The 68,098-nt window shown below is 35.6% G+C and overlaps 5 protein-coding genes and 3 pseudogenes across 5 annotated transcripts; 6 read left to right on the top strand and 2 right to left on the bottom strand.

Moving 5' to 3' along the window:
• Positions 1-423: 423 nt before the first annotated feature.
• Positions 424-1,411, top strand: LOC132044692 (protein SMALL AUXIN UP-REGULATED RNA 12-like). Its single transcript, XM_059435203.1, has one exon. The coding sequence runs from the start codon at positions 448-450 to the stop codon at positions 898-900; it is 453 nt and encodes a 150-aa protein (XP_059291186.1). The 5' UTR covers positions 424-447; the 3' UTR covers positions 901-1,411.
• A 10,002-nt stretch (positions 1,412-11,413) lies between these two features.
• On the top strand, positions 11,414-12,335 carry LOC132044701 (protein SMALL AUXIN UP-REGULATED RNA 12-like). The gene has a single exon (XM_059435209.1). It carries the CDS (start codon positions 11,440-11,442, stop codon positions 11,887-11,889), a length of 450 nt encoding a protein of 149 aa, XP_059291192.1. The 5' UTR covers positions 11,414-11,439; the 3' UTR covers positions 11,890-12,335.
• A 234-nt stretch (positions 12,336-12,569) lies between these two features.
• On the bottom strand, positions 12,570-13,070 carry LOC132044673 (uncharacterized). The gene has a single exon (XM_059435179.1). It carries the CDS (start codon positions 13,068-13,070, stop codon positions 12,570-12,572), a length of 501 nt encoding a protein of 166 aa, XP_059291162.1.
• A 6,300-nt stretch (positions 13,071-19,370) lies between these two features.
• On the top strand, positions 19,371-21,026 carry LOC132044667 (low affinity inorganic phosphate transporter 1-like; annotated as a pseudogene).
• Positions 21,027-25,683: 4,657 nt separating this feature from the next.
• LOC132044666 (low affinity inorganic phosphate transporter 1-like) lies at positions 25,684-27,728 on the top strand (annotated as a pseudogene).
• A 6,447-nt stretch (positions 27,729-34,175) lies between these two features.
• On the top strand, positions 34,176-51,169 carry LOC132044702 (low affinity inorganic phosphate transporter 1-like; annotated as a pseudogene).
• A 5,026-nt stretch (positions 51,170-56,195) lies between these two features.
• On the top strand, positions 56,196-58,034 carry LOC132044665 (low affinity inorganic phosphate transporter 1-like). The gene has a single exon (XM_059435171.1). The coding sequence runs from the start codon at positions 56,234-56,236 to the stop codon at positions 57,824-57,826; it is 1,593 nt and encodes a 530-aa protein (XP_059291154.1). The 5' UTR covers positions 56,196-56,233; the 3' UTR covers positions 57,827-58,034.
• Positions 58,035-59,360: 1,326 nt separating this feature from the next.
• LOC132044672 (ethylene-response factor C3) lies at positions 59,361-60,511 on the bottom strand. The gene has a single exon (XM_059435178.1). It carries the CDS (start codon positions 60,334-60,336, stop codon positions 59,710-59,712), a length of 627 nt encoding a protein of 208 aa, XP_059291161.1. The 5' UTR covers positions 60,337-60,511; the 3' UTR covers positions 59,361-59,709.
• Between the last annotated feature and the right edge of the window lie 7,587 nt (positions 60,512-68,098).

Genomic DNA, 68,098 nt, shown 5'->3' on the forward strand with positions numbered 1-68,098 from the left:
ACACATCAATGTTAAAAAAAAAAAATACACTATCAGGTCACCCTGAAAATATTTATAGGTAAGCCTTTTTAAAACCTGAGATTCTTAATCTTGAGAATAATACATATTACGTACGTGCATGTTATAACAGGTAAAGATTGATGACCTGATAGTATAAAATATCTTTTCACTGATGGCATCTCATTCAGAGTTGGAGTAATTAAGGAAACCAAAATTGTTTAGGGTTCGCTAGCTATTTGCCAAGTATTATTTTTAATTATATCTAAATCAAGTAGGTTTTGTAATCAAATTTGAAATAGGTTTCTTAATCCTTAAAAAAATAGGTCTTGCATTATATGGCACATATGACATAAGGCCACCACTCAAACTCTTATATATAGCTGCCCCTTCCCCACTCAATACAAACCCATCTTTCTCATACAAAGTACTTTCAAACGTTATAAAAAAATGTCAGCCTGCACCAAAATTCGCCACATTGTGAAGCTCCGCCAGATGCTACAACGGTGGAGGAAGAAGGCCGCCACCACGGCCCGTTGCCGCGTCCCAAACGACGTGCCATCAGGTCACCTAGCCATCACAGTGGGCCCTAGTTGCAAGAGATTTGTAGTGCGTGCCACTTACTTGAACCATCCAATGTTCAAGAAATTGTTGTCACAGGCAGAGGAAGAGTACGGTTTTACTAACAATGGCCCTTTGGCCATTCCTTGTGACGAGTATTTGTTTGAAAAGTTACTTCGTGACTTGGCTAAATTCGATTCCGCTAATTACAAGAATACATCACTGTTCGTGCACTTTGAAGATTTACAGAAATATTGTCGCATGGATGTTCGAAGTAATATTGATTTATGGGGTGATTCCAGACCCCTTTTGCATAGGGTATCTGACAAGTCCGTCTGGTAAAGACACTTTCTATCCGAGACGGACCAAGATTTTAAGTCAGTTAATACAGAATTACAGTCACCTATCGTCACAATAGGTACAGTTTTAGTATAGATAGACATATTTTTTCTCAAAATTTTCTCAATTATGTATATTAAGTTCGAGTCGAACACAAGGGAATCCATCTAGACCGATACTACTTAAATTCGTTCTGAGAATGTGATTGGAGATGGCAAGTAGACCAGTTGACTCGCCAAAAATTGAAGTCGTCCCAGGTTTTGAAGCGAAGTGAAATTCGAGAACAGAAAGACAAGTTCACATCTATAGAAACAGAGGGAAGAGACAAGCAATGATTAATGTTGTACATTTCTTTTGTACTTAGCTTTTGTCTTCCTAAAGATCGAATTTTGATGATATGATCAATGGAAATTTGTGGAGGGATTAATTAGAAACATGTCTGTCCATTATCTGCTGTACAACATAGCTATACATGTTTTTGAGATGGAAATATATATGAAAACACGATATGATGACTTTTTGCCCTTCAATCTAGTTTAGTTTTGTTTGGTTATTCCATGAGGTAAAGAAATTAATTACTTACTGTACTTTTTTATGTTTAATTTGCGGTCTGCCCCATCCAAGAGGATCGATAATGTTTTTACTCTCTCCACGTAACTCAAACTTCAAACCTAAACATTAATGGAGATAGTATATATTCTACGGCCAAAGCATGTTGGCCATGTCAATATCCTACTTGCGGCGAGGCCGATCGAAGTAGTGGATCAGAGATGGTTGGAGTCAAGAGTTATGATCGAACATGACTCTTGTCTCATGGGTTTAATTAAGATACAGTCATATAAAAGCTAGTCAAAGAGAGTATTCTTTTGTTTACTCAATTATATTCTCAACGCGCTCCTAATCATGATGATTCATTTCTCACAAAAACGTGAAATGTATTTTTATAACGGGTGATCGTGAGACTTGAACTCAAGACGTACATCTGCTTTTATATAACACTATATTGTTGATTGGTCATCTCATCTAGATGCTTAAATTGTTAGAAAAAGGCACTTTAATTGACTCAATGCTTTTAATTTATGTGTCTTAGCTTGATCATACATAGCTTAAGAAGTGAGTCGGGCTTTTGAATTATGTGGTCTTGTACTAAAGATATGTATAATGTACCAAAATGCTCTCGACTCTTGTAAACTTAAACATGCCGTGTGGAATGTTAGAATTAAGGAGTTACTAAGTACCCCCTCCGTTCACTTTTACTTTTCCCTTTGTAAAATACATTTTCATTTTTTACTCGTCACTTTTAGCATATCAAGAGGGGAAAAAAATTCTTCATATTTTACCCTTAGCATTTGTTACTTCTCCAAATCATTTCTCAAGACCTAAGACCAAACATCAATTAATATGGGTATTGGAGGAAAATACTCATATTCATTATTGGTTTTAAAGGGCAAAATCCAAACTGAGCAAGTAAAAGTGAACGGAGGGAGTATAATCATTTTTAAAACCAACTAGAAAAAAGTATGACACGTAACTGAAATCAAGAATTTATGTTTTTTGACAATAATAGTATGTGCTTGATCCTAACAGAGCAAAACTCAGTAGTGAACGAAGAATTACGTTGAGAAACTTATTCATGCTTTCCCAAATCTTGAGACAAAAACCAGAAGGTCCTTTGATCCACCAACCAGCAGCTGCATCTATCAAAATTAGATCATCTAAATGAATATTTTTCGACAAAATAAAATCTTCTGGTCAAAGATTACATATCTAACCATGATTGAATCAGTGCTGTTCAATGGATTCAATGAACATCTATTGAGTTTATGGTCACTTTAACTAACCATAAATCATTAATTAGGTATGAGTAATCTGTAATGCAACAATGCAGGCATGCATGCATGATTTTCATAATGCAAATGTTGTTAGCAACAATGCAGGCAGGCATGCATGATTTTCATAATGCAAATTTTGTTAATTTGTATTTTTATCAAGAAACCATGTGAGAATCTATTTAATTACGATTACAAAACAACCGAGTGTATAAATATACCAATTAGATTTATATTGATTTTGTTCTTATCATATGTCTAGTCCTTGTTTTGGATCATATTAGCAAGATAATTAGTTTGGAGCTTTAGACATGTGGAACTGCACCCGCGGCTTTGCATAGTATGTAATGGAAATTGCAAGCACATCTCAGAGGAAGAAATCTATGTTGTTTTTTCTCTGAACATTTATTTGTTATATAGTTGATAAAAGTGTTTAATAAGTAGTAATTTATAACGAGTTTAGCTTTAATAATTAAAAAAGATGGTTAATGCAGCGATAATTCTCAATCAGTGATTGAACTAATCCAAAATCTGACAGTGCCTTTAGTTAATTAAAGTGCACATAAGCTGTGACAGCTAGCAGCTTCATGGTGATTTTCAAACAAAATATATTATATGCGTCAGCAGTTATTGGGCTAAATCCTGGCTGATTATCGTTAAATTATCCAAAAGGATAAAGGAGGTTTTTGAAGAAAGCTCTGGCACAAACAATAGCCAACATAATATATGTTATATGACTTTATGTTAAATACATTTCCAATTAACCATAGTTGAGCTGAAAGATTGATCCAAAATTGAGTAGAGATCTAGGCTATGATACCTTATATGAATATATATAGATAAAAGAGAGAAACATATTGGCAGCTAGCTTCGGAATTTCAAAGATAATGAAACTTCATCCCATGATTTCAAACCACAGTTTCAAATCGCATGTCCAAACGCATACTAAATTAAAGGTATCTTCGCACATGGTCGTGGTCATATTTGGAGGACTCAATTTGGCTTTACCATTCCTTAAATAAATGCGGAACAGTTGTATTTGTTTTGTTTTTTCATGAAACTGAGCTTGTAATATTTAAATTTTAAGGGGTGCATGGGCATCTTCGTACAGGCCCCACTACCACTAGAAAAAGAGCAGCTTGTGTTGATCAAAATTTTCTGAAAAAGTAAAGGATTAAAGAAAAACAATATTTTTCTGTTAGTCACAAAGTAAGAGTTTTTTCTTGGATTCAAAAGAAAAGGATTAAAGAAAAACAATATTTTTCTGTTAGTCACAACTTTGTATAAGAGTTTTTTCTTGGATTCAAAATTCAACAGTTCGTAATTTGGAAAGGATCTGGACAATACAGAGATTTTAGGAGCTTCGATTTTTGGAAATTCGTAAATTTGAAATATTAAATATAAAACAAAATATTTTGTCTGTATAGATAAAGTTTAAATTTCTTCAATAATACTTTTGAAATACTATAAGAGTTTTTATAACACTATTAGGACCCAACTAATAAGTTAATCTTGAATAAGTGAAATCTTTAATCTTGAAATTAAAATAAGTTACCTGTTAAAACAAGTAAAGATAACCTAAATCATAATGATTTAGGATTTGCTACTTTTTAAATTAATATCTAACGAGGTATGTATTCAAATCCATATGAAAATAGATTTGCTAATTCAAAACAAAATATAGGTGTTGCATTATATATACAGTTCGTCAAAACTCTTATAAATAGCTGCCCTTTCCCCACTCAACAAAACCCCAACTTTCTCATACAACACCAAACTTAAGAAAGAAAACACTAACTTTGTCTAGAAAAAAAATGTCAGGCTGCAGCAAGATCCGCCACATTGTGAAGCTCCGCCAAATGCTACAACGCTGGAGGAAGAAGGCTGCCACAGCGGCCCATCGCCGCATCCCCACCGACGTGCCCTCGGGTCACATAGCGGTCCTGGTGGGCCCCAATTACAAGAGATTTGTAGTCCCTGCCACTTACTTGAATCATCCAATGTTCAAGAAATTGTTGTCACAAGCAGAAGAAGAGTACGGTTTTAAGAATGGTCCTTTGGCTAAAGTATTTGTTTGAAGAGTTGCTTCGTTACTTGGCTCGATTTGATTCCACTAATTACAACAATAATTCATTGTTCGTGCACTTTGAAGATTTTCAAAGATATTGTCACATGGATATTCGAAATAACCTTGATTTTTGGGGTGATTCCAGACCCCTTTTGCATAGTGTATCGAATAAGTCTATCTGGTAATCTACGACAGCAAACCAAGATTTTAAGTCAATGAATACAAACATCTATAATGATAATAAGGAGTACAATTTTAGTATCGATAGATATTTTTTTTCTCAATTATATATATTAAGTTCGAGTCGAACACAAGTGGACCTGTCTAGAACTATACAACTTAAATTCTGTTATGAGAATGTGACTGGAGATGGCAAGAAAGTAGACGAGTTGATTCGCCACAAACTATAGTCGTCCCAGATCAATGAATTCAAGAACAGAGAGACAAGTACACACCTATAGAAACAGTGGAAGAAGACAAGCAATGATTAATGTTGCAGATTTCTTTTGTACTTAATTTTTTTTTTTTCTTCCTAAACATCGATTTTGATGATATGATAATGGAAAATTACAGAGGATTTAATTGGAAGCATGTTTGTCCGTTATCTGTTATAAACCATATATAAAGATAACCTTATTTTAGGGAAGAAAAATCATAACACTTCCCTTGTTTTAAGGAAGAAAACATCTTCCTTGTATTTGGCAAATTGTCAAGTGCTTGCTTTAAATTAATATCTCTCAACTATAAATAGGGAAGGTCATTTGCTAAACACACCAAATTCAAATCCAAAGAGAGAAAAATAAGAGAAATTTGCTAATAAGAGAAGGTCTTTGAGAAATTTTGTGTGGTAAAAAATATAGAGGTTGAGTGTTGCATAATATATATATGGCACGTATGAACCACACTGCGTGTGTTATTTACCCATTACCGCCAGTGACCCTCAAAACTCTTATAAATAGCTGCCAAGTTGTGTTGTGATTTAGAAACTTTCCCCACTGCATTTTGCGTTATTCGGAGAAGCAAATTGAAGATTAAACCCCAACTTTCTCATACAACACGAAACTTAAGAAAGAAAACACTAACTTTGTGGCAAAGGAAAAGACCACCGCAGAAAAAATGTCAGAGCTGCAGCAGGTATTTCTCGCCACATTGTGAAGCTCCGCCAAATGCTACAACGCTGGAGGAAGAAGGCTGCCACAGCGGCCCATCGCCGCATCCCCACCGACGTGCCATCGGGTCACATAGCGGTCCTGGTGGGTCCTTTCATACCACCCCACATCATGATATAATGACAAATTACAAGAGATTTGTAGTCGTTGTGCCACATTAATTTGAAGATCATCCAAGTTCAAGAAATTCAGAGGTGACTTGATGATGGATATGTCACAAGCAGAAGAAGAGCTGGCCGAGGAAAGAAGATTGGTTTTACTACCAATGGTCCTTTGGCTATTCCTTGTGACGAGTATTTGTTTGAAGAGTTGCTTCGTTACTTGGCTCGATTTGATTCCATTAATTACAACAATAAGTCATTGTTCATGCACTTTGAAAATTTTCAAAGATATTGTCACATGGATATTCAAAATGGAGTAAAAAATAACCTTGATTTTTGGGGTGATTCCAGACCCTTTGATTTCTTTTGCATGGCAAGTGTAAATCTTTCATCGCTTATCATAATATGATGATCTATCTTGATCCAAAATCAAAGAAGTAAGTTACTTTTATTGGCTATGGTGACACCGAGCTTGGTTATCGATTTTGGGATGAACAAAAACATTGTGAATGACCATCGTACAATAATGATAATAAGTCGATTTGGGGACTTTACAATTTTAGTATCGATAGATATTTTTTTTCTCAATTATATATATTAAGTTCGAGCTGTCTCCTCGATCCCTCGGAATGTTATGCAACAAGTCGCATCATTGACCACAAGGGACCGGCAATGAAAGATGAGATGGACTCTAGAACTATACAACTTAAATTTTGTTGCAAAACAAGAGAATGAAGAACCTGGAAGAAGGCATTATAAAGCAAGGAAAGTAGACGAGTTGATCAAACGCTCACAAAGTTATCAAAAAGTTCAACATGCATGTCCCAGATCAATGAATTCAAGAACAGAGAGACAAGTATACGCCTATGTTAAGACAACGGTGGTGATGGAAGAAGACAATGAAACTAGGAAATGATTAAGTGTGAAGACAAATTAAAATTAGTCTTTTGTCCTTAATTTTTTTTTGTTTTCCTAAACATCTTGATTTTGAAAACATCTTCCTTGTATTTGGATAATGGAAAATTATAGAGGATCTTATAAATAGGGAAGCTTTCTCATTTGCTAAACACACCAAATTGAAGAAGACAACACATCCCAAAGAGAAAAATCTAAGAGAAATACTCTTATAAACCATATATATGGTGAGAGAATTTTGTGTGTGTAAAATTCTTGAGTGTCGTTATGTTTTGAGGTTGATTTGTAAAACTTGTAATATTTCTTCTTTAATAAGATCCGAGAATCGTGGACGTAGCTCTCACATTGAGGGTGAACCACTATACGTGTGTGTTATTTTTCTTCGCTTACATCACGGCGTAAGTACATCGTGACCCTCCAATCTTTCTTGGGAATCTGCTTACAAAAGTCGGATTTGGGATTTTAAATCCTAACACTATGTTTTGATGATTTGTCAAATAGTTGGAGGATCAAAGAGGAACCTGGTCTACTATGTTTTCTCTCTGTACATCGTACGATGTACGATAAAGCCGCATTGCTCACCGCACTAGTTGTTGTGACCGTGTTTTAAGGATAAGTTGTCTCTATCTCATCCCTCATGCCCCCCAATATATATACAACATGTTACAACTCATTAGGTATCACTTTGAAAACCTTGAATCACTTTAAAAGTGCAGCCGTCACGAGATTCTCCAAGTGTTCAAAACAAACCTGACCACAAACTGAAGGACCAGATCCCAACAACTGAAGATGTCAACGTCTCTTAGTCGTTTGTAGGCGGCTTTCCTATCAAATCTATTAAGTGGTACCCTTGGCTAGAGTTAGTCAAGGTGTATTAATTGGTTTGGCTAGAGGTAGTCAAACTTGGTTGAGTGCGTGACTAGAGTTAGTCATAGCGTATAGCTTACAATAAGGTTATTGTAAGGGTTGAGGGATTAAGTGTGTTAATTCCTAGGTTGCAAGAGTTGTAATCTGAAGTTGCTCAGTGAAATGAAGTTGAAAATCCTACGGTAATATCTTGTCTATTTAATCCCTTGGCAAGGAGTTTTCCACGGTAATATCTTGTCTATTTCGCACGCGTTGTCTCTTTAAAAAGCGATTGATAACCAGGTCCCTCATATACTGTTTGGTGGACACATAGCCTACATCACATGGTTTTGAGATGCAATATGAAATATGATGTGAATGACTTTTTTCTCTTTTATTTAGTTTAGTTTAGTTATTATGAGACAAAGAAATTAGTACCTTTTTTTTAAGATTGTCCCACTTAAGAGGATCAATAGTGTTCTATTTTCCACGTAATTTGAATCTTGAACTTACAAATTGGCGGTGATAGTATTTTACCATTAAAACATATTGTTGGGTAATGCTAACATTCTGCCTGTGGTGAGGCCTAAGTAGTGAATTGGTAATGACATGGATCTGAGTTATGATCGAACGTAATACTTGTTTGATCGGTTCGATTAAGAAATAAAGTTCGTTGTGCTTTGTTGAATTGTGTGCCAAGATCATCTAAAGTAAATTGCGAGAGAGAGTACTCTTTTATTTACTTAATTATATTTTCTCAACATGCAATCCCCCTAGTCAGGTGCATGCGTGATTCGTTTTTATGGACCAAACACGTGGATTATACCTGATAATGGGTAGTTGTGGGACTCGAACCTAGAACCTCCACATGCTTTGATTCCATATTATATGGTGTGATTGACCATCTCATCCAAATGTCTAAAGTGTTTGAGAAAACACACTTTTATTGACTCAGTTATATTCTCAGCATTTCCTTGCTATCAGCTGCTCCTCATTTTATTTTTTGTGTCTTAGTATGACTAGATATTGAATTTAAGAAAAAAAAATGAATATTTTTAATTTTATGTGATCTTAAATTACGGATATGTCTGACGTACCAAAATACGGTTGAATTTTATGAATTTAAGCATGTCAAGTGGGACTGAAATAAAAATGTTACTAAATATTGAAAGTAACATTCTTTGGGACACATTCCCAAAAGAAAAGAGAGACACTGAAACATGGGAAGTATATAATTTTTTACACTAATTATAATTAACCGCTTGATCCTAACAAAACAGAACTCACTAGTGGACAAAGAATTTGAGCAACTTATCCATGTTTTTCCAAATCTTGAGACAAAAACCGGAAGGTCCCTCTGATCAGGCAACCAGTAACTATATTTTCAGACAAATCCATGTAATTTTTTTTTTCTGAAAAAGAAAAAAGAAGGAAGGAAACATGGGTTAATAAGCAGATTTGAATTTAAAAATGAGTCCAGCGGGAATTGATCCCGCGTAGATCTGGACAAAATCCGCTTCAAGTGTCCCCTCTTTGCCACTGACCCATCGGGTCATTTAGTTTATGTTCCGAACTAAAAATAATTTTATGTTACTATATTTTTCAATAGAATAATAGGACCTACGGTAGCGGATGTGGGTTTCCGAGAACCCACACTTGCTACTGTAGATTCGCCCCTGCCAGTAACTGCTGCATTTCATCAAAATTATATCTGCTAAAATAATCGTTAGCTACTACATTAGAGAGAATGAACATGTGTTTTTACTAACAAAATCTTACAGTCAAAGATTACATATCCAACTGGTGCTGTTGAATGAACGTGCATTAAGTTTTTGATCACTCCAATTAACCGTAAATAATTAGGTATGAGTACTGCAACAATGCATGCATGTACGATTTTCATAATGCAAATGTTACGTCGTTTGTATCTTTATGTATAAGTTGTGTGTATTTTTGTCAGAAAACCATGTGAGAACCTGTTTAATTATGATTTTAAAACAGTCAAATGTATATATACACCAATTAGTTAGATCTATATGGATTTTGTTCTTATCTTGTGTCTAAGCGATCCTTGTTTTGGATCATACTAGCAAGACAATTAGTTTTGAGTTTTACACATGTGCAATTGCACCTCCGGCTTTGAATATGCCAAAATTGTACGTAATGGAAATTTGAAGCACCCCTCAAAGCCAAAGGAAAGAAATGTTTTGTTCTCTGAACATTTTGTTTGTTAAAGTTGATAAATGTATTTTATCACGAGGTGACTAATCAAACTATTCTCGCACCAATCCAATATTATCTATAGAAATGAATAATGATATTACTATACGTACTGTTTGCCTTTTTACTTCTGAACATGAACGAGCTAGGGCCTCAATTTCAGTTTTCCACTATCCCTCCATGAGCAATCAATCACTTCTTTTGTGACATTTTATTAGTCCATTGTTGCATTTTTGCAACCCCCAACTGTTTTGGGTTCTTCAAAAACCTTTCGACCAAAAAACCACATAGTATAAAGTAATTAAAGAACTTTGCAGTTTAACCCCAAATTTCTATGAGCGGATGCGAGCGATAAAATTAACTCATGAAAACATGATCTGCACGACTTACCTAAGTTTGGGTAGGTTAATGATTTGTCCATTTTAACCCACCCTGAATTAATGTTAAGGAAAATGAAATTAAATCAAAGGCATCTTTGCATATGCGGCGTGGTCATATTTGGAGGACCAAAAAATGTTTAACTTCCCTTAAAAAATGCCAACCATTTTTAGTTGTTTTGTTTTCATTTGAAACTGAAAATGTAATATTAAAGGGTTATAGGAGCATCTTCGTACAAGCCCAACTACCACTGCTGAATAATAGAGCAGCTTATGTTGATTAATTTTTTCGTCTTTAATTAAAAATTTCTTTAAACTATTGGCTTCAACACTCAATAGTTCGTAATTTGGAGAATATAACGTTTTTATGAGCTTCCATTTTCGGAAATTCGTAAATTTGAAGAACTATTATTACAGACAATTTAAAAACCAAAATAAAGGGTGGCATAAAAGAAAGTAAAAATCCTTTGTATGTATAATGTCAGTGTGCATATAGATAAAATTTAAGTTTCTTCAATAATACTGTTGGAAGACTAATTTAAAGTGAGCTTAAAGTTATAAAAAAACTGTCGATGTAAAGAATTATTTATACTATCAGGTTACCTAAAAAATGTTTACAGGTAAACTTTTTTAAAATATGTGATTGTTATATTTAGAATAAGATATGTTACCTATTATAACAGGTAAAGATAACATGACAATATAAACGTATTAGAAGTTGGAGTAAGGAAACCACAATTATATAGGATTTGCTATCTGTTATTTTTTAATTAAAACCTAAATACCTAGGTTTTGTAATCAACTCCATATGGAAATAGGTTTTCTATTTATTTATCTTTTTTGGTTAAGAGTTTCCTAATTCATAACAAAATAGGCTTTGCACGATATGGCACGTATGACATACCCACAGGACACCACTCAAAACTCTTATATATAGCTGGCCCTTCCCCCACTCAACAAAACCCATACTTTCTCCTAAAACACCAAACTTTAGAAAGAAAAACTTCCTTGAGAAATATGTCAGCCTGCAGCAAAATCAGTCACGTTGTTAGGCTCCGTCAAATGCTACAATGCTGGAGGAAGAAGGCCGCCACCACGGCCAGTCGCCGCGTCCCCACTGACGTGCCATCGGGTCACATAGTGGTCCGGGTGGGCCCCAGTTGCAAGAGATTTGTAGTACGTGCCACTTACTTGAACCATCCTATGTTCAAGAAATTGTTGTCACAAGCAGAGGAAGAGTACGGTTTTACTAACAATGGTCCTTTGGCTATTCCTTGTGATGAGTATTTGTTTGAAGAGTTACTTCGTCGTTTGGCTCGATCCGACTCCACTAACAACAATTCTTCATTGTTCGTGCACTTTGAAGATTTTCAGAAATATTGTCGCATAGATGTTCGAAGTAATCTTGACTTGTGGGGCGATTCCAGACCCCTTTTGCATAGTGTATCGGATAAGTTCATATGTTAATTCACGAGAGCGACAAACCAAGATTTAAGTCAGTGGATAAATTATATACCTGTTTTGACAATGTACAATTTTAGTATAGATAGAAAAAAATATTCTCAATTATATATACTCGGTTCGAGTCGGATTTGATTTGTCCGGACCTACAACTTAAATATTGTTCTGAGAATGTGACTGGAGATGGCAAGAAAGTAGGCGAGTTGATTCGCCACAATTAAAGTCGTCCCAGGTTTTGAACAAGAATGAAATACAAGAACAGAGAAACAAGTACACACCTATAGAAACAGAGGAAAGAGACAAGCAATGATTAACGTTGTACATTTCTTCTGCTTAAATTTTTCTTCCTAAAGATCAATTTTTTGATGATATGACTAATGGAAAAATATAGAGTAATTAATTAGAAGCATGTTTGTCCATTATCTGTTATACACCATATACATGGTTTTGAGATGCAATATGAAATATGATGTGGAAAACTTTTTCCTCTTCAATGTAGTTTAGTTTAGTTATTTTTTTTTTTGGTAACTAATCATTTTCATTACCAAAAGTGATCATTACAAATCAGTGAAAGAAGGTAATTTGTTGGACATAAGCCCCCACAGTTACCTTTAGCTAAGTATCCTTTGGAACAAAAAGACAAAAGAACCAAAACCAGCACCTATTACATCAATACATACTAGGTTCTAGCTAGGATAGAAGTTGTGGTCCTCCAACCATAGTGCAATTCTAGCCTGCTTTGTAGCTCTAGCATGAATGTCCTGGATGATAAGTTTAATGATAGCCTGAGGACTCTGTCTTTGACTTTGAAACACACGAGCATTCCTTTCCCTCCAAACATAATACACTGCAGCAGCCAACATCATTCTATAAACTTCAGCTTGTGGGTTTCGACCTTTTGCATTCAATTCTGCCCATCCCAGTTCTTCAGTCCAGTGCGTAGGAACCTTCCGAATGCCAATCCAATTCAGTAGCTTCTGCCAAATTTCAGCGGATACCTCACATACAAAAAACAGGTGATTAAGGCTTTCTGGCTCTTTGTCGCATACGGGGCAGATCTGGTCTGTAGTGATACCCCATTTAAATAGTCTATCTCTAGTTTGTAGTCTGCCTAGTGCAGCCAATCGCAAGATAAAAATCCATCTAGGTAGGCCACCATTGTTGCATACCAATTTCCTCCATGACATCTTCTGGAATTACCCTCTCAATTGTGCATAAAACTGTTTAGTTGAGAAACTTGGTATATTTGAGATGTCATCCATACCATATCCAGCTTGTGCAAAGTATTTAGTAGCCTTAAGGATCTTTTGAATGATCCATGAGGCCTGTTTGGGCACATCTCTCAGTAGATCCCTATTCCTATAGTAAGAATGAATCCACTTAACCCACAATTTATCCTTTTTAGTACATATATTCCATAGGAGCTTGCTAATTGCCGCCTTGTTCCAGGTTGCCACATCCAGTATATTTAGACCACCAGCAACTCTCGGAGAACATACTCTATCCCACGCCAATAATGCTATTTTGGAAAGTTCAGTGCCCCCAGTCCACAAGAAAGTTCTGCATGTTGCTTCAATAGTCTTTATAACCTTCTTAGGTAAGACAAAAACTTATGCCCGGAAGACTTGGATAGAGAACAAGACAGATTTTATCAGTTGGGCTCTACCTGCATATGACAAAAATATGGTGGTCCATGATTTAATTCTACCCAACATTTTCTCCAGTAATGGTTGACATTGGACTATAGATACCCTCTTAGTACTTAGGGGAACCCCTAAGTATCTAAATGGAAGTTCACCTTTGTTGAACCCCAATAGATCAATAAGTTCCTGCTCCTTGTCACTTGAGAGACCACCACAATACATAGAGCTTTTACTTAAATTTGCAACCAACCCTGATGCTTCTGAAAAGTTTTGAAACTTATCAAACAGCAGCTGAACAGATTGTGGTTCTCCTTTGCAAAATAACAGGATGTCATCTGCAAAGCCTAAGTGAATGAGTTTTATCTTGCCACACTTTGGATGATATTTGAATTGAGGGTTGTGTTCAAGCTGTTTAAGCAATCTACTAAGGTACTCCATCGCCATTACAAAAAGAAATGGAGACAGAGGGTCACCTTGCCTCAGTCCTTTCTTGGCTTCAAAAGGCTTTGTGGGATGTCCATTGATAATTATAGAATAGGACACAGTCTGTACACAAGTCATTATCCAGTCAACAAACTTAGCAGGGAAGTTCAGAGCTGTGAGAATTTGTTTTAAGAAAGCCCACTCTACTGAATCATATGCCTTTTGCATATCAATTTTGAGCATACACCTTGAAGAGATTCCTTTCCTTCCATATCTTTTAACAAGCTCATGGCTTAGTAGGATATTGTTAGTAATCACCCTCCTAGGGACAAAAGCAGACTGACTGCCATCAATAAGGCAATCCATTACAAGTTGAAGTCATCTAGTGAGTACCTTAGATATCAACTTATAAAGCATGGTGCAGCAAGAGATAGGTCTGAATTCCTTCACTGTAGTGGGATTTTGAACTTTCAGGATCAATGTGACAGAGGTGCAGTTAATTGCTCTAAACATTCTTGAGGTCGCAAAGAAATCTTTCACTGCTTCAGTTACTTCTTCTCCAATAGATGGCCAGGCTTGTTTGAAGAAATGAGCATTGAATCCATCGCAACCAGGGGCTTTGAGGTCATCAATACTTTTCAAGGCTTGCCAAATTTCCTCCTTACTAATTGGGCATATCAATTGCAACTGTTGGGTCCTATTCAGTACAGGGCCACTAGCCATCGCAGTAGGGTGTATAACAGGGAGTTCCTCGGCACTAGTACCAAGTAATGTCTTGTAAAAACCAATTATTTCGTCAGCAACCTCATTATTTGATTGTAGCAACGCACCAGTTCCTGATACCATACTTCTAATATGGTTCTGACTTACCCGCTGCTTCATAGAGGCAAAGAAAAAAGTTGTATTTGTATCCCCTAAGTTCAACCACTGTACCCGTGATTTCTGTCGTAGGATGCTTTCTTCAATGTTAAGCCATTTTTCCAGTCCCACTTTGATCTCCTTTTCAAGTGCATAAAGGGCAGGGTCAGAGTATTGATACCTGAGTTGTGTTTGGACAGCTTCCAAGTGGTACCTGAGTTCATGTATCCTATTTTCCACGTTGGAAAATTCCTTAGCATTAAGAGTCTTCATCCCACCCTTCGTTACTTTGAGTTTCTTCCAAACCTTTTCCATGGGACTTTCCTGAACTAGTGATGCCCATGCCCTATCCACTACTGGAATAAAATCTATATGTTTAGTCAAATGATTTAGAAACTTAAACGGCTTAAGGTGCTTCCCAGCTTGTTCTTCCACCGTGACACATAAAAGGGAGTGGTCTGAAAAGTAAGGATCCTTAACTGCAACTTCAAGATGTGGCCAAGTTGTCATCCACAGAGGATTCACTAAAGCCCTATCAATTCTACTCAGGACATGATTGTTGGTCCAAGTATAGAATCTCCCAGTAGATTTCAGTTCTGTGGCTCCTGTGTTCAGCAAAAATTCTTCAAAGTCTTTAACTTCAGCATCGACCACCTGGCTACCATTATATCTGTCCTCTCCCTTACGAACAGCATTAAAATCACCCATAATTAGCCAGGGATGATTCACATTAGCATTTAAACTTTCCAATCCAGCCCATAATCCTCGTCTTTCAGTAATAGTGTGGAGTCCATACACAGCAGTAAATTCCATTTGTGTCCCTCTAGTTTGTCCCTTAACGAGACAGTGAATTAGTTGTGCATCTATATGCAGAATTGTAACGTCAACCACTCCTGGATTCCAAAGTATCCAGATTTTTCCCCTATCATTCCCAACATAGTTATTGTGCCATTTCCATCCAGGAGCCACCCTCTTAATTATTTGAATGGCCTTTTGTCTAGTAACTCTATGTTCCACTATTGCTATAACATCGAATTGTTCCTTATTCATTACTCTAATAAACTCTTTATGCTTATGAAGCTTATTGAATCCTCTCACATTCCATGATGCTATCTTCATTTGGAAATAGAGTGGTAGTTGGGGCTATGCAAACCTATCACCTTACTGCACTGTCCATGTTCAGCCATTGCAAAGGCAGCTTGGATCATTTGTTGCAATGGATTATCAGCTAGAGGTTCGAATCCATTAGTAGTGTCTACCCTCTCCACGGGGGGGACAACACATGAACCTTTGATTTTGTCTTCCCTGATGCTTGTTTCCATCCCTCACCTTCCTGCCTTTGTTTAGTCATCTCAGCTGTACCTAATGCCATGTTCTTATTCTCCTCCGCTTCAGGCCTGTTTTGAGTTCTAGGCACCTCAACTGGCTGCCCACCTTTGTTCTTCCATTGTTGTGATACTGTCTCAGCTCGTGGGGGGACTTGCTTCTTCTGTGCTGGAGCCTTATGTTTGGCAGGGGCCTGAGTAGTCTGCTTAGCCGGGCAGAGATGACCAATCTGGCAACAAGTGGGACAATATTGGGGCTTCCAATCATACTGAACCTCCTGGTCAAACGTGTTACCAAGCGGGTCCAGTACCTTGATCACATTAGGTAAAGGAACAGTAACATTAATTTCCACAAGGACCCGGGCATAGGATATTCTTTCTATTCTGGTAGTGCAATCATCAGCACAAACTGGAGTACCTAGACTGCTCGCAATGCGACTCAATGCACTCGTGCTCCAACATGTTAGAGGTAGATTTGGGAATTTCACCCATAATGGTATGACCTTTAGAACCTCATCCTTGAAATTGAATGAAGCACTCCATGGTTTCAGTATAGCTGGCTTATTACTGATCATATGAGGCCCTGAGTATAGGATATCATCCCTATCATTCACGCTATGGAATCTAAGAACAAAATAGCCTTCATTATGATAGTAAATGGTAGGCTTGTGTTCGAATTTCTTCTGGCTCTCAATGAATCTGCCTATAGCAGCTATGGTGGGAGAAGCCCCAATTACATACAGAATCATTGCCGACTTCCAGAGCTCAACCTCCTTTGCGAAATCCACCTTATCCAGTTGTACCACTTTCACACCATCTTTAATAGTAAGTGGAACAAATTGAAGCTCCATACCTTTCATGGCCATCTTATTTCCTTCAAAGAGAGCCGCCCAGGGTCTTTGCACCTCTTGCGTTTGCTGCGCCACACCTATCACTGTGGGTTTTTCAAGTTCTTTCCCCGCACCTGAAGAATCAGCTTCTTGCAGTGCAACACATTGTTCCGTTGGAGGTACTAGTATTGGGGTTTTGTTCCTCGCGTCAGATGGTGGTGGTTGTGCGTTCACTAAATCCCCGTTGGGGTCGGAAGTGATGACAGCAGTGGTCACTGTGGGCGACCCCTGCATCGCACTGGGTGTTTCTCCGGTTGCTTTGCTAGCCTGCGCCGCCGCTAGCTCCTTTTTCTGTGGTAGTCGCATATTCACTGGCTTCTTCTTTGCTTCTGATAGTTCAATTACTCCCTTTGTCTGTCGGCCTTTAGCCATTCCGGCACGCTTGCGCTTTTCCAGAGAGAGAGTAAAGAAAATTAATTACCCATAGTTAGAGAGCGAGAGAGAGGCTACTTATTTTAAACTTTTCAGTTGGGGTTTGGGATGGTGAATTGGGGTGTGACGGAGCAGTGGGAGGTTTAAAGGTGAAGGGACAGTGGAGATGGTGGTGGTTTTATGGTAGCCAAAGGGTGTTTGGGATGGTGGTTTCAGGTGGGTTATGGGTAGGGAAGGTAATGTTGAAGCGGTATGACCACCGGCCGCCCGTTTCGTTTTCATCGGCCAATTTGTTTCTTTTTCATTATCCAAGCACATAAAAAAAAAAAAAAATTGATTATGAGTAATGATGATACTTGAACTCATGATCTTTGTCGATTTTAATATTAAAGGCGTGCGATCATCTTTTCCAAACGCTTAAAGTGTCAGATAAAATACACTTTTATTTATTTAATTATATCTATATGACATATGTATAAGACCACAAGTTTTAAATTTTTTTTCCTTTCTTAAATTTTGTATCCAGACAAACACAATCATATAAATTGAAGTGCATAAATTAGTAATTAGGCGTCTGGCACTAGCAATCTGCCGGAGATTTGTGAGATGTTTTCTCCCATAAGTAAGTAAATATCACTCTCTCCACATGCAAATATTTAAGAATTGTCAACTATCCAAATTGCTTCAAGCCTCTGACTTTGATTATTAAGTTATAAATTATTTGCCAAGAAAGAGACTGATAATTGGAGATAATATAAGTAAGTCATCCTTTTTTTCTTTTTTTTTTTTCCTTTTTTTTTTCTTTTTTTCCAGGTAATCTTTAATCAAAGAAGTAAACGATGCCTTTGTTGCTAATCATAACTCAAGGCTATGTCACAAATGAAGTTGCAATAGAACTTATCACTAGTGGGGATAAATTTTAGCCAGAGAGGAGTATACATGAACAAAAACAGAATGCAGAAGTGAAAAAGAAAATAAAACGGTCGGTTATTTGGTTGACTTAGTGTATTATTTTCGTCTAATCATTTGTTATCTTAACTGACCCGATTATTTCGGATTCGGGCAAGATAGATACATTATAGGAATAAATTGCTCCCAATGAATAAATTCTCCATTCACAGGGCTCGAACCCTAGATTTCTAGTTAAGGGTGGATAGGGTTGGAGTTAGAGCATAGTTTATGTACAGATTCGGCTGAACCTAGTAATTTTAGTCTAAACATTGTCTTTGTCTTAAGAAATCTATTGTATATGTACGAATTATTAATTTAGAATCCGCTAACTTAAGACAAGTTCTCGAACTCATAAGCATCAAATCATGACTTGAAGGGATCTCAACGGGCTCACCAAACCCTTTGGTGATAACTATTGAGTCCCATATTGGGTGGGTTAAAGGGCATTTGTTTCTCTTTACATAATCTTGGACAACCTCATCTCTTGAACAAGCTTTTGTGATTGAGTTATAACCATAGTTCATTTCTTGATCAGTAACTTATATATACATCTTCAATAAGATAATTTATTGACACACAAATGTGACTTATTTCAAAACACAAATTTCAAAAGTCCTACTTTCTTCCTTAAGTTTGTATCCATCAAACACCATTACAGAAAATGAGAGGCGGAAATTGTGTGATGTAATATATATAAGAAGACTATATCTTAAAATAAAGATAATGGTGTGCATTTCAGCAGATTAAAACCTTGCCAGCTTATTACAGAAAGCTTGCAAGACCAAGTACGCTAATACTTAAATGGTGCTGAGTAAACAATTACAAAGATTATTTTGAGTATCGTGCTTAACTTAAACAAGTAAGTTTGACATGCTATAAAGGTATATGCCCATAATATTCCGGAGATTATTCTGTTTGTGTCTGAAATGGTATTAGTGAGACAAACCTTATAAGTAGTTGCAATATTCCAAAAGTTTAACACATCAATTCTCTCCAAAATCCAGAAAGTGTACAATCTTTCTGAAGAAGAAATTTTAGGCATGGCTGGTGAGGATAATAATAATAATCTACAAGTGCTTAATGCACTTGATGTGTAAAGACTCAACTCTACCATTTCACAGCAATTGTTATTGCTGGAATGGGATTTTTCACTGATGCCTATGATCTCTTCAGCATTTCCCTTGTCACAAAATTACTAGGGCGTTTATACTACACCAAACCAGATCTCTTGAAGCCTGGAACACTCCCTCCGACCGTCTCATCATCAGTCACGGGTGTCGCCCTGGTCGGCACCCTCGCCGGTCAACTTTTCTTCGGCTGGCTCGGTGACAAAATGGGCCGAAAAAAGGTCTATGGGATGACCTTGGTTCTCATGGTTGTGTGTTCCGTTGCTTCAGGGCTCTCCTTCGGGAACACTCCTAAGGGTGTTATGGCCACACTATGTTTCTTCAGGTTTTGGCTTGGATTTGGCATCGGTGGCGATTACCCCTTATCTGCCACGATTATGTCCGAATATGCAAACAAGAAAACACGTGGCGCGTTCATAGCTGCCGTTTTCGCTATGCAAGGGTTTGGAATTTTATTCAGTGGAATAATTGCGCTTATCACATCAGCAGGATTCGATCATGCTTATAAGGCCCCGACTTTCGCAGAAAATGCAGCTCTGTCAACCGTGCCACAAGCCGACTACATTTGGCGTATAATTCTCATGTTCGGAGCGTTGCCAGCTGGCCTCACTTACTCTTTGGCGTATGAAGATGCCCGAAACAGCCCGTTACACGGCTCTCGTGGCGAAAGATGCAAAAAAGGCCGCACAGGACATGGGCAGGGTACTACAAGTTGAAATTGATCCTGAGGATGCAAAAATCGAACAAATGTCTAGGGACGAAACCAACAAATTTGGTCTATTTTCTTGGGAATTTGTTCGGCGCCACGGGATGCACCTATTCGGAACCTGTTCCACATGGTTTTTGTTGGACATTGCTTTCTACAGCCAAAATCTGTTCCAGAAAGATGTGTTCACAGCAGTTGGCTGGATCCCTGCAGCCTCAACAATGAATGCTGTTCAAGAAGTTTACAAAATTGCAAGGGCGCAAACATTGATTGCACTATGTAGTACAGTGCCAGGGTATTGGTTCACCGTGGCGTTCATTGATATAATAGGAAGATTCGCTATCCAATTGATGGGATTTTTCTTCATGACCGTATTCATGTTCGCCATCGCTCTTCCCTACCATCATTGGACATTGAAGGAGAACCATATCGGGTTTGTGGTCATGTACTCCCTCACGTTCTTTTTCGCGAATTTTGGGCCTAACGCAACCACGTTCGTTGTCCCAGCCGAGATTTTCCCAGCCAGGCTCCGGTCGACATGCCATGGGATTTCTGCGGCTGCAGGTAAGGCCGGAGCTATAGTTGGAGCGTACGGATTCCTGTATGCTGCACAAAGCAAAGATCCAACAAAAACCGATGCAGGATACCCCGCTGGTATTGGCATAAAGAACTCTCTCATTGTTCTTGGGTGCATCAATGCTCTTGGAATGATTTGTACATTCTGTGTGCCAGAGGCAAATGGGAAATCCCTTGAGGAAGCGTCCCAAGAAACTATGTCTGGAGAAACATAAGGTGCTGAATTGCCTCAAATGGGTTTTGAAGGTTGAGTTTTGATGGTGTCATGCAGAATTGTTATAATAAGTTCAGATAATCTATTCGAATTAGAACCATCTAAAAAAAATATAAGGCAAATAAAAAATATTCATGTCATGTACTTCAAGTGATAGAGATGTACGGTACATAGTTGACGATTTTCGTTTGTACTTTATTTTTATTTTGGAAATGAGAAGAAAACTTATTAAATTGTTCAACTTTTATATTAAATTATAGAGTAAAGTATTCGCAGATAGAAAATCATTGATATCTTCCTAATATTTGGATATTGCAGAAAAAGGAAGGGGAAAAAGAAGAGAAATTGTTATTCTTATTCCTTTGAAAGCCCCATAGAGCATAAGTGGAAAGCATTTACTAATTTTTTTCCAAAAGAATATATTTCTTATGAGGTCTAGAATAAGGAAATTAGATTATTATTTTTTTCCATTTCTGAATTTATCTAAAATTAGCTACTCTCTTTATTCCATTTCATGTGAAAGTATTTACACCGGTTAAGAAAGATAAAATTGGAACAAGGAATTTAGTATTTGCTTTATGTAGCTAAAAGAATCATGTCATTAAATGTAAAATAAGAAGTTCAAAATTAAATTATTTCTAAACTTAGAAGAATGTCATTATTAGGCGTCGCATGGTAAACTTACTAGGTATACAAGAATTGTAATGCGAGAATTATTTAAGTGACGATTACTAATGAAGGAATTGTTATGTAGTGATTAAGAATACAATAATTATTGTACATGAATTACTTAATTATTGTACATGAATTACTTACTTTAAAAGGGCATATAATTTCTTTATATATGTAATCCTCGCATTGATATATACACACACTCTTATGTCACCTTCTATGTTTCACGTAAGACAATACTTAACATAAATATTAATTAATACCTCCAACCAAATGTTGACATTAGTTATATATGCGGCTATTATTGTTTTATAATGCAACTATTATTGTTTTCTTAAGCAGCACAAGCAAACACTATATTATTTTAGTTGGATTTTACAATTGGATTAATTGTTTCAAGATTACAACCAAACGACCCTTAATCTTTCATGATCAACTTGCATACGCTAATTATTAAATTAGATCCAATAAATACCAACTACCACCGGTTACCAGCACAAATATGCTGTAACGCTGCCTACAAAGGTTTAAGCGAATGAATGCTGCTACTATTAAAAAACAACTTAACTATTCAAACAGAAGACAAATTATTAATTTGCGATTTTTTCTTGATTAGTATCAAACATAAAATGCCTTCACATGTGTATATGATAGGCTTCCATTTGGTTTATTTATCTGAGATTCTAAAAACAATTGGTAAAACTTTACTTACGTATAGCAACTTCTTATAAGTTTTTAATTCTTAATTAATTGTACTTATTATTGTTGTATAGCGTGTTGGCGACACTGTAACATTTTATAGTTCTTATAAAAAAATCAGTTATAAAGTCAAATCATTGGCCAACATCAGGGTTTATGGTTCTTCCAAAATACTTCATCCGTTCATTTTTACTTGTCCATTATACTAAAAATATATTTTCACTTTTACTTGTGCATTTTAATATATCAAGAGAAAAAAAAAACTAGAATTAGCTGCAAATTCTGTCGCTAATTTACTCATACATAACGAAATTTTGTTATAATTCGTAGCTAAACAGGTGGATTTTGTTGTTTAGCTATTGACTTTGTCTGTCGCTAACTCTTGTTATTTTAGTAGTGAATCTTTTTAACCTGTTTTACTCTTAACATCAGCTATTCATTTCACAAATCATTTTCCAAAACTTTTTTAAATGCTAATTATCATAAGTATCATAGTAAGATATAGACACTTACAATTTTTTTTAAGGAGAGTACAAAGTCCATCGTAGACAAATAAAAGTGATCAAACGAGTATCGATGGATTTATCTATTCAATTATATTCTTGGCACGTTCCACACATGCGAACCTGCTTCTTGTTTGTCGGACAATCACATTAAATTTTTTATTGATAAATGTTGGTGGTGAGACTTGAACTCAGAACCTATGTTTCTTCTAGTTTAATGTTGAAACGGTATGACTACCAGCCGCCCGTTTCGTTTTCATCGGCCAATTTGTTTCTTTTTCATTATCCAAGCACATAAAAAAAAAAATTGATTATGAGTAATGATGATACTTGAACTCATGATCTTTGTCGATTTTAATATTAATGGCGTGCGATCATCTTTTCCAAACGCTTAAAGTGTCAGATAAAATACACTTTTATTTATTTAATTATATCTATATGACATATGTATAAGACCACAAGTTTTAATTATTTTTTTCCTTTCTTAAATTTTGTATCTAGACAAACACAATCATATAAATTGAAGCGCAGAAATTAGTAATTAGGCGTCTGGCACTAGCAATCTGCCGGAGATTTGTGAGATGTTTTCTCCCATAAGTAAGTAAATATCACTCTCTCCACATGCAAATATTTAAGAATTGTCTACTATCCAAATTGCTTCAAGCCTCTGACTTTGATTATTAAGTTATAAATTATTTGCCAAGAAAGAGACTGATAATTGGAGATAATATAAGTAGGTCATCCTTTTCCTTTTTTTTTTTTTTTTTTTCTTTTTTTCTTTTTTTCCAGGTAATCTTTAATCAAAGAAGTAAACGATGCCTTTGTTGCTAATCATAACTCAAGGCCATGTCACAAATGAAGTTGCAATAGAACTTATCACTAGTGGGAATAAATTTTAGCCGAGGGGAGTATACATGAACAAAAACAGAATACAGAAGTGAAAAAGAAAATAAAACGGTCGGTTATTTGGTTGACTTAGGGGGCATTTGTTTTTATTAAGATTAAGATGTCTGAATCTGAATACACATCTGAATATTAAGATGTTGTCTCTAGATCTGAATACTGAATGATTAAGACTGTTTATTTTTTCAACATCTGAATATGTAAAAATCTATCTATATTTATCAAACATAATAAATATATAATTCAAATAAGAATTAATTAAATATCATATCAATAAAGTATTAAAAATCTTAATTGAAACAAAATAAAATCATAAATTGCAATTCGTTCGTCTTGTGGATTTGAATTTAAGCTTCGCAAACTTTTACGTATTCCTACTCAATTTGGGTGTAAATTATACCCAAGAAGCATCTAATAATATCGATTGAAATGCGAGGATGGCATGTCAAATACTAGCGGGGAAGAATTGAGAAAGAAAAACAACTCCTCATTACTGTTTTTATGCAAAATAAAGTACCCCTTCGACCTCTGAAAATATTTACAGCAAATTAGCATAAGGGTAGTAGTTTAAGTTGGATTTTGCCATGGCTATGCCCACAACGTTGATATCTTTGATTTAAGCCACCATTCTATTGCAAACAGAAAACCAAAAAAATAAAACTACAAAAGATATTGTTTTCCAACAACGTTGATATCTTTGATTTGAGCCACCATTCTATTGCAAACAGAAAACCAAAAAAATAAAACTACAAAAGATATTGTTTTCCAACAACAACGAAAAACACATAAAGCTTTACAAAAGAAATCAGGTAAAGTTTTTGAAATCTAATATTAAAGAGAGAAGGTTTATTTGGACGATAGTTGAAGAAAGAGAGGCGGCTACGTTGATAGTCGGAGAGAGAGAGAGAGTCCGTAAATAAAATGGTAAGAGTAAAATCTGAATGCTATTCAGACTCTATCACAGATCTGAGCGATTCAGACTCATTCAGATATAATAAGTGATTTTAAAATATAAAAATCAAATACACTTAATGGGCTGAGATCTGAACCATTCAAATTCAGAGCCTCATTAAGTGCAAACAAATGAGGCCTTAGTGTATTATTTTGGTCTAATCATCTGTTATCTTAACTGACCCGATTATTTCGGATTCGGGCAAGATAGATACATTATAGGAATAAATTGCTCCCAATGAATAAATTCTCCGTTCACAGGGCTCGAACCCTAGACTTCTAGTTAAGGGTGGATAGGGTTGGAGTTAGAGCATAGTTTACGTACGGATTCGGCCGAACCTAGTAATTTTAGTCTAAACACTGTCTTTGTCTTAAGAAATCTATTGTATATGTACGAATTATTAATTTAGAATCCGCTAACTTAAGACAAGATCTCGAACTCATAAGCATCAAATCATGACTTGAAGGGATCTCAACCGGCTCACCAAACCCTTTGGTGATAACTATTGAGTCCCATATTGGGTGGGTTAAAGGGCATTTGTTTCTCCTTACATAGTCTTGGACAACCTCATCTCTTGAACCAGCTTTTGAGATTGAATTAGAACCATAGTTCATTTCTTGATCAGTAACTTATATATACATCTTCAATAAGCTAATTTATTGGCACACAAATGTGACTTTTTTCAAAACACAAATTTCAAAAGTCCTACTTTCTTCCTTAAGTTTGTATCCATCAAACACCATTACAGAAAATGAGAGGCAGAAATTGTGTGATGTAGTATATATAAAAAGACTATATCTTAAAATAAAGATAATGGTGTGCATTTCAGCAGATTAAAACCTTGCCAGCTTATTACAGAAAGCTTGCAAGACCAAGTACGCTAATACTTAAATGGTGCTGAGTAAACAATTACAAAGATTATTTTGAGTATCGTGCTTAACTTAAACAAGTAAGTTTGACATGCTATAAAGGTATATGCCCATAATATTCCGGAGATTATTCTGTTTGTGTCTGAAATGGTATTAGTGAGACAAACCTTATAAGTAGTTGCAATATTCCAAAAGTTTAACACATCAATTCTCTCCAAAATCCAGAAAGTGTACAATCTTTCTGAAGAAGAAATTTTAGGCATGGCTGGTGAGGATAATAATAATAATCTACAAGTGCTTAATGCACTTGATGTGGCAAAGACTCAACTCTACCATTTCACAGCAATTGTTATTGCTGGAATGGGATTTTTCACTGATGCCTATGATCTCTTCAGCATTTCCCTTGTCACAAAATTACTAGGGCGTTTATACTACACCAAACCCGATCTCTTGAAGCCTGGAACACTCCCTCCGACCGTCTCATCATCGGTCACGGGTGTCGCCCTGGTCGGCACCCTCGCCGGTCAGCTTTTCTTCGGCTGGCTCGGTGACAAAATGGGCCGAAAAAAGGTCTATGGGATGACCTTGGTTCTCATGGTTGTGTGTTCCGTTGCTTCGGAGCTCTCCTTCGGGAACACTCACAGGGTGTTATGGCCACACTATGTTTCTTCAGGTTTTGGCTTGGATTTGGCATCGGTGGCGATTACCCCTTATCTGCCACGATTATGTCAGAATATGCAAACAAGAAAACACGTGGCGCGTTCATAGCCGCCGTTTTCGCTATGCAAGGGTTTGGAATTTTATTCAGTGGAATAATTGCGCTTATCACATCAGCAGGATTCGATCATGCTTATAAGGCCCCGACTTTCGCAGAAAATGCAGCTCTGTCAACCGTGCCACAAGCCGACTACATTTGGCGTATAATTCTCATGTTCGGAGCGTTGCCAGCTGGCCTCACTTACTACTGGCGTATGAAGATGCCCGAAACAGCCCGTTACACGGCTCTCGTGGCGAAAGATGCAAAAAAGGCCGCACAGGACATGGGCAGGGTACTACAAGTTGAAATTGATCCTGAGGATGCAAAAATCGAACAAATGTCTAGGGACGAAACCAATAAATTTGGTCTATTTTCTTGGGAATTTGTTCGGCGCCACGGGATGCACCTATTCGGAACCTGTTCCACATGGTTTTTGTTGGACATTGCTTTCTACAGCCAAAATCTGTTCCAGAAAGATGTGTTCACAGCAGTTGGCTGGATCCCTGCAGCCTCAACAATGAATGCTGTTCAAGAAGTTTACAAAATTGCAAGGGCGCAAACATTGATTGCACTATGTAGTACAGTGCCAGGTATTGGTTCACCGTGGCGTTCATTGATATAATAGGAAGATTCGCTATCCAATTGATGGGATTTTTCTTCATGACCGTATTCATGTTCGCCATCGCTCTTCCTACCATCATTGGACATTGAAGGAGAACCATATCGGGTTTGTGGTCATGTACTCCCTCACGTTCTTTTTCGCGAATTTTGGGCCTAACGCAACCACGTTCGTTGTCCCAGCCGAGATTTTCCCAGCCAGGCTCCGGTCGACATGCCATGGGATTTCTGCGGCTGCAGGTAAGGCCGGAGCTATAGTTGGAGCGTACGGATTCCTGTACGCTGCACAAAAGCAAGATCCAACAAAAACTGATGCAGGATACCCGGCTGGTATTGGCATAAAGAACTCTCTCATTGTTCTTGGGTGCATCAATGCTCTTGGAATGATTTGTACATTCTGTGTGCCAGAGGCAAATGGAAAATCCCTTGAGGAAGCGTCCCAAGAAACTATGTCTGGAGAAACATAAGGTGCTGAATTGCCTCAAATGGGTTTTGGAGGTTGAGTTTGATTATGTCATGCAATGTTGTTGTGTTTTTTTTTTTTTTTTTTTTCACGTTGATTTTTTCATATATCTGTTTGCTTTGTTTAAAATTAAATTATTTCTAAATATATGAAATTGATTTTTTTTTTTGCAAAGGCCTACTTGATGGTGGACATAGGATTTTACTTATAAAATGCTTGATGTGTACGTGGCATATGTGACCTTATGATCAGTGGCGCACACATAACTTTTAGTAAGCGGTGTTTATAATTAAAGAAGTGAAGAAATTTATAAATAAGTTGAATGATATCATATTTAGCAAACAAAATTCACGTACACTACTATAACTCTCCTCGACAAGTTTTCAATTTTTGGAATATACCTATAATAGACTTACCTTTGGAGAATGAAAGAGCCACAAATCTGCTAGCTTTTTGGTGGGTTTTTTTATGGGGAACTTTTATAAATACAAGATATATAAGAGTTAATTATATAATCTACAACTAATTTAGTTATTACAAATTGTGCAACTTAAAGCTAAAAACAAGGAGATTATTGCTATAAATAAAAATCTAAAAATAAGGAGATTTCCTATATTAGTGATAAAATAATTAAATGCATATAAAAACACAATAAATTCTTACTTAAAAAATCTCCAGCACAATCTACTAGCAAGCTAATTCATGAATTTTAACCCAAAAAAAAGCTAATTCGTGAACAAGTATATTATTGTAGTATCTGTTATATATATTATTCTATCTGTATATCGTATATTGTTACCATATATGTTATTATAGAGTACAATTGGTTGGCACATAGAGTAATATATTAGGTACATAATATACATACTTAGATATACTAATTTGTACTATTATATCCACAAATATTTTGTTATCATATTTTCAGTTAAGTTTGTCAATTTGAATAAACCATATACTTTTTAGGTATATTTTCATGTACGTTTGTTATACAATATAATATACCATATATTTTCGTGTAGTTTTCATAATATTAAAATTAATACATTCAAATAATTTCTTTTAGTCCCCAAAAAATAATTGTATCAGTCATCAAGTGCAAATAAAAAAAGAAGAATAAAGAGGAGGAAACGAAAGAGAGAATTTTTTTTTTTGAAAACGGTAGATAGAATATGAAAAATTACATTATCTCTCATGCTCTTTTCATAGATTTTTTTTTTTTTGTGTGTGTGTCTGTGGGTTGGGTGAGTGTGGGGGGGGGGGGGGGGGATGATTTTGAAAGAAAGAGAAAGTAAAGAGTGGATATGCATTAATAATTGTAACTCCTAAAATTAACATTGCGTGGGGCAAAAGTTTCGTCCTATTTTGTGTTTTAATTTTTTCCCTTCAAGGCAAACAACTTTTTGCGCGGAGCATAAGTTTATATTTCTGCATCATCATATCCCACAAGTTATGTCCCGCGTTGTTAAAGAACTTATGCCCCATTAAGCATAATATCGATTAATAAGGCCAATAATTAAAGACCAACCCGTTTGAAGGTCAAAAGTGCAAATCCATCGAGAAATTCTTTTATGTGTCTTTGAGAAACCAAAATTGTCGCTTATCCTTGAGTTTAAACTCAAAGTCATACTTATTTTGGGGCATGGACTATGGAGCACTCACATCCTAATATAATTTGCCAATTTGGTGCAACTTTAGTCTCTCTCCAAAAGAGATTTTTTTTTTTTTTTGTTTCTCATCCTGTGTTCGGTATTCGTATTGAGGCCCGACTAATTCGGATTAGTGCCAGGTAGTCCCACACTGGGGGGCAAAGCACTCCCTAACAATGGTGGCTCCGTACCCAAGGGGGCTCGAACTTGAGACCTTGATTAAGGATGGAGTAGTACCAGCCACTACGCCACAATCATTGTTGGTCTCTCCAAAAGAGTTGTTACTTACTTCGTCTCCCGCTCGGAGTTCGAGAGTCAAATGGATTTTTTTGTGACCCAATTTTGTCAAAAACCTTTTTAAATTTTTTGAATTTTCGGTTGTTGTGACTTATTATACTTTTTATGTAGTTTTCACTATTTTAATTTTATTTTAAGGATTTCATGTCCAATTAACTATCGAATTTAATATGGTTGACTCTCGTAATCCAAATGATACCACATAAATTTAGACAGAGAAAGTATTTTTCAAGGAGAGAACAACTCTCATGGGTTCACACGTGAGATCATTTTTCCTCTGGAAATACAGGACATACCATTCAGAAACTATATGTTGATTATACTTGTGGCGTATGCTTATACATTTATTTTAATTTTTCTACGCTATCTTTTTACAACTTTTGAGTTATACAAATTTTATGTATTTTTCATATTTTGTATTATTATGTTATTTCAGAAATTTATATAATATTAATGAAATCAAAGTTTCACTGGGCTTACGCCTTATGTCTTACTTATGAAAACATTTTTTTGCACGGATTGCCCTTCGTTTGGGGTGGTCTTTAAATTTTGCCCCTCAAATTTGTGATCTTTAAATTTTGCCCTTCATATTTGTGGTCTTTAAATTTTGCCCTTTGCTTGGAAAGATGAGCGAATACATGAAGTTAGGTTCGAACCCCCGCTCGGTGCATAAAATAAAAATAATTTCGCAAGCGGGGAGGGAGGAGTGTATGCGGATCCGGCATACAATCTTTGAGAAAAAGTTAAAGTTATCGGATCCGGCATAACTAAATGTCTGCCCCTCAAGGCAAAGTACGCCCCCCTAAATGGAGACTTTTAGTTAAACATAACTAAAAGTCTGTGGGAGGGGGCATACAAAAAAAAAAAAAAAATTTAAACTTTGCCTTATAAGGCAAGCTGGTAGTTTACTCATAAGCGTGGTTTTGGACCAAAAAAAGCTCGTGGTTTATAAAGATGCTTTAAGGATTAATTGGCTGCGAAATATGGACTTGAAGTGATGCTTTGTTTAGATTCTAAAGAGTGTACATATTTGAAGGCATCAGGAAGATATTATGTGGGAATTGAAAAAGAAATTAAGTACATCACTGATTCAATATTTACATAGGTTTGTCTGGATGTTTGTAACTCTGTTCTAACACAGTTGAAGTGGTTAAAAAAAAAAAAATACATATATATGCTTCAAGACAAAGTTTGCTCATAAGGCATAAGTATGCCCCCATCGGCATAAGTTAATGGGCAAACTTTTATGCGACCGACATAACTTTTTGTGAAGGAATTATCAAAGTTATGCTAACCCTAAGATACTTATGCCAAGAAACGCTATGCGCATAAGGCATAAGTATGCTGTCCGGCATAACTTTGATAATTCCTTCCAAAGTTATGCGGTGGGGGGCATACTTTAATGGGCAAACTTTATTTGCGGACCAAGCATAACTTTGTGAAGGAATTATCAAAGTTATGGGACCGACATACTTATGCCAAGTCGCCCACAAGAGCATAAGTATCTTGGTCGTATAACTTTAGTATTTCCTTAACAAAAGTATCTTAGAGGTTAGCATAGCTAAATTAAACTTGCCTTGCGAATTTTTTTAAAATTTTAATTGCGCGTGGGTTCGAACACGAAACCTATGGGTGTTAGCCGAAGGGCAAATTTTAAAGATTTCAAATATGAGGGGTAAAATTTAAAGACCACCCCAAAAGAAGGGCAATTCTGCGAATTGCCCAAAGCCTTTTAAAATACTGGCCAAAACCATGTGATTTTTAAGATGATTTTTTTCCAGATAGAGTCTGATCCAAGATATTTTCCATTTTGGACATGAGTAATATCAGAATAAAATTAGTTAGCGTCAGTTCATCTTCATCAAAGGACAAGATCTCCATAAATTCTACTTCCTTCGCTCCAAAAAGATTGTCTTCCTTTCTTTTTTAGTATGTCCCAAAAAGATTGATACCTTTCTATATTTAGAAATAATTTAATTTTATGAGATGATTTACAGCCACACAAATATTTAAGGCTTGTTTTGGACCACACATTTCAAAAGTCTTCTTTTATTTCTTAAACTCTGTGCTAATTTATTTCTTAAATTTTGTGTCAAGTCAAACTAAGACAATCTTTTTAGGACGGAGGGAGTATCATTTTGCCTCTCTTTGCTTCTGATGCAGTTTCAAGTTTAAGCCGATCCTTGAGGTCCAATGAAAGGCCACTCCTCAACCCAATCTTATTAAACGTGGAAGTAAACAGATCAAGATTTCTATGTATTTCCGTTGGTGGTTGGGGGTGGGGTGGGGGGGGGGGTTGACTTTATTTATAAGTAATGTACTTGCTTGAATTTTTTTTCTTCAAACATGTACCTGTTGATTGATAACCACGATTGCATGCCTTGATAAATGATAAGCCAAGTGTTGACTAAAAAAAAAAAAAAAAAAAAAAGATAAATGATAAGCCAAGTACGGATGGTCAAATGTTTTTTTAATTGTAATGTGCTTAGGATCGTTTGGTTCATCTTAATAGTTATGCGAGAATTATAATACAAGAACTTTATGCAGTGATTAATAAAAAATGAATTATTATGTCGTGATTCTTAATGAAGTGATTGTTTATATATATATATATATATATATATGAATTACCTCCTTTAAAATGACATTTTTGTATTTAATTAGTTAAACCCCGCTTCACGTGTCTTTAACTAGTTAAACCCCGCATCACATGCAATCTTATTACACATTCTATCTCATATATAAAATAATATAAAAAAAATTCGTAACTTAATGCATACTATTCAATAGCGTCGATCAAACGCTATAATATTAGTTATGCTCTGATTTTTTTTTTCCAATACAGCAAACCACATACTGTATTATCCTATACATGACTTTATGCCAGGATTAATTAATTGCGCTCCAATACCACAATTATATTAGTATGCTGTGATAATTTATATGTAAATATATATTTACAAATTGTCAATTATCCAAATTGCTTCAAGCCTATGACTTTCAGTATTAAGTTATAAAATATTTGCCATGAAAGTGATTAAATAGTTAGAAATAAGATAAAATAATATTCTTTCTTTTTCCTCTTATATTTTTTGTGGTATAATAGTTAATAAAGAAGTAAACGATGTCTTATTGCTAATGTACGGTATGTACTGAATATTAAGGTTGCAACAAATATTGGGAAAACAACTATACATACAAGATAAATATATCAAAGAATATATGCATTAAGACAGAAATATATTGTACAAAGAAAGTTGCAACAGCAATTATAGAAGTCAACTTTAGCCAGGGCATGAGATAATCATCATAGAGAAGTGAAAAATGAAAAAGAAAATAAAACGACCATTAAGAAATGTGGTGGAATGGATGTGATTTCTCGGGAGAAATAGGCAAACAAGCATTTTTGGGACTGTTAGTTAAGCTTTAGCCAGTGTCTCAAAATTATTCCGTGTTTAGCCACTTTTTAATAGGGAAATAATTTTTTGACAAAAATTCACCTAGTTAATACATGGAAAAAGTACTCTAAGGAACTTTTACTTTAAGCCAACAAATCGTTCATGGAGTTTGAACTGATAGAGGTTTAATTCTATGAATTGTCCATGAAATTTGAAACTCTCAAAATTTCGAACGATAACACATTGTGTTGGAGATCCATTTGTCAAAGATTCATACTCCACCACCGTGTGCTAGATCTTGCCCCATGTTTTAGCAAGGGGTATTTTTGTTCAAATGTTATTTCCGCTTTCAAAGTGATTATCCCTCAATTACATTTCAAATAATAGAGGAATATTAACAAGCGGTCCCATAGTCTGGCAATCCGAGCTAATTTTATACCTTTACCGAGTGGTCTCAGGTTCGAGCGCTGAGAACGGAGAAATTCATGTTAGAAAGCCGCCCTTCCTCCTTAAATGAGTCTTGCAGGACGCGTATTTAAATTAATCGGACCTCTGAATTCCTAATATATGATGATTACACACAAAAATCCGTTATTTGGTTGACCTAATATATATAATTAATGAGAAGATAATGTCTAAATATAGATAATGCCGTGCATTTCACAAGATTTAAGAACTTGTCAGCTTATCGGGACAGCTTCAAAGACCAACTATATGATAATACTCAAATGGGAAAAATTGCAAATAGTAAGATTGTTGACATGATATGAAAGTATATGCCCATAATATTCTGGGGATTATTCTGGTTTTGCATGAATAGTTTTAAATTAAGACATTAGGATTTGCTTTTGCAATATATAGCTAGCTCATATAATAAATGGCATTTCAATACTCAACATCCTTATTACTCCCTCTGTTTCAGTTTATGTTACATTATTTTTCACTACAAAAAAGGAAAAAAAATGAAATTAACTTCGATCTTCGGCACTAATCCATCACTAAATTGCTCGTAGTTAACATAATTTTTTGATAATTTATCATAAATTAATATTAACGACGGAATTTGTTGTTTAGCTACAGAATTTGTCTGTCGCTATATCCAGTTTTTTTAGTAGTGTTCATATTAGTTCATTTCACAAAGAATAATGTGTGTCTACATATATTCGAAACGATTTAGCTATGAACTCTCGTAATCTTTAAAGAGAAATTTCTATAGTCACACAGACATTATGTTTTCTTTTAAAAAACGACTTCCAAAAGTCTTCCTTCCTATCTTAAGCCCTACTCCATTAAGTGTGATGTTTTGAAGTCTAACTAAGTCAAAATTTCACTAAAAATATCTTTCTGTATGGTTGGTTCAATTTCTTGAATTAATGTTGTGTCTTAAAACGCCTAGATACTCTTGCATTGTTGGAACAAGAAGCAATTTAAGGCATGGCTGGTGAGGATAATAATAATCTACAAGTGCTTAATGAACTTGATGTGGCAAAGACTCAACTCTACCATTTCACAGCAATTGTTATTGCTGGAATGGGATTTTTCACAGATGCCTATGATCTCTTCAGCATTTCCCTTGTCACGAAATTACTCGGTCGTTTCTGTCACGCCCCAAACTGAGGAGTCGTGACGAGTGCCCGATCTTTTTTGATCAAGCACTCCTACCTTCATACATGAAACTCACTGAGCAACGTAGTGGCCCATTTATTACTTTTAACTGAATTATACACATCAGTGATAACAACATAACAGTCTCCACGTCCAAAACTCATAACCAACATTTACATATATGTGCAGAAAATAACACTGTGACCCAACTAGGCCGCTACATATGTCGTATAATGGAATAAGAACTGACAAGGCTACCTAACTGTCTAACTACATACAAATGTCTACAAACCTCTATGAAATATAAACTGTAGGAAGGGCGGGGCAAGGCCTCGTCATATTCATACATACAAATCAAAATATCATACCAAAAGACTGCGGCTCCGGACCAAGTAGAGCGCATCGTAACACGGGCGAGAGAAAATCCTCTTCGCCCGGGTCGCTCGCTCGACTACCTGCGGGCATGAGCGCAGCGTCCCAACTAAAAGGACGTCAGTACGAATAATGTACTAAGTATGTAAGGCATGAAAAACAACATAACAAGAAGTAAGGAGCACAATATGAGATAAAGATAACCTGTACATCTGATTGCCTCTTAAGGTGAATATCATGCATTCTTAGCTTTCTTTTAAAACAAAACATTTTTCATACATATATAAATAATAGTGCTGTGGAACGTGCAGCCCGATCCATATATGTTAGTGTTGTGGAACGTACGTACCCGATTCCTAAATATAGTGCTACAGAACGTGCAGCTCGATCCATATATGTTAGTGCTGTGGGACGTACAGCCGATCCCTAAATATAGTGCTGCGGAATGTGCAGCCGATCCATATATGTTAGTATCGAGGAACGTACAACCCGATCCATAAACATCACATGTTAATGCCGAGGAACGTACGGCCTGATCCATAAATGTTATATACATATAAACTTATACACATCGTATACATATATAATATAAGTAGCATGCACGAGAGCCCAAATAAAAGCTACTACTTTATCGGAGTGACGTAAGGTCGGTAACCTCCGATTATATTATGGAATAATCATCATCGCTATATCTCACCTCGAAGGAACAATTCATAAGGTGAGATCAACAATAATGAATGAAATTAAGGAATTCATGAAATAACTCAATAATTTCATAATAGTATCAAAATCATAAGCTTTGGAATTTCTAGCATTAAATTCATCATCATCATGATCATCGTAAGAAACATCTCATCTTTAGTCTCATAAGAAGCTTTTAAGAATCTTGAACTTCTAACCTTTAGAAGTAAGAAGGTTATGGAAATAGGTATGGAATCATAACATAGGAATCATGCCTTGGGAAAGAAAGGGACTAGCCCTAACATACCTTTCGGTCTCCTTAGCCACTCAACGTTTATCCTTCCAAGCTCGTAAATCTATATATAAACCATTCATACTATTGTTAGGCTCAATGTCATATGCTCACCTTAAGCCTTTAATTTAATTCCGTTTAGAATCTGCCAAAATTCGGACAGCATCTCCCCTGTTTTATGCCTAACCCGAAATTACAATCCAGCAGTCAACAACAACAACAACAATACCAACATCACCGGCAACAATATCAATATCAATACCAATATGCTCCATAAAATATCTCACACGATGTTTTCCAAATTTCTCAACTAACCAATTTGTTATACGGATATTTAACAACTTTATCTCCGTAAATAAATCGAAATCGAAATTTATATCAATAAGGAGAGATTCATACCTTACTCCCGCTAGAACCGCAATATCTTTAATATCCACCTCGAATCTAAGCCAAGATTCACCGCAACACGATACTTTAATCACAACCATACACTTCCCGAACCTGAATTCCGAAATTCCACATGTTTTGTGCTAAAATTTAGTTAACAGAGGTGAGGGGAATATTCCAGAATAGTTGGGAACTTTTGAGAGGTGTTTGGTCTAAAAATAAGGGGGTAATCCCCCTTTAATACTTGTCTAGAGTAGGTTTGCACCGACTTAGAAAGTACTCAACGCGTTCGCGCTGGGTAGTGGAACGTTCGCGCTGGGTTGCTTGGTCACCCTTCTGCGCGTTCACGCCACCTCCTAGCGCGTTCGCGCAGAGCAATTTCCTGGCCTGCCAGCCAGACTTGCGACGTCCATATCTCCTTACTCCGGTGTCGTATCGATGAGCGATTTATTGCGTTGGAAACTAGACCTCTTGAACTTCACATTAGGATTTTGCTTTGCCTTAAAACTTCTCATATACTAAAATATATTCTTTCTCCAAATTGGACCAAAACTGCCCTTCATATTTTCTCCAAAGTTCCAACAAACTTAGTTTCCTTAATTCACTTGCTCTCCAATCCTCCCACAGCTAATTAGATGAACTAAAACCTTCATAACCATAAGATAACCGCATACAATCATATATATCCTTGAAGGTAACTCCATATTCCATACTTAAAACAACCGACACTTATAGATCTCAACGTACCGAACTACGGGGTGTAACATTCTTCCCCCCTTTAAAAATATTCGTCCTCGAATGTTGAAGTAGAGTTTGCTCTGAGGTGGATGTCAATGTTCTTACCTACGTTTCCTGGTATTTGCTTTAGTTACTTGCAGTCTGACTTGCTCATTAAAACTGAGCTTATTTGAATTGCGCAGTGTATCCTTCTTCTTTAGTGGAAAAATTTTATGCTCGTGCTCAAGGTCGCCCCTTTTTCTTACTAACTCTTCACGTTTAATCATTCTCGTTATCTCTTCACCTCCATTGTTCATGCTCTTATATGCTCTTTTTCCCCGGTACATACTTTTATTCAATTTCTGATCCTCTCTTCACTTTATTCAAGAATTCTTGTTTTCTTCGATCTCTAGATATCTTTCTTACGCTTCACAGATATCCTCGGCCTTTGTTTTGTTGGGTTTAACTCATTTTAATTCTCTTTTCCTTTGAGATAATCTCAAATCTGGTCATGTTATAGCATTCCTTGCCTTCTTACAGCTGTCAAATCGATTCCTGTGGTATTTTATCTCTCAACCAGTGCAACACCACAATTCCTCGCTTAATCCTTTTCCTTTAATTGGATTTATCACATTCGAGCTGGCTAATGAAAATTTTCATATTCGTATCAAGAATATCTTAAACCTTTTCTTTAACGGTTCCTTTCTTCCAATCACTCTTAAAGTTTTCTAATCCTTAGTCCGGCTAATAAGTTAGGGGTGAATTTGGAGGTTTATTGAAGATTAACCAAGGTGCCCTGTTATGCAGCGAATTCAAATTGTTTCACTATTTCTTTTGTCTGTAGCCTCATTCATCTCCTTCCAACAAGGGCCATTATTTTGCTTGTTCCACGAGGTTCCATTGTCACCAGCTTATCCTTATCAAACGCGATATCACTTTGATACCACTTTGCTTTGGTGTCCTCCTCTTACTTTGGACCTTCACCCAACTTTCACTTAATAAGTCTTTCCCATAGTCTGACACATCTATCTGTCGTTTCGGTTTATCAATGAAGTGGGTCGCTTAATTCCTTAACTGCCCATCTTCTCTGTTTATATCCTTAAATCCTCTTCCTGCGATCTTATCTCTAACTACTTCCATGACTTCCCCTTCCGTTGGCTTAGCCCAACCTGTTTCGTGACTCTTTATTTCTCTACTAATGAACAACCTTTCTTATTCGACTGTAGCACTTTTCCTTACTCGCTTCTCTGGTGCTATCTTAGATTATTCCTCTTAGTACTGATAAACTTTATATATAGCATATCATGTCCTTTTAGCTTCTTGGCCGGACCCCTTAATTCCTTACAATCTCATCATAGTTCCATTTGCGGTAACGCCCGGGTGATTGGTATTAATTTCTCTCTACCAATGTCTTATTGTTCTCGGTGGTGATTTTCCCTCAGATTGCTCATCCAATGTATATCAAGTAGTTCGGGCTCAATCACTCGTGCTTCTTTTCACAATCCATCCATGACAACAACCGTAACACAATACCTTATACACTTGTATATGACACTTCCTCGTTGTTATTATTATTATTATTATTATTATTATTATTATTATTATTATTATTATTATTATTATCTCTCATAGAAAAATTACATTCGTAACTTATTAATAATCACAACGTAAGTGACTTACGACTCAAGATATCTTTAAATTCATACCGGAACTTTTCCTCCACTTTCCTTTCTTCAAACCTTAACATAATTAATTCGTAATCGTGGGATTAGGATAAATCTCACTTAATCACAGCCTTCTATAGTTATTCCCCTTTGTAAAAATCTTCATTTCCTCTTATACAAAAATTTCCATTTTACTAAAAATTTCCATTTTACTTCTTCTATCATCTTGTCATGCATTCTTGTTCCACCTTGTTTCATATATATACCTGCATTTAGTCCATTCCCACTTTTTGTTAGTAAATCGGTATATCTCAACTTTGGCTTCTTCAAGCCAATATATTTGCCCCTTTCCAAGCTTAGGAGTATTGTAATTCATTTCGAAACTGAATTTGGCTTCCCCCGCCATTTTAGGAATATTCTCATATACCAGTAATATTCAAGTACTCACCATCTCTGGTAAACATCTGACCAGCTTTGGTGGTCCTCTAATTCTTTATCCCATACAATACTGGAATTCCTTTCGTTGCCTGGTTTTAGTCATTCCCCTTTCATTAGCTGAACTTTTGTACTGAGTCCAAGGTTTCCATGTATTGAATACAATTTAGACCACTTCTTCCTTTCATAATTGTTAATCTTTTAGGCCAATGAATTAATGGTGACATCAAAGTTTGTCGGGGTCCTTATACAATGCTCTTTCAGTCGTAATCTTCATTCCTAACTGCTTTTTACTAAGATCCTTGAGATTCTTCTTACTCTAAATTCCCGATTTACATCTACACTATACTATTCATTCTCACGATTCATCTTTTCATTTTTGCATCACAGTTCTGCATCATAGCCCTTCAAATTTTTCTTACCAATTCTTGTACTTATCTTGAAATGTTCGTAGAGTGCACTCTTTTCTTCTTCTTCCTTCGTCCAAATCTTGAGATATTACAACTTATCCGTATTCATGCACATCCCTCGTACATTCTTCCTATTTCTTTTATGATCGAATTTATGTACTTCTTACTATGACTTTTATCTCCGGTTATCGATGTTTTGTCTCTTGGCCAAATTTGTTAGCTTATTATCATTCCTCTGGTCCTTGATGGTTGCATGATTTCCTCTTGCCCAGTCCAGTAGTCCACTTTCTTACTTCCGCCTTTAGGACCTTGCTTAACTTTCTTCGCTCATAAGGCACTTTTCTCAACTTTGCCATTTTACCACATTGGTCCCGGAGTTTGTATAATACCCTATTAGAAGTATGAGTCCGTTCCATTTCCCAAATCATCTCTTGAGGTGGGGGGGGGGGGGGGGGAGGGTTGCCTATTCCCTAGGCAAACGTATCAATATAGCCTCGTATTTATCCTTTCGGACAAACCTTAAGAGTCAGGCTTTCCTTGACATTTGATCATTTCCTCTCGGGTCGCATCCATACCCATCATTACTATACCGTCAACTGTATTTATCCCGATCTGCTTTCAAGATCTTCGCATTTGTTCTTTGTCACATTTTTGCCATATTTCATCCTTTCTGCTTACTTACTTTAGGAATTTACCCGAATGGCTTTTCGCCTTTACTATAGTCTTAATCCTTTTCTCAAGAATTCCACTTAACCCTCACTAGCGACATACTTCCCTTACTCATGCTTCTCTCTCATCATGATATCAGAATCTTGTTACTCTTATATATATATATACATATTCCTCTTTCCCCAATATTATTATATCATAATTACTCTACTTTAATATTCGAGGAAAGACAATATCAACTTGCCCGGTAGCAATTGTTACCTGACCTTCGATACCCAACTTGATCAGTACCTTTAGCATCTCACAGGATAGATCATAAGGCTCATATGTTTCCTGTTGTCAATTGACCTTCACCACCTCTGCTGAAAAAGATTAAGATACCTTTCCTTAGAAGAATCTCATATGTCCCTGTTATTACCCCCTCGTCCTTATCACCTATCCTTAAACATCTATTTGAAGTTCTAAAAGAAAACTCGAATAAAACTCTATAATACATTTTCCCCCATGGTTGGAAAAGTTCTTGACTCCCGTGGTTGGGTAAATACTATCATAACCTCTAAAATTTCCAATGTCTAGAATTATCACAGTCACAAATCACGCGACTGCTTTTCATCCTTAATCCCGGGGTCGCTAGCGGTAACAAAATGTCTTAGCCGCGATGGTCCATAATTACTTTGGTGATCAACTTCCCCCCCGATTTTCATTAGCCACAATCAGATAATATCCCATAATAATTACACATAACATAAGAAGTGTTAATAAAAGGACCCATGTACCTGTAGTCGGCCCGTCCTGACCCCGATCTAGAAAAATATGTAGTGAAACATCTCCCTCGCCATCCTGTCACCATCTATTAGCCCCGCCTTTTCCTCATCCCCCCCATCATAGTCCATAGGATATGAATACTCCGGTAACTCCTGATTGACCGAAGGCCAAGACAGAGGGCTAGAATACTCTGTAACACTCACCTTTAGTAGCTGGTCAAACAAAATGCTCGATCATAGGAGGAACTGGGGGAATCAAGTACGTGCGGCCTCGCGCGAGCCTCTTGCTTGCACCGGCGTCTCACACGAACCCTCAGACGGGTCTGTCTCATAATTATGATCTGATGGCTCCTCCTCTATAGATGTCACAAGCTCTGGAGGAATCGTCTCAATATCCTCAGAAGGATTAGTCTCTATAGAATAACTGAGTCTCCTCTTAATCTGCCCCGGGGGTGATGCTGGTTCGGAATCTACTCTGGGGGCCTTCCTTGAACCCCCACTATCTGAAATCGTCCTCTTCATCTAAATCAATCTGCGTAAAAGAAAGCCGTAAAATGATCTGTCCTAGACTTTGACTCGATCGCACGATCTAAGATAAGAAGGAAGGTCAATCATTCCTAAATGCCCCACAGCCTCTTGTTTATAAGTGTGGCGCACTTCACACCCATAAACAAGACACTACTAGACACGGTCTGTAGACAACCCTAGGATGGGCTTGCTGCGATACCACTCTGTCACGCCCCAAACTGAGGAGTCGTAACGAGTGCCCGACCTTTTCTGATCAAGCACTCCTACCTTCGCACTTGAAACTCACTGAGCAACGTAGTGGCCCATATATGACTTTTAACTTAATTATACACATCGGTGATAACAGCGTAACAATCTCCACGTCCAAAATGCATAACCAATATTTACATATATATGCAGAAAATAACACTGTGAGCCGACTAGGCCGCTACATATGTCGTGTAATGGAATAAGAACTGATAAGGCTACCTAACTGTCTAACTACATACAAATGTCTACAGACCTCTATGGAATGTAAAGTGTAGGAAGGGCGGGGCAAGGCCTCGTCATATTTATACGTACAAATCAAAATATCATACCAAAAGGCGTGGGCTCCGGACGAAAGTGGAGCGCACCGGCGCAACCGAGAGAAAATCCTGGATTTGGGGTACGTCGCGGGACTAAGCCGAACTGCGGGCATCGCGGTGTCCCAAATAAAAGGATGTCAGTACGAATAATGTATTGAGTATGTAAGGGATGAAAAACAACATAACAAGATGTAAGGAGCACAATATGAGATAAAGATAACCTGTACATTTTATTGCCTCTTAAGCTGAATATTATGCATGCTTAGCTTTCTTTTAAAACAAAACATTTTTCATACATATATAAATAATAGTGTTGCGGAACGTGCAGCTCGATCCATATATGTTAGTGTTATGGAACGTACAGCCCGATCCCTAAATATAGTACTGCGGAACGTGCAGCCCGATCCATATATGTTAGTGTTGTGGGACGTACAGCCCGATCCATAAACATAGTGCTGCGAAACGTGCAGCCCGATCCATATATGTTAGTGCCGAGGAACGCATGGCCCGATCCATAAACATCACATGTTAATGCCGAGGAAAGTACGACCCGATCCATAAATGTTATATACATATAACATATACACATCATATACATATATAATATAAGTAGCATGCATGAGAGCCAAAATAAAAGCTACTACTTTATCGGAGTGACGTAAGGTCGGTAACCTCCGATTATATTATGGAATAATCATCATCGCTATATCTCACCTCGAAGGAACAATTCATAAGGTGAGATAACAATAATAAATGAAATCAAGGAATTCATGAAATAACTCAATAATTTCATAATAGCATCAAAATCATAAGCTTTGGAATTTCTAACATTAAAATCATCATCATCATGATCATCGTAAGAAACATCTCATCTTTAGTATCATAAGAAGCTTTTAAGAATCTTGAACTTCTAACCTTTGGAAGTAAGAAGGTTATGGAAATAGGTATGGAATCATAACATAGGAATCATGCCTTGGGAAAGAAAGGGTCTAGCCTTAACATACCTTTCGGTCTCCTTAGCCACTCAATGTTTATCCTTCCAAGCTCGTAAATCTACATATGAACCATTTATACTATTGTTAGGCTCAATGTCATATGCTCACCTTAAGCCTTTAACTTAATTCCGTTTAGAATCTGCCAAAATTCGGGCAGCATCTCCCCTGTTTTTATACCTAGCCCGAAATAACAATCCAACAACCAACAATAACAACAACAATACCAACATCACCAACAATAATATCAATACCAATATGCTCCATAAAATATCCCACACGATGTTTTCCAAATTTCTCAACTAACCGATGTTATAACCCGTATTTTTCTTACCTTTGAAAATCTTGGGAGTTTCGAGACAAGTTAAGGACAATGTAATGTATTGATCTTGTTTGATACATAAGTTGGTTATGGAAAATTTAGATGTGGAAATATTGGAAAAGACTAAGGCAAAATTGGAATTTTGAAAAATGGTTTCATGAATTACCAAAAACATGGACCAAGTAATTGGACTTGGAAAATTTACAAAAAATAATGAGCAACCAAGGCCCAACCCAAAGGGGGGTGGCCGGCCATGACTTGGAAAAAAATGGAAAAAAAATCCAAGTCCATGGCACACATAAGTCATGTGATCTTTGACCAAAGTGGACTATATACATGTTCATCACATTGTGAAGAACATTCAAGAAAGAAAAACAAGAGAAAACAAGAGCAAAAATAAGAGCCTATTCGGCTTGGCCATAGAAAAATTTGCCCTCAAAAAATCTTGCTTCAAAAATTATTTTCTTGTGGTTTTCCTACTAATTCAAGGTCCCTTTACAACTTGGTGTAGTTGTTTTGGAAGATTGAGTCCTTGTATCATCAATTCAACACTTGAGTTAAGTGGAGAAGTTGGAAGGAAAAGGTAAGAATTCATCCCTTCTATTTATGTTATGAAGGTTTGTTTGTGTTGTAGTATATGGAAGTGAGTAGAATATATAGAAATATGGAAGTTTGCAAAGTGGGTGTGCATGTGTGCATGTGGCCGTGTAAGTGCTATGTTTTATAGTTAGGATGAGTTGAACTTTATGTTGTATTTTAGTCGTGGGTATTGTGGAAATTGTATTGGAAATGAAAGTTGAATGAAAATTGGATGAAGTTGGAAAATGGCATGTTGGCCGTGGGTTGTGTTGTGGTGGAATAATGATGGATTTATTTTGTTTAACATGTTAGTTGTGTTGTTGTGATTTTTACAATGTAAATGAAGGTTATATGGGTTAAGTTGGCATGAAAAGGGATTGTAGGAAATTATGTCATATTAATGTGATTTTATGATATTAAGATAATGAAGTTGTTAAAGTGTAGATTATTGTTGTTGGTGATGAATTAGTAAGAAGAAAATGTGTTGGGATGGTTTTGTTGCATATATAGAAATTTTGGATGAAATATGGAATTGTTGAATATTGGACATAAGGCTTGAAACATTCTTGGTTTATGTTTGAATGATCTTAAATTAGTATGTAAACATGAAAGTATTGAGTTGATATTGTAGCTTGATTGTTGGTTTGGTTGTTGTGAAAATTAGCCGAGTTGAAATCTCGGGGTTGGTGTATTTATAGGGGAAATCTTTGTCGAAATTTCGTAGAAATTAATGTCCGTTTGAATTTGAATACCTAAGTGCGTATGGCTAATGCTAATGTATTTGGCGCTATGTAGATCTTGGCGTATCCGGGAGTTGAGGCTTGATTTATCTTGCGATCGGAAGAGGTATGTAAGGCGTCATTTTCTTTCCTTTGGCATGTCTTAGTGCTACTAGGCTATGACCCGAGTCTCGGGGTTATTCCATTCTTAAATCCGAGCTTAACTACGTACTTTATTCGATCCTAAAGATCTACTCTTTAAGGTGTTCAATTTAAGATTCCTATGCTTTCAAATAATTGATTTGCAAAAGACTTGTGAAGAATTTTGACTACAAAAAGGGTCCCGGACTTCAAACGTCCGTAACTTTTGCATACGAGCTCGGAACGCCCCAAAACATAATATGTAAGTTCATAAGGCATAACTTTCCCCTAACCCTCGTAGTCGGGCTCGGATGGGGGTCGGCACCCGTCCGTGGGGCCCGCGGCCCTTCTATGCTTATCCTTAATGATTTTTGGAAAAAACTTAATACTATTTTCACTTTGACTTCCGCATATGGATTCCTTACTTACATAATGAGTTGTGATTATGATTTTATGCATATGGTTACTCACGACTCCGCTCGTGCTTATGGTTATTGCCTCGTTCACCGGATCCCGGGCCGGTTATATTTTGTGCGCGTTATGATATATTCGGTGTTATCTTTGTGTTACGGTTCCCAGGAAGCTCCTCGCTAGAGCCGGGTTCCGTTTATATTTAGTGTTATCTTGTGTATGGTGTTATGGTTGGCTATGATGTGTTACGGGGATATGTCGGGTTACGGAGATATGAAACTTTCGGTGTGATGTGGTATGGCGCCATCGACGGGCGGGCGACCATCGTTCTAAGAGCTCTATGCACGATTTATATTTTGATAAATATTTTGATATTTTATATACCTATCTATTGTTCCGTAATTTGTTATTATGATCTGCCTTACGCTTTACATACTCGGTACATATTCGTGCGACCCCCCTTTCTTCGGGTGCGTTTCATGCCCGCGGTGCACCGACGCTCGGCTTGGTGATCCACCCACTTAGGACACCTTTCTGCTATACGGGGTGCTCCTTCATCGGAGCCGATATTTTGGTATACATACTATTCGATGCATATGTACATATTTATTCGGGGTACGACGGGGCCGTCCGTCATATGCTTTTTTGTTACTGCGTTTGAGGGTACGTGGATATGTATGTGGGTTATGGCTCTATACGTACGGTTATGTGTATGTGTTATATGTTTGGGCGGTCTACCCCGTGACCTAGTCGGCTTGCCTTTGTACATATTTTGAGATTTGGTACATTTTGACAGCCTAGCTGGCTTATGCTACTTACGTTGACTACTATGTGATATCTGAGGCTATTTGTGATTAATTATGATTATGCAAGCCAATATGCTAATTCTGGGTATCGGGTACGTATAAGTGTCCAATTCGGACATTAGTCACGGCCTACGGGGTTGGGTCGTGACAACCAATTTGTTATACGGCTATTTAACAACTTTATCTCCATAAATAAACCAAAATTAATATCAATAAGGAGATATCCAAACCTTACTCCCGCTAGAACCTCAATATCTTTAATATCCGCCTTGAATCTAAGCCAAGATTCGCTGCAACACGATACTTTAATCACAGCTATACACTTCCCGAACCTGAATTCTGAAATTCCACGTGTTTTGCGCTAAAATTTAGTTGACGGAGGTTAGGGGAATATTCCAGAATATTTGGGAATTTTTTAGGGGTGTTTGGTCTGAAAATAAGGCGGTAATCCCCCTTTTATGCTTGTCTAGAGTCGGTTTGCACTGACCTAGTGTTGACACCCAATTTCGTCCCTCCTTTATTCCAATTTATTTTCTTGGGCTTTTAAATTTATTAACGAGCTAAATATCTTATTTTCACTATTATTTTATATTTTTACTACTATTAATACCGTTACCTTCATTTTCACTATTTTTTACTAGTATTACTTTATCGCGAATTTTAAACGGTTCGCCATCGTTTCAGTTTAGGATTCGTACTCGTTAAATTAATTTTTATTTTATACACACTAATTAATATTTATCTTCACCTAATATATTACTAGTCATTAAATTAGAAGCCCGGGGATAATTTAAGTAAAGGAGGAAGGATCCATGAAATTCAGCCAAATCCCAGCCCAACAATCATTTTACTATCCAAAACCGACCAGCCCAACATTTACCCGACCCGTCCGGCCCACTACAATTAAATTCCCAAAACTCTTCAGCCATGCCAGCCGTACCCCTTCCTCTTTCCCTTTCCTTCTCTCTCTCTCTACCCTCGTCTCTTTCTCTTTCCTTGTTGCCATGCCCTCTTTCAACCATGGCAGACCCGTGTCCACCCATTTTCGTGCAAGGTTCCCCACACTTGTACCATGCGTATCAAACCAGATGAGACCAAACCGAACAGACCCAAAATTCAAACCAAATCTCGCCATTTTGAGCGGATATCTGACCAAATCACGTGGACGAGCTGCAAGCTCGTTCAAAACTCCTTCAACGTTCGAATTTCAGACAAGTTTGACTAGATTTCGAAACTTTTATCCCGCCCAATTCAAACCATAAAAAACCCTAGCATATGTTTCATATAAATAGACCCCTGACGAGACGTTTTGGAGGGGGGGATTTTGACGACATTCAATATTTTCGACTGTAATTCGAGATCTCGGATTGGGTGAAGTTGAGTTCTTTTTTTTCGGGTCTAAAAAACGATGGCGTATATTACTCTAAATCCCTATATTCTCATTACAATCGAAATTTTGGGTTGAATCGGAGTACTCTTCGTTCGTCGTAGTCGAGTATAGATTGGAGACCGATGCCCTTTTCTTGCACCATAGAGGTAGAATTACTCTCTCTATTTCGATTCTTATCGTTTAGATTAATTTCCATGTAGTTCGGAGTATGCGTTTATTTTTTTTTATTTTTTATTTTGTTTGGTGCATTTTTTCTGTATACGTTACGGGTCTATATGTTTGTAGTCATTTTTTTAATTCTTAGTCTAATGTATCTCTATTATTAAGTTCAATTCCTTTTGAGTTTGAGGCAGTGTGGATACATTATAGGTTCTTCCTCAGCGTTCTTTATACATTTAAGATGAGTTTAAAGCTGCTAAGGCTGATAGATCATGTGACGATTCAGTTCCGACTCAGAATGTTATTTTCCTGCTCAAGAAATCATAATTTGGATTTTTCTTTCATATAATATAGTTATAAGTATTCAGCACCTTTTCTTTTGCGTGTTTTTGACATTTCTCGGTCGAATATTTTGAGAAGCTTGAACACTATTCAGTTTAGTAATCCTCTTTGATGTTTGTTTGATATTTCTTTTTCTTTTTTCTTTTTTTTTGGTCGTTTACATTAGATGGTTACTCTTGATTAGTTTTGTGTGTGAACTAAGTGTTTATGCTCAGCAGTCTTATTCGCTTTCATGTTCCCAAACTTGTTATGAGTTTTTGTAGATTTAGATTAGCTTCATGTTTATTCTTGTTTTTTTTTTTTTTTGGAAGTAGCCTCTCTCACATTTAGATAATGCTTTTGTCGGGGTTGGTTTCCTTCATGTTTTGGATTAAGTTGAAATTAGTAGTTAGACTTGAGTTCCCCCTTATATATTTACAAGTTTGTTTCCCTAATTTCTAGAGTTGTTTGGGTCAATTAGGATCCTTAAATGTTTAGATGTTGTTATAGCTTACTAACAAGAAAGAGCAAATATTATAAGTTTGAAGAAAGAGCGAGGCGGTAGAATATGCTCAAAAAGACCATGATTGAATGTTTAAGTTCTTGCTCTCGTATGCTTATACGATCTTGAGTTTCTTAGCATCTCTTTAAAGAAGCTGCTTCGTTTCTACGGTAAACTAAGCATGATGATTTAAGATTAAATAATGCTAGTTAGCACCTTTGTTATAAGGAAGAAGAAGAGGTGATCGGTTGACTAAAATTAATTTAGTCCGGTTAGGGTAATCCACTCTCTTTGATCTTTCTCTCTTTAAACTTGTATAAAGTAAAAGTGTGTTTTTAGGAAGTCTTCCCTTTTGAGTGGATAAGGCGTAAGGTAATTAGCGAATTCGATTTGTGGAAGTTGCTGTTTGATTTTAGTTATTATCCTTTTGTTAGAGATTAATACCTATCCTTTATGTGTATGATCGTGGACTACTCTTAGTCACTTTTACCAAAGCTATTATGGATTCAATTACTCTTAAGATTTTGAAGTTTGATTCCTTTACCATCTCAATCTATTTTCGAAGTTAAACTAAAAGCTGTGATAAGTATTTTAACAAAAGAAGTATCATTTAATATTATTTGTTAATATTCTCCTCGTTCTTGCTCTCTTCCTTACCCCTCTTTTCTTTGCGCAACTTGGGGAGTCTACATCCCAAATCTCCTTGACTTGCTACCTTTCTTTGCCATACTTGATGAGCTTCTTGCCATGGTAGTTCATTGTTGTTGAATCGGACAATTAACTTCTACTACTTAATACATTTATCAATAGATGTCTAATCCTTTTCTTTTATTTTTGTGCATGGTATCCATATACGAGTCGAGGGACTCATCCTCTTGCATTCGGTGTTGGGCTAAAAACCCAACGTGAACTCTTCTCTATCGAGTCGGCCCCCATCGGTTTGTAAATTGATTACGGGCCGAGGCCCGTCGGCCCAGCCACGGCCGCAGCTTATGCATTTAAAGAGAGAATGCAGGCCCAAAGCCAATAGCAAAACGATTAGGTTCTCTTTAAAAATGGTGAGCCCATTTGATATAATTTGCTCTCTTATTTCATTTTCATGCATTTAATTTGTATTATACAACTAACCCATTACTTTGTTTTGTTTTCTTAACTTAGGTGATTTCTAGTAAATTAGTGGGCTAATATAGTATATTGGGTAGTTAATCCAAAGGAAACTAGTAATTAATCCCTAAGCTTCATTTTCTTGTTGTATTAAAGTTATTTATAGTATCTATAATATTCACTTCTAGAATAATTGATAGCATAAATTCATATTTTAATTAAAGGAATTATATTCTATACTTATTATCTTCAAAACATCAACGTCTGTGAATGTAAATTCAAGCATTTTGTAAATAACTCTTCAAGTTTTTTGGAGTCAATCATGCATATTTTTAAGTAAGCATATTTAATAAGGAATAATAAAAGGGATAAAGAGGATTCACGTTAGCTATTTTTTATACTCCTAAGCAAAGTCAACTAATATCTCATCATTTGAGTTGTTTAAGAATTTATCAAAATATTTCATAAACACATTTTGCTTACTTATGTACAAATTATTATATTTTGCGAATCTCATGTTATATAGCATTATTATATATTCTCATTTAAAGTCTTAACAATATTCATAAATCTTATTTTAAATGGCATTTAAAGACATCTTTTATTCAAATTATTATTTTTTAGTCTTATTTTAAACAACATTGTTAAATTTTTCCTTCAAAAACCTTAGCAATCTTTACAAGTCATTTTCTTAAAATTTTAAATATTACACTCGTGTCTTTAACCTTAACCTAATTAACCTAAGTTTGGCCGGTTAAGTAATTAACGGATTCTAAGGATGCCTAACCCCCTTCCTTTAGGATAATTAGAACCCTTACCTAAGTCACGGGATTAAAACGGACCATTAACGGAGATTTAGGTAGCTTTACCTTAGTTAACAATTAGGTGTCCTAATTCACCTTTAAAGTCAATTAGGTGGCGACTCCTTAAAAATAAAATAAAATAGGAATCACCAATACGTTATACTCCTAATTTAGCCCGGCTAAAATGGGGTGTAACACCTAGAAAGTACCCAGTGCGTTCGTCTTTGGGTAGTGGCCCGTTCGCCCTGGGTTGCTTGGTCACCTTTCTGCGCGTTCGCACCACCACCTGGTGCATTCGCGCAGAGCAATTTCCTGGCCTGCCAGCCAAACTTGCAACGTCCATATCCCCTTCGCCGGTCAGCTTTTCTTCAGGTGGCTCGGTGACAAAATGTGCCGAAAAAAAGTCTATGGGATGACCTTGGTTCTCATGGTTGTGTGTTCCATTGCTTCAGGGCTCTCCTTCGGGAACACTCTTAAGGGTGTTATGGCCACACTATGTTTTAACCGATTTTGGAAACTGGATTTGGAATAGGTGGCGATTACCCCTCCATCGATTATTCGAATATGCAAACAAGAAAACACGTGGTGTGTTCATAGATGCCGTTTTCGCTATGCATGGGTTTGGAATTTTGTTCAGTGGGATAATTGCGCCTATCGCGTCAGCAGGATTCGATCATGCTTATAAGGCCCCGACTTTCACAAAAAATACAGCTCTGTCCACCGTGCCACTAGCCGGCTACATTTGGCGTATAACTCTCATGTTCGGAGCATTACCTGCTGGCCTCGGCTTACTGCGCATATAAAGATGCACGAAACGACCCGTTACATGGCTCTCGTGGCGAAAGATGCAAAAAAAGGCTGCAAGGACATGGGCAGGGGGTATTCAGATTGAAATTGATGCGAGGATGAAAAAATCGAACAAATGTCTAGGAGATAGAAACCAATAAATTTGGTCTATTTTCTAAGGAATTGGTTTGTCATAGGATCATCTATTCGAAACCTGTTCCATATGGTTTTTGTTGGACATTTCTTTCTACAGCCAAAATCCATTCCAAAAAGATGTGTTCTCAGCTTACAAGGAATAACTCAGTTCATACAGAAAAGTTCTCTCAACTTATGCCGAGCGAATTACATACTACAAAACTTAGGCCGGATAACTTAATTCCTACAGAATTTAAGTCGGACAAAGCAAAAGTTCTGTAAACTTATGCTTTGGGAAATTATGTTTGGCACACAAATCTTTATTAAATGAGAAATAGGGACTGAAATTAAAGACCACCCCGAAATAGGAACAATCCGTGCGAAAAAATGATTGTTGAATGTCCATCGAGAAAGCCCAAAATTGTCGCTTATCTTTGTGCTTGGACTCAAAAGTAATACGGGTCATTTGCACTTTTGTCCCTATTTTTAGCTGTTCTTTTAAGTTTTGGCCCTTATTACAAATAACTTTTTCGCAAGGTATAAGTTTATATTTTCACATCATAATATAAATGTCACTATTAAGTAGGTAATTCATATATATAAATTAAACTTCATTAAAAATCGAGGCATAATAATCCATTTTTTAATCACTGCATAAAATTCTTGCATGAGAAAATGGCCAAATAAGTCCCCAGCGTTTGACCGAAATTCCAACTACACACCAAACCTTTGCGAGGGTCCTATGACCCCCTGGTCATTTTAAAAGTGGAATATACTTACCTTTAAAATGTCAATCCTTACTATGGACTGGAGAGTGACGTGCACATGCCTGACACCTGTACATTTGATTAAACAAAACAATTTCTTTTAATAATTTTCCCATTCTATTCCTTATCTTCTTTATATATATACATCCAGCCGGAACGTTTCAGCCCCAAGGAGTACTTGTTTTTATTACACAAAAAGAAAGGCAAGATCCGATTTTAACAATTGTTTAAATTAATGGATTAAAGTGATAATTAATTTAATCTAATAATTGTATAGGTGCGAATTAAAAAAATGACATGTGTGTAAATTAATCGGTTTTTAAACTTGTCTTTTTGCCTTCATACTTTCTTTGCCATCTCATGTCACCTCGACATTTAGGGAGTAATATATTCCAATTTTAAAATTAGGGGGGGTCATGGCGGACCCCTATGAAAATTTGGTGTGTAGTTGAGATTTTGATCAAACGTTAGGGGCTCATTTGGCTATTTTCTCATTCTTGCATGATAATTCTCGCATAACTAATACTCACTCCGTTTTGATTGATGTGAACCCATTTGTTGGTAAGCGACATTTTAAGAAAGAGTGAAGACTTTTAAAACTTGTGGTTCAAAAGTCGTCTTAAATATTTATGTAGTTGTAAATCATTTCATAAAGTGAATTTATTTTCAAATTAGAAAAGAGGTCATTCATTTTGGCACAAACTAAAAAGAAAATAGGTTCACATAAATTAAAACAAAGGGAGTAAGATGGACCAAACGATCCAAGGAAAAAAAAAAAAAAAACACAACAACAACATGACTACCTGTGCTTGTCCCTTGGGGGATACCCGATAAAAAAAAAAGAATTATGTGTACTTGGCTTATCATTTATCAAGGTATGCAATGGTGGTTATCAATCAACAAGGTACATGTTTGACAAAAGAAAAAACAAACAAACAGGTACATTACTTATAAATAAAGCTATTTTAATGCAACATGTTCTTTATTTAGTTTTTTTGGTGAAGTAATGTAGGTGGATTCTACTAATTTATATTCTAATATTACCCATGCAGTGATTATTTTCTTATGTAGGTAACCAACCAACCATTTAATAAGATCCACCAAATTGGATAGTCTTAACCGCATTCTGGTAACATGTAGAGCCTGAAGGCCGTTCTCGTCCATGTTGGGCCGGGGGTGGGGGTGGGGGGGGGGTGTGAGGGTGACTATCTATGTGGCTCTATTTTTTCTTATCATACATTCCGACGAGAATAAAAACTTTTTATAATTATTTAATTTAAAGTTTCATAGTTTTTCTTTAATGGCATGTTCTTAAAGCAACAATAACAACAACATATCTCGTATCATCTCACAAGTGGGATCTGGGTAGGGTAGTGTGTACGCGGACCTTATCTCTACCTTGGGAGATAGAGGGGGTTGTTTCCGATAGACCCTCGGCTCAAAAAGCACATTAAAACAGTACGGAACATAACTAACGAAAGCGAAGAAGCAACTGTAAAAATACTAAAGAGAGGACAAAATATTCTGAGAAAAGGAATAGTTACTGCAACAAAATAATACTATAATCAAAGTACAAGAAATAACCGGTAGTCACAGAAATCGAAGAACAATAAACTACAAGAATAAAATCACGACTACTAGCTTTCTACCCTAATCCTTGTCCTCCATAGCCACACAAATATTATGGTGTGTAAATACAATTACTTTCAAAAGCACTATTTTTTTTCTTTCTTGAACTTCATGCCCATTAATGTTGGGATCGAAATAATCAGGGCGTCATGCGGAAGCCAATAATTGTAAACCTTAAATGACAGTAAGTCAGACAACAAAAAGAACTATACTAAAATAATAACAATAAAAATATTCTTATATGGTTTGGTCAATTGACCTACATATGAGAAGACTAATAAGAAAGCATAAAAACTATTGAGAGAAAAATCTTCCCCTAAACAAAACTCTATAAACGACTACATTGTGGATGCTATTGTGTTATTGAATGAGAAGAACAAATCTTCTATTTGTAGAAGTCTAAATCTTCTCCTACAAGAAAATGAATAAATATGGTAAAGTCATTTTCCACAAAGAAAATCTTTTCTACCAATAAATCCCTTTTAGTAAAACACAATTATTATAAAATTTAAATAAGATGGAAAATTCAAGGCAAACCCTAACGAGTAATATTGCCGTATAATTGAAATGAACAGTGTATCTTATGGTTCACCACTAGCAATTTGCCAGACATTATGAGATGTTATCTCCCGTAAGGTAGCTAAATATCACTCTCAAATGTTAGCTGCGCACGCAAATGCAATTATACATGTACAAATTGTCAATTATCCAAATTGCTTTGAGCCTCTGACTTTGATTATTAAGTTATAAACTATTTGTCAAGAAAGTGATTGAATTGTTGGAATGAGAAAAGATAATTCTTTGTTTTTCCTCTTATTTTTCAATATTTGATCAAAGAAGTAAATGACGTCTATTGCTAATGTACGGTATGTACTGAATATAATTAAGGTTGCAACAACTATTGAGCAAGCAACGATACATACAAGATATATATAAAAGTATATATGAATAAGACACGAATATATAACAAGTTGCAACAGAAATTATGGAAGTCAACTTTAGCCAGAGGATGAGATATGAACGAACACATATCAAAAACGAACCCATTAAGAAACGTGGTGGGATGGATGTGATTCCTCTGGAGAAATAGGCAAACGTCAAATCATATTTTGGACCACTAATTAAATTTTAGCTAGTGTTTTCAAATTATTTAGTGTTTAGCTTTTAAATACGGAAAATAAACTTTTGACAAAAATACACCTAGTTAAAACATGAAAAACCCCAGCAAACTTTTACTTTGAACTCCATGAATCGTTCTTGAAGTTCGCGTAATTATTCATGGAGTTTGGAACTATCGGAAATTTTCACATTTAGATTGTGAATTTGAACTACATAAATCATTCGTGAAATTTGAATTGACAAAAGCTTGAATTCCGTGAATTATTAATGGAGTTTAAAACTCCAACAAATTTTTACAGTTGATTAGTTTGGGAAAATTTGAACTCAATGAATCATTCATGGAGTTTGAACTCCATAAATTATTGATGGAGTTTGAAATTAAACGCCAAAAAATTTTTGAATGCTAACACATGCGTTGGAGTTCCACTTGTTAAAGATCTTGCCCCATGTTTTTGCTAGGAGTTTTTTTGTTCAGATGTTATTTTCGCCTTAAATGTTGGTTATTCCTAATTACATTTCAAATTATGGCTGAATATTAACAAGCGGTTCAGAAACTGGCCATCCGATCTAATTTTTATACCTTTAACTAGAGGTGTCAGGTTTGAGCACTGAAAATGGAGAAATTCATGTTAGGAAGCCCTTCTCTTATAAAATGAGTCTTATGCGGCGCGAATTTAAATTAATCAAACCTGTAAATTCTAGATATCAGATGATTACACACAAAAGATCCGTTATTTGGTTGGATTAATATATAATTAAGAAGATAATGTCTAAAATATGGATCATGGTGTGCATTTCACAAGATTTAAGAACTTGTCAGCTTATCGAGGACAACTTCAAAGTTCAACTAGGAGTATATGCTACTCATAATACTGATCAAATGGAAAAATTGTTGACATGATATAAAGGTATATGCCCATAATATTCTTGAGATTATTCTGTTTGTGTCTGAAATGGTATTAGTGAGACACCTTATAAGTAGTTGTAATTTTCCCAAAGCTTAACACATTAATTAGTTCTCTCCAAAGCCAGAAATTAAGTGCACAATCTTCTTCTTCTGAAGAAGAAGGTAACTTAAATAGTTTTGATTTTACATGAATAGTTTTAGGCCAATACATTAGGATTTACTTTTGCAATACACACTCTCTCTCACACACACACACACATACACATGTATAGTAAATGGGATTTCAATACTCAGCATCCTTATTACTCCCTCTATTTCGATTATTGTTACGTACATTATTTTTTAATTAGTCCTTTTCAGAAAAGAATGATACGTTTCTATATTTAAAAATGATTTAACTTTAAACTTCTCATTTTAGCTTTAGTGAGATGCTTTATAGTCACTACTACCGGAAAAAAAAAAGAGGTAATCTGAGAAGGTTGAAATTAAGTTGCAATTCCCGGGGATTTTATCTTCCGCTAGCAAATAGTGGAGGCTAAAACCTCTGCGAATTGTAACTTAATTTCAACCTCCGCAAATTACCCAGTTTTTTTTAGTGCACACAAAATTAAAGCATATTTAACACCACACGTTTCAGAAGACTTTCTTTGAATCTTAAAACCCTGTCCCGTTAAATGTGAACTTTTTGAATCTAAATAAGACCAAATCATACAATTCTTTTTATTGTTTATTCAATTTCTTGAATTAATGTTGTGTCTTAAAACGCAGATAATTTTGCACTTTTGGGGCAAGAAGCAATTTTAGGCATGGCTGGTGATGAGGATAATAATAATCTACAAGTGCTTAATGCACTTGATGTGGCAAAGACTCAACTCTACCATTTCACAGCAATTATTATTGCTGGAATGGGATTCTTCACTGATGCCTATGATCTCTTCAGCATTTCCCTTGTCACAAAATTACTAGGGCGTTTATACTACACTAAACCCGATCTCTTGAAGCCTGGAACACTCCCTCCGACCGTCTCATCGTCAGTCACGGGAGTCGCCCTGGTCGGCACCCTAGCCGGTCAGCTTTTCTTCGGTTGGCTTGGAGACAAAATGGGCCGAAAAAAAGTCTATGGGATGACCTTGGTTCTCATGGTTGTGTGTTCTATTGCTTCAGGACTCTCCTTTGGAAATACTCCTAAGGGTGTTATGGCCACACTCTGTTTCTTCAGATTTTGGCTTGGATTTGGCATTGGTGGGGATTACCCTTTATCCGCCACCATTATGTCCGAATATGCAAACAAGAAGACACGTGGCGCCTTCATAGCTGCCGTGTTCGCCATGCAAGGCTTTGGAATTTTGTTTAGTGGGATCATTGCACTTATTGTGTCGGCTGGATTTGATCATGCTTATAAGGCCCCAACTTTTGCTGAAAATGCAGCTTTGTCCACCGTGCCACAATCCGACTTCATTTGGCGTATAATTCTCATGTTCGGGGCATTACCAGCTGGCCTCACTTACTATTGGCGCATGAAGATGCCCGAAACAGCCCGTTACACGGCTCTCGTAGCAAAAGATGCAAAAAAAGCCGCACGAGACATGGGTAGGGTACTACAAGTTGAAATTGATCCTGAGGATGCAAAAATCGAACAAATGTCTAGGGACGAAACTAATAAATTTGGTCTATTTTCTATGGAATTCGTTCGTCGCCACGGGATGCACCTATTTGGAACCTGTTCTACATGGTTTTTGTTGGACATTGCTTTCTACAGCCAAAATCTATTCCAAAAAGATGTGTTCTCAGCAATTGGATGGATCCCTCCGGCCGCAACAATGAATGCTGTTCAGGAAGTTTACAAAATATCAAGAGCACAAACCTTGATTGCGCTATGTAGTACAGTGCCAGGGTACTGGTTCACCGTGGCGTTCATTGATATAATTGGAAGGTTCGCAATCCAATTGATCGGATTCTTCTTCATGACTGTCTTCATGTTTGCCATCGCCCTTCCCTACCATCATTGGACATTGAAGGAGAACCATATCGGGTTCGTGGTCATGTACTCCCTCACATTCTTTTTCGCGAACTTTGGGCCTAACGCAACCACATTTGTGGTCCCAGCTGAGATTTTCCCTGCCAGGCTTCGATCAACTTGTCATGGGATTTCTGCAGCTGCAGGTAAAGCTGGAGCTATAGTGGGGGTATACGGGTTCCTGTACGCTGCACAAAATAAAGATCCAACGAAAACCGATGCAGGATACCCAGCTGGTATCGGCATAAAGAACTCTCTCATTGTTTTAGGGTGTATCAATGCTCTTGGAATGATTTGTACATTTTGTGTGCCAGAGCCAAAAGGAAAATCCCTGGAGGAAGCATCCCAAGAAACTATATCTGGAGAAACAGGAGGTGATTAATTGGCTGAAAATCACTTGTGTTTTGTTTTCCTTTCTTTTCTATGTATTTGTTGCTTTACTTTCCACTTTCTTTGTATTGCCTAAGCTCGTTTGGTGTAATTTTTAAATTCTATTTTTTGTGACCAAGTGTGTAATTGTAATTATTTCACTTCAATGTGAGGTGAAAATGGTTTTGCTCTTTATTTATATTACCAAAATTTGTTTGTAATTGAGTCATAATGACTTGAATTTTCTTCTAAGATTTGACTTTTTACTATTGCATATGATATTTTTATTTTGGGATGCCTCACATTTCTTTCATATTTTTCTTTTTGTTCTGTCACAAGATTTGGGCTTGCTCTAAGTTAAAAGAAAAAACAGGCCCATGGGCTTTTTCTTGGATATTCTTGTGGTGAAATTGGTGTGCTTGTATTTTTCTTCTTGAATAGGCTTCTTATCAATGTGTAAAGGAGTTTAATTTTCACATTGGTAATGTAAGGGATTATTTTTAGACTAGAGAATACCTACCTTCTCCTAAATTAAGGCACTCACCCTCAATAAATTGATTACATTTCATAATATGCTTGTGAGCCATTGAAAACTAGACTTCGGCAGTTATGATATGACTAATTTCAGAAACTAAAATATTTATGAAACTTTATCTAAGGTCAGGCCCTTAGACAAGTTTGAGGGGTCGCCTGTCGCCTGTCTATTTGGCCATTTATTTTTGTTGGTAGTTTTTCATGATTAATGTAAGTGTTTGTGAGTTGTGAAGTGGCACAACATAAAATTTCATTAAGTACATAAACTTTGTAGTTTTTCTTACTTTATAAAGTGTGTATAAACTATCGTAATTTCATAGTCTTACTATGCTTGTTATAACTAATTTCCACTCTAAAGCAAAGCTTGAGAAGATTGAAGCTGAATCATTTTCCACCTTTCTACTTCAAATCACCCCGTGAATGGTTCATTGAACACAATAAAAAGGCTGCCGAGAAGGGCATGATAAAACGAGTTACTGTTATTATCAAATTTAATTTCATATATTTGCTTGGTTCGTTTTGAACTAACAGGTGATCCATCTTGTCATTAAAATATTACTTCCTCTGTCTCGTTTTATGTGATGATATTTGACTGAATGAAACAAGCACTTTTTGAACTTATGGTATAAAATAAGTTATATATATTTATGTGGCTATAAAGCATCTCATTAGGAGAAAAAAGTTAAAATGATGCTAAATAAAGAACGATATCGTTCTTCATGAGACAAACTAAGAAGGTAAGTATACGCACATAAAATGAAACGAGGGAGTAGTATATGTTGTAAAGGTTTTGGTATAATACTTGTAAGTAATGGAAAATGCTTATGATCAAACAATGTGGAAGAATGATAAATATTTGTCCATCCTTAATTAAAGGTAAAGATATGGAGTTTTAAGTATGAAGTCCTTTTTTATAAGGAACATTAAAACCCTCATATAGCTGGGTCCATATTAGTCAAGCCAATAAATTTGCTACAACATTAGATGATTAAAAATTTAGAAGTTCTTCTCCAACAAAGTACCAAAATCACATTGAAGCTATTGAGCATTACAAGCCACCATCACCAAAAATATATTTACAAAAGAAATATCTACAAACTGATCTCCAATTAAAGTAAGGGAGAAATTGATAAGGGAGAAATTGATGTAAAAAGAAAATAGTTGGATGGACCTACGATTTACCAAGAAATAAAAGCTACAATAGTAGTATTATTTTTTTTTTTTCCCATCAGGCGTCAAGTATTTGTCTTGGGACATCAATTAATTTGGATTCGTGCCCATAAGATTTTACCATGAATTTTTCATTTTCATGACTCAAACTTGAATCCTTTGGTTAAGCTTGGAAGAATTTTATTCATCCCATCACAATTCTTGGCAGTCATTACTAGTACTACACTGATCACTTGAACTCAAAGGTTGCTCCAAATAATCAACACCCAAGTCTTCAAACACTACTAAATTAACATAATTACTTTCATCTTTTATAACTTTATGATTTTTCTTGTTCAAATTTCTCTTCCTCATAGAGTGTCTCTTCTTAAGAGCCGCCACAGGTGAACAACCTTGTTCAACATGACACTTCATTTCATGAAGAGATTCAACAACTCTTTCCACTGGAAAATTCAAGATTGCCTCTGACCCTCTCATTGAAAAAGCAGCTTGATCATATGCCAAAGCAGCATCTTCAGCACTATCAAATGTCCCTAGCCATACCCTAATTCCATTTCTTGTCGAATCCCTAATCTCCGCCGCGAATTTGCCCCATGGCCGACGCCTGACACCTCTGTAATTCTTGTCCTTTGGTGAGGGTTTTCGCTCAGCCATGGAGGTACTATTCGTTTCAGATGTGGTGTCTAGGGCAGCTTGCGTGAGAAGGCCATAGAGGAACATCTCGTCCGAGTCGTTTACGTTGAATGGAAGGGGAGGGGTGCTGAAATTGAAATTGTAGAGGGAATTAGAGAAAGAGGAGGAGGAAGAAGAAGAATCCATTGTCCTCTTTTGGGGTTTTATTTTTCTTTAGAAATATTTTAAAGAAATAGGTTGCTACTCTGTCTATGGTAATGGTCCATTTTATGGGGAGAAGTTGAAAGCTTGATCCACCTTATATAGCCCTAAGTAGGGGGGCCCACAAAGAAAATCAAGATTGGATATAATTTTTTAAAAAGTTCTATCTATATACACAACCAATTATTAAAAAAAACTATGTTATCAGCTCAATCAAAAGATATCAGTAGATAACACTTCAGCAAAAATGAAAAAAAATTACTCTAATTTTGAAAATAAGGATGATTATTTGTCTACAATAGAAGAAAAAATTGACCTAATAGTTCAGTGTATATATCTTAGAGATAGCTTGGTTTGAGTTAGAACAACATACAAATTCGTGAGCAAAAACATAATACATAACTGATTCAGTAACATTTGTTTTATTTTTTTCTAGAAAACTTTCATATGAGTTTGTTTTTTCTTTTAATCTACTATAAAAAAAAATTACCATACTATTTATCTGTTATAACACTCTCCATTGCAGTTCACTAAGATATAAGAACTCAGATATAAGTTAAACCCATTCTTAAATTAAAGTAATTTGTGTGAAAGTAATATCACAAGAAAGAAAACAAATGAAAAATGTATACGAGTGAGAAAAAGGACAAAAAGGAAAAAAGTGACCAAGGAGGATGTTTTGGGATTCTTTTATGGCTTATTGTGATTATTTTGAGAGATAATTACAACAATATGCAAAAAGGACACGTGGGCTAAAATGAAGGCGGCTAGGTCAAACAAGTCTTGAATGATGACTTCAACCAAGAAGTTCTATTGACTTTTCTTATTGTCCTTTTTAAATTTAAGTTCTAGATCAATGTTTTAAAAAGCAGAATTGGAATTCATTAGGAATTCACTGTCAGTGTAATTTTTAATGTCATGAAGATTAAGATGAGCATATGAAAAAAGAAAAATTTAATGAATACTACTCCCTCTATTCAAAAAGAGTGTCTACGTAGCCTCTCAAATACCTACAGTCAAATCTCTCTATAACAGCATCATTGAGTCCGAAATTTTTTTGTTGTTATAGAGAATTACTGTTATACACCTATAACAACATTGACATTTAAATAATATTTTACTGTTATAGGCAAAAAAGATGCATAAAATTTAATTTTCATTTTTAATTGCCTAATTTTAAGCTTAATCACACTTTATATAACGAAGAAATGTATATATTCATATGATTTTTTTGTCATAAATTGTGTATTAAAGGATAAAATATTTGGTCAGAATATCTAAACTTATAATTGGTAATCATAGATATTCTATTTTTATAAGGATGGTTAATTATTATATTACCAAAAAAAGAAGATAGCTATTATATGAGGGGTAATTTTACAAAGAGCATCTTTGTTATAAAATTGGTTATTGCTGTTATAGGTGAAATGTTGTTATAGAGAAGTAAAATATAACCTAAAAAATAGATTCCGAAAAAACTTGACTAATATAGAGAAGTGTTGTTATATGCAGGTGTCATTATAGAGAGTTCTGACTATATTTAATTAGAGATAATTTAGTCAAATTATCTATTTTTGCATTGAAGCTGGTATTTTCTTAAGGATGTGTAAATGACTAATAGCCTATTTGGCCAAGCTTATTTTTCCCCCAAAAGTACTTATTTTTTCAGTAAGTGCTTATTTGAAAAAAAAAGTGAGTTGTTTGGCCAAGCTTTTGGGAGAAAATAAGTGTTTCTGGGGAGTAGCAGAAGCAGTTTTTCAGAAGCTAAAAAAAATAGCTTTTGCTCAAAAGCACTTTTCAAAAAAGTGCTTTTGAGAAAAAAATACACATAAAAGCACTTTTTAAAAGCTTGGCCAAACACTAACTACTGCTCAAAAGTGTTTTTTAAATTAATTGGCCAAACACAAACTGTTTTTCGTCAAAAGTATTTTTTTGACAAGTACTTTTAAAAAAAAAAAAAACTTTTTAAAATAAATTTAATTTTAGAAAAAAGAAAAAAAAAGTATAAGTAGATACTTTTTTTTTTTTTGGGATTATCCTCTTTCCCTCATGAAGATAGTTTGACCGCTATTTTTGGTAAATTGACTAAATTCTTCTCTCTCTTGCTTCTAGAAAATCGAGGAACCCTCTTAATTCGCTGCATAAATTGGATCATGACTTCATGTTTATTAAATGAAGGTTTAAAAAAAAAAAAAAAAAAAAGCATGAACTAAATCACAATTTATAAGAACAACTTCCCAAGATTGTTTTAATTGAACTAGATGCATCCATCCGGTTTAGGTAAGTTCTTTGCACCATCAAACCACTGATGAAATGGTAAGTACCCCTCAGTCCTTAACAAGAAGTTTCGGGTTCGTATCCTGAAAATAAAGTTATTTTTTGCCAGGAACGTTTTAACTACAATGTGAGGTTTTCTGACACGAATTTAAATCAGTATATCGAGCCTTAAATGAGTACCGGACACTAGGTGGGAGAAAAGAAAAGAAAAGAAAAAAAGTTCTTTCCCTACTCCTTGGAATTTTGAATGTTTCCCAAACTTAAGCATATTGCTTGAATGTTTAAAGTTTGAAAAACTAAATTAATTGGAATACTAATATTTCAGTACAATGAAGAATCTGGTGTAATAAATCTAGAAATTTTATTAAGGGTGTTCGACAAAGAGTGTTTAACTGGCCATCCGTCAAGGGCGGTAACTTCGCACGAGTGATAGGATGAATCATCAAATTCCAGTTGCGTGTTTTATCTCAATTTGATTTTTGTGATACAAATTCTGGTCCGACGGAGGCAATCACTTTAAGAGGTTTCATGTGAACCAATTTAAAGATGATCATAATTGCTACTTCAATATTTTCTGGCATTTCGTATGAATAGCCTTTAAACTATTCAAATGTAGACATCCTGTTGGGTTATTTTTATATTATTTAAAGTAGTGATCGAATTGGACCACAAAAAAAGGAGTAGTGATCGAAGAAGAAAAAGGGAATATAGAACTTATAGGGTTCATTAACCTTAAAAAGGAGGCACTTGTCATGAAAATGATTTATATTCAATTGTCCAAATACAGATCCCCCTTGAAGATCAAGAAAAGGAAAGGTCATAAGAATTTAGATACCATTTGAGGTTTGAAACTCGTCATATAAAACTTACTCTCAATCTTTACTTAAACTAAAGAGAGGAGGATCTAAAATTTAAATTCTACAATTTCAATATTTAAAGTTCTTACTTCGTAGTATTGAAGCCATTTTCTTTTTAACATTATGCATTCAGATATGTTATTTGTTTTCATTTTAATGAATTTTTACACATAAATTTGAGTTTCATATCGAAAATATCGGGTTCATATGAACCTTGTGCGGCATGTTGCATCCATCTCCCACATCAAATTAATAGATTCTTGATATATGCTTACAAGTAGACTTTTTAAACATAACTATGGTTAATTAAGTAATATTATTCCCTTTATTAAATCATATAATTATAATAAATTGATATAACTTATTTGCTAATATAAATATCGAACGTTGGTACATGTTTAGCTTAAAACTCGTTAGGAAAGAATTGGATACTGCACCTCGATGCTGACCTATCGTTCAAGAGGTAAGTCCCACTTGGCTATAATTTTTTTCTCTTAAAAAAGTGTATCCACTGGTAACGATCCTCCAAACAACACTAATTAGCTTATATCTTAATATTGTAGCATCATGAGCTTAATAAAATTTTAATTTACTTAAGGAGCTTGATATCTCATATGGTAACTCAACTAATAGTTATCATATCAGAAAGTCATATTCTTTGTTGAAGGATATTTGTATCAAGAAGCAAGGTGACTTTTTGAAATAATAACTAGCTAGTAGTATTGGTTTAGTAACCATCTAAGAAATCAACCCTTTACTCAAGAGATTGAGTTCCCCAACTTCTATTGTTCCATAACAGGTGTGATTATTCTTTCTTTTTGTAAGATTATTTAGTGTTTATATTATCAGCCTTATTAATTTGAATTCACACGGTTTAGGATTCATTAAAGGAAAAACGCTAGCTACTTTTCTGAAGGAGCATCTGGGATCTCCTATAAAGTCCATGTTGAGATAACGCGAGAATACTGGGGAAAGTATAGAGCGGTGATTCCGCTACAGAGAGCCAGATGAGGGGAGATCTTCATGTCTAGTTCGGAGGGCCGGAATATACTGACACAATTATTATGCTTTTGCAACCTATAAAAACTTTTCTCATTTCAGGCTTCGAACTCGAGACTTTTGATGTAGGGATCTCATTCATCTTATCACATTCCTCGATAAAATATTCACTTTGAGTTACTCTCTCCGAATCAAAAAAAGAGTGCACTTAGTCATTTGCACACCCCTTAAGAAAATACTAACTCCTAGACAAAAATAATTAATTTGACTAAACTACCCCTAATTAAATAGGCATTGGGATTTGATCATACAACACTTAATAGGGGCAAATATGGAAAAACAAGATTAATTCTTTCTTGATTTGCTAAGTGGACTCTTTTTTTTATCCAAAAAAAAAAGGCTAAGTGGACTCTTTTTTTTTATCCGGAGGGAGTATTAATTAGCAGTAACGAACACCTAAGATTTTATTTGAATTTTCTACTTCCTTAAGTTGTTCAAGTGATTAATAATGTATTACACATGACATATTTTATGAGCATGGAATCACAAACCTCCAACAAGTAATTAGTGGTAATCACGAGCACAAATACGATATAAAATATTCCAAGCATACACATATGGGCAGCAGAATTAGGCAGTTTTCTAGAAAACCAGAAAGGTAATGAATCAAATGTAATTACATGTAATTCTATTTAATAAGAGTTAATTAGTAGTCTAAACTAAAGAGAGAAAATGACGTTTCAAAAATAATAAAATTGAGCGCCGTCAGATAATGATACGAACTAAGAATAACAAATAAATATAAATATACATGTTTTCAATAGGCATGCTCATGATGATGAATAAAATGCTAATTAGTTAGGCAGATTAAGATGTAACACATTCATGGTACATAACCTCTTCTCCGTTTTTCCACGTCTGCTGAGGAAATATTAATTTTCTCTTTCAAGCAGCAAATTGTAGTAAACTTTAATTAATTCAATCCATTCTCAATTCTTAGTTTGGCTAGGGAGTATGGTGATTAACCTATTAGGAATTATCAGTATTTGTCCTCTGCGTGTTCGACACTTGGAATATTTTTTTGTTTAACTATACACATCTTCTTCTTTTTTCAATTCCATCCGATATTTGATATTTTTTAGAAACCACTGATTCGAATTAGCACCGAAAAGTCTCACTTTAGAGGTAAAGCACCCTCTACCAAAGGCAACTCCATATTTAGGGCTCGAACCCAAGGTTTTTGGGATCAAACCCCAGCTCAGTAAAAAAAAAAAAAAAATCGCAAGACAGAGTTTTGCAGCAAAAGTTAGGCCTTAAGGCAAACTTTTGCCCCAGTAGGCTTAATTTTGGGCAACGTTAGGCCTTAAGGCAGAGGTTTCGTGAAAGTCTTGCCTTGCGATTTTTTTTATTTTTTATTTTTAACTAAGCGGGGGTTCGAACCCTGAACCTCGGGATCTTTTCGGTCACTTTTTAAAGCAAAGGCTAAAAATTAAAGACTAGTAATTTGAGGCACAAAAATTAAAGACCAATGCCTTTGAAAAAGGCAATCCACACAAAAAAGATTAAAACAAAGAAGTACTTATCACTTCACCACAAACCTTTGGTGGTAACTATACATTAATTATAAAGGTTAAGTGATTAATAAGAATAAAATATGTAATAATTGCTTCAGTGAAAGAAATATATATGCAAAAACACACACACACACGCACAAAAAAGGGACAAAAGTGCCAATGACCCTACATAATATCCTCAACAAAGAAGGCATTTGGGCCCCGGATCTAATTTTGTTTTGGGCCGTTTTTTCTTTCCTCTGAAGTACGAGTTTTTCAGGGGTCATTTGCACGATTGGCCTTCAAAGGCACTGGTCTTTAATTTTTGGCCCTCCAATTGGTGGTCTTTAATTTTGTCCTTCGCTAAAAATCTTTTGACTTTGGGTTCGAACACCCGCTCAATCAAAAATTAAAAAAAAAAAAATTGCAAGATAGAGTTTGGATTCACAAGGCAAAGTTTTGCATGCAAAACTTCACCTCAGGCTGAGTTTCAAATCTCTTCCTTGCGAATCCAAACATCTGCCTTGCGAAATTCCTACATTTTTTTTTTTTTTACTGATCTGGGGTTCTAACCCAGAACCTCGGGGTATTAGGCGAAGGGCAAAAATTAAAGACCACCAATTTGAGGGACAAAAAATAAAGAAAAGTGCCTTTGAAGGGTAAATCAGCACCAAAAAAAAAAAGGGTCTTTGACATATATATACATCTTAAGGAGAAATATTTACGAAACGTGACGATAGTTTTATATTTACAAAACATAACATTACAAATCCTATACAAAACATGCTTTATATTTAAAAAAAAAAAAATTAAATTATTTTTTATTTTTTAAAAATCATTTTTTTAAAAAAATATTTTTTTATTTAAAAAAAAAATTAAATTAATTTTTTTTTTTTTTTTAAAAAAAATTAATATTTTTTTTTTGCTCAAAAACTTATGTATGAAAGTTGTATGAAATGTGTATATCTCGCTCAAGACTTAAAAAGTTTGCTCAAAATTTAGTGTATGAAAAATGTATGAAATGTGTATATCTCGTTCAAGGCTTAAAAAATCCGCTCAAAATTGTGTGTATGAAAACAATATGAAATTTGTATCTTGCTCATGTCTTAAAATTTCGCTCACATTTTCATGTATAAAGTTCATGTTAGATTTACGTAAAATTAATACAACTACAACAACATTGTATATAACTTTGATACAACATTCAAGACTTAAAATAATCGCTCAAATTTTTGTGTATGAAATTTGTATATCTTGCTCAAGGCTTAAAAAGTTCGCTCAAATTTTATGTATGAAGAACGTATGAAATGTGTATATCTTGATCAAGGCTTAAACATTATGCTTAAAATTTTATGCATGAGAATGGTATGAAATGTGTATATCTTCCTCAAGACTTAGAATTTCATTCACATTGTTTGTATATAAATTTCATATTAGATTTACGGAAAATTAATACAACTACAACAACATTGTAACAATTTTCATACAATATTCAAGGCTTAAAGTTTTCGCTCAAAATTTTGTATATGAAAATTATATTAAAATTTTTGCTCACACATACACATTTCATACAACTTTCATACATAGAAATATGAGGTAATTTTTTAAGCCATTGAGCAAAAAAAAAAAAAAAAAATTAATATTTAAAAAATATATATAAAAATTATTTTTTAAAAAAATAAAAATATTTTTTTTAAAAAAATATTTTTTTTATAAAAAATATATATATTTTCGGAAAAAAAATAAAAAAACGAAAAATATATGAAAATCCGTCATGTTTCGTAATATATCGTTATGTTTTGTAAATAAGGAAAACTATCGTTACGTATCGTAAATATTTCTCCTTAACATGTATATATACGTAGTCTTCCAAAAAAAAAAAATGATTTCTCGGCATATGGACCGTTAAACTTCTCAATTCTCATGTATGCACCTCCATTTACACATGTTGAGGTAAAAAAATACATTTTTTTTGCGCGGATTGGCCTTCAAAGGCATTGGGCTTTAATTTTTGCTCCTTAAATTGCTGGTCTTTAATTTTTTTTTCCCTTCGTCAAGTAC

This window comes from Lycium ferocissimum, unplaced genomic scaffold, assembly GCF_029784015.1.
Source record: "Lycium ferocissimum isolate CSIRO_LF1 unplaced genomic scaffold, AGI_CSIRO_Lferr_CH_V1 ctg51, whole genome shotgun sequence".
In the NCBI taxonomy this organism is placed as follows: Eukaryota; Viridiplantae; Streptophyta; class Magnoliopsida; order Solanales; family Solanaceae; genus Lycium; species Lycium ferocissimum.

Excerpts from the sequence above, each read along its gene's own strand:
- LOC132044692 (XM_059435203.1), top strand. The coding sequence starts at position 448 with ATGTCAGCCTGCACCAAAATTCGCCACATTGTGAAGCTCCGCCAGATG.
- LOC132044701 (XM_059435209.1), top strand. The coding sequence starts at position 11,440 with ATGTCAGCCTGCAGCAAAATCAGTCACGTTGTTAGGCTCCGTCAAATG.
- LOC132044673 (XM_059435179.1), bottom strand. The coding sequence starts at position 13,070 with ATGTCATGGAGGAAATTGGTATGCAACAATGGTGGCCTACCTAGATGG.
- LOC132044665 (XM_059435171.1), top strand. The coding sequence starts at position 56,234 with ATGGCTGGTGATGAGGATAATAATAATCTACAAGTGCTTAATGCACTT.
- LOC132044672 (XM_059435178.1), bottom strand. The coding sequence starts at position 60,336 with ATGGATTCTTCTTCTTCCTCCTCCTCTTTCTCTAATTCCCTCTACAAT.